The sequence below is a fragment of the Rhineura floridana genome, chromosome 11 (assembly GCF_030035675.1).
Source record: "Rhineura floridana isolate rRhiFlo1 chromosome 11, rRhiFlo1.hap2, whole genome shotgun sequence".
Classification (NCBI taxonomy): domain Eukaryota; kingdom Metazoa; phylum Chordata; class Lepidosauria; order Squamata; family Rhineuridae; genus Rhineura; species Rhineura floridana.
The window spans coordinates 28,841,493-28,913,581 of record NC_084490.1 but is presented as its reverse complement, the minus strand read 5'-3'; the positions used below and the strand labels follow the sequence as shown (position 1 = coordinate 28,913,581).

General features: G+C 42.0%; 2 protein-coding genes and 1 long non-coding RNA gene across 3 annotated transcripts in view; all 3 read right to left on the bottom strand.

Moving 5' to 3' along the window:
• LOC133366695 (serine/threonine-protein kinase SBK2-like) overlaps positions 1 to 13,250 on the bottom strand; it is a 22,544-nt gene extending 9,294 nt beyond the window's left edge. The window contains 3 exon segments of the mRNA XM_061590090.1: positions 13,048 to 13,120; positions 13,122 to 13,222; positions 13,224 to 13,250. Coding sequence (XP_061446074.1) covers positions 13,048 to 13,120; positions 13,122 to 13,222; positions 13,224 to 13,250 — 201 coding nt within the window.
• Positions 13,251 to 30,748: 17,498 nt separating this feature from the next.
• Positions 30,749 to 41,391, bottom strand: LOC133367167 (uncharacterized). Its single transcript, XR_009758534.1, has 3 exons — positions 41,202 to 41,391; positions 38,974 to 39,099; positions 30,749 to 31,094 (listed from the first exon to the last, which is right to left on the bottom strand). It is a non-coding gene; the product is annotated as an uncharacterized LOC133367167 (long non-coding RNA).
• Positions 41,392 to 41,591: 200 nt separating this feature from the next.
• LOC133366698 (serine/threonine-protein kinase SBK1-like) lies at positions 41,592 to 71,307 on the bottom strand. The gene is made up of 5 exons (XM_061590094.1): positions 71,153 to 71,307; positions 70,268 to 70,526; positions 48,928 to 49,125; positions 45,030 to 45,232; positions 41,592 to 44,350 (listed from the first exon to the last, which is right to left on the bottom strand). Exons 1-5 carry the CDS (start codon positions 71,156 to 71,158, stop codon positions 43,568 to 43,570), a joined length of 1,449 nt encoding a protein of 482 aa, XP_061446078.1. The 5' UTR covers positions 71,159 to 71,307; the 3' UTR covers positions 41,592 to 43,567.
• Between the last annotated feature and the right edge of the window lie 782 nt (positions 71,308 to 72,089).

The following is a 72,089-nucleotide window of genomic DNA, read 5'->3' as shown; positions in this document are numbered from 1 at the left end:
TCCTGCGTTTCTGAACAGAGGGAGTCCGTTTTGCTCTTACTAATTTTGAAGCAGCCTCCACATCCAAGAAAAACTCCCCCCTCCTTTCCATAGAAGTAGATTTACTGCCATCCTTTACTGCTGAAGACATTTCTCCAGTGTGTGTTGAAAATTTTATTGGACACGGAGAGTTCCTATGAAAATGTGAAACAGAAGGGAAATCATCTGGAACCAAACTCTTCCATACCAACGACTCCTCTGTCTGTCAGCTGCACCTGCCTTCAGCCCACTCCATGTTTCCCCTGCTCATTCGTTAAACTTGAGATCTGCAAGGAGGTTACCAGAACATCAGCTGTGCAAGGAGTGGGATGGCAACAAATTGGATTGCCTATTCCTTTTTCTAAAGCTTGCCCTCTGAAGCCAAGATGGCAAACTATTTTATGGGGGTTTGGGGGGGGGGAAGAGTCTACAGAAGCTGCTTCTGCACCAGCAGTTGTCCAGTTCCAAGCCAATTGGCATCTTGTTTCCTGCTTGGCACCTTGTGGTCTCTTTGAACTATAAGACTGAACATTAGTTAATATGGCTGGTGGTTGCAACACTGCATAGGTACAAAGTATTTGTGTATGGTGATGAAGGGAGATTTCCTTTCTCCTACTGATACTGAGATGCTTTTATTGTTAGCCCCTCCCTACCCTGCCATCATATCATTTAGCCATATGTTGTAATAGTCCCTATTTACCATGGACAGTCAGAGGGACCCGTCAGGGTGTGGGGCCTTGAGAGATGCTCGATCATGTTGAACCTGCTCCGATCACTGAGGTTTCAGGAATACAGCATACACTCAGGTTGGATTGCCTTTGCAATGAGGGTTCTGGAAGCTTGATGCATTTTCTCATATTTGTATTTATTTATTAATTTACAGTCTAAGCATCCATGAATATTCCCAGCTTAAAGCACTCCCAAAAGACACTGCTCTCCCATTAGGTTTCTTGGGGTTGGGCATTCAACACCTTCAGAGCTTCCAAGAAATCCTACAGCTCTGACCTTTCTTCCAGAGTCTTTTTTGAAACCTACAGGTTCTTAAAAGTTTGATAACATTATCCACCACTACTACCACCTTTTCCAGGGAAGGAGAAGGCGGGAGAAGAAAGACTACCCCCCCACACACACACACACACCCAAGAAGGCCATTCCTTTAGTTATGCTGAGGCCAGCCACTCAGGCATGTAAGTGCCAGTCCCCACAACAAAAAAGAACCAGCCAGCCTAAAGTTGTCCAGAAAGAAATAATGAAAAGTAATTTAGACCAACCCCCAAATGCAAATGCTAAAGGTGCCAGTGCATAGAATGAAGATTGTTGTTATGTGCCTTCAAGTCGAATTACGACTTATGGAGACCCTATGAATCAGCGATCTCCAAGAGCATCCGTCATGAACCACCCTGTTCAGATCTTGTAAGTTCAGGTCTGTGGCTTCCTTTATGGAATCAATCCATCTCTTGTTTGGCCTTTCTCTTTTTCTACTCCCTGCTGTTTTTCCCAGCATAAAGCAATATAAGGCAAAGGAGAACTTTTAGTAACACATGGGGGGGTTGTATGAGGTTACTGTTGCTACTTGCATCACCCTGAGCTGTTGCTCTGAAAATTGCAAGCGTAAGGGGCTTGAGTGATTATGCTTATTGTGTACTGCTGTTTGCATAAAGACACTAATGTGTGTTGAGCTGCAGTTTCAATCACCTTGTTCTCAGAAGCTTCAAGGATTTTAAATGCCTCTGAAATAAAGGAAGTTGTCCTATGGTTTTGGCTGAGCACACAACTGAGAAAAAGTCCACGTCACGGAATAGAGAATTACAGCTAGTTCTTTTTTGCTTGCATGAGCTCTCCATGCACAACCAATGTGCATGGAAAATGTCGGACACAAAATGCAAATCTGTAGAGCGGTTCTCTTTTACTCTTTCCTCTCTTTGTTGTTTCGGTGCCAGATCAAGACTTTCCTCTTCTTCCAGGCATTTTAGCATGTTTTTAAATTTTTTGTGTGTGTGTGTTTTTAAATTTGTGTATTTGTGTATTTATTTATTTATTTATTGCATTTGTATACCATCCCATAGCCAAAGCTTAATGTTTTTAATTGTTGTAAACCACCCAGAGAGCTTCAGTTATGGGGTGGTATACAAATGTAATAATAATAATAATAATAATAAAAAAAAAATCGTATGGATAAAAGTACTCCAACACTGTAACAGGCACATGGGCTCTTGCATGGAACCCTGCACATGTCTGCACAAATATGTGCATGCGCATGCGTGTGCACGCACGCACACACACAGCTTCTAATGGACCTCCTAGTGAGGCACGGCCATTCATATTACCCAAACCTTTTTTTCCTGAATTCTCAAACGTTCCTTGTTTCTTTAGGCACTTTTCAGTAGGGGGAGAGGATGCCGCTATCTCCTGTCCTTAATCCTAGATGAGCAGGACTGATTTCTCTTGCACTAAATGTCACAGAGAAACTCGGTAATGGTTCCCTAGAGTGCAGACACAACCCCACTTCCCACCAACGTCAGGTCCCACTCGGAGAAGGAGGAAAGAGGACTGATGCTTTTCGCTCCCTGACCCCTCCCTTTCCACAACACATGGCAATGACGCATCCTACTCACTATGTGGTGTCCCTTGGGCTCAGGCAATAAATAGAGCCATCATACAGCTGTAAAAAGCCCCTAAGATGATATCTTGCCTGTGTCCTTCTTTGCCTTCCCTGCAACTCCCCAGAGTGTCCCAGGAAACCTCTCAATGACCTTGAAACAAAGGAGCATCGTAACTTTCATCCTTCTCACATAGTCAAAAACCTACACAGTGCAATTTCTTCCTAAATTTGATTCACACACACCTCAACATGCACATTTGTACACTCTTAATTTCAACTGCTTTTTTACAGCCGCATTTCAGCTCTCTGCTTTGATATCTCAGAGTGAATCCTTTTAAAACGATTTTCCTCTCAGAAGGTAGAATTTCATTCTACTGAAGGTAGGTCTCTCAGTCAATTCATTCAGAAGATGTCATCTTGGAAAAGGCACCCTTTCCCCTTCTCTCACACACAGGAGAAAATGCATGGAGCAAAGGGCACCTTTTAAGCTTCCCAGAAAGGGGAATTCATTACAACTCAATCCACATTTACTGCAAAGCTGCTGAAATTGGGCTGAGTGGTTGTGCAGTACATGCAATTAGATTGTTTGGTATGCTGCTGATGTCATAATTCAGGGCTTCTTCAGAATAGTCAGAACACTTCAGATCCACTCAACCCACAATTCTCCGTATCAGTTTGGTTTTTTGAATATATCTTCAATTAGGGCTGGAGTATTTAGTCAGTTAATGAGTTAATTGACCAAAACATTTTGACTGACAAAAAAGGTGTCCTTGATTAGTTAGACAGCAGATTTTAACATTATATATACAGTCTGTGTCTGTGTTGGAATTGCTTTTTAATATGTTTTTATTTATTTTTAAAGATGTTTTTGAAGCTTTTTAAAAACATTTCTAAACCTGTTTTGTTTTAATATGTTTTAAAGTCTGTTTTTATGATCTTTTAATGTATTTTTAGTGCTTTCGTTTGCCACCCTGGGCTCCTCCTGGGAGGAAGGGTGTGATATAAATCTAATAATAAATAAATAAATATTATAAGTACTTAACTACAGATGGCACATGTCATCTTAAAAGAGGTGCCCTTGCTCCATGCCTTTGTTCATCATGATGACAGGAAGGAAAAATAGGCTTGCCAACCAACCAGTCTTTTAAAGTACTGACCAGAATTTCACTCTCCTGACCAGAACAGGGGCATATAAAACCAGGGGAAATAACATCAATTTGGGCTACTTATAAATATGTGCTAATATTAACTGTATATATTATATTGTGTGCATGTATATTGATTCATAGTTTTCAAATAAATAAATCCAAGGGACAGAAGTTTTGATGGTTTTGTGTTTGTATGTGTGTTTGTGTCGTCTTTATGAATTGCCACAGCTAATAGCCAACCTCCTGTACTCAGACTATAAGCTTGCTTGCTTTGACTACCTCCTAGCTGAACCAATGCAGCTATGATGGGAAAGGCACTCTCTGTAGCTTAAAGGCAACCCTAACTATCCCCAGAAAAAGGCACATCCTTTACCCTATTAATCCTTACATGCCAGTTGTAGGACGTTTTGCATGTAGATGTTCTGTAACAGCTAGATGTTTCCATCCACAGTCTGGATGAGCAGAGGGGCAGGCTCAAAACCCTCAAAAATGTGAACTACAGGGGATTGGATGTGCTGCACCAGTATTGTCCCTTGTATTCTTTGAGCCACATTTTTCCAATCATAGACTCTCCCTCTCTTCACACCCACATATCATTCCAAATTTAGCAACGAAGAATTAAGCATGTTAGCTAAAGCATTGATCTGCCAAACTAATTCTACTTACAAACTGTTGTCCTGGTTGCAGAACATGAAGAACTCTGGAATGCCAGAATGCAGAGTAGAGAAAAGTCTTTGATGGTGACCCCTTTTTAGGCACTTTCTTTTGCTCAGTTCTAGGGGGTGAAACCACAGCCGACTGGCTCTATGTCATGTTCTAAATTACATTGCCGGTGCACCACTGAAGACAGACACAGTTGCCTGCAGCCCTCTTGCTTAGCTGCTGCCCAAGTGCCTGCTTTCTGATTCCTTGCCAAGCTTCCTCTCTTACATGCTAGGAAAGTTCATGGGGATTTGGGCCTAAATGGGATTGCCACGCTCCTAAAGCCGCTAGAGATCCATTTCCAAGTTTCTGGAGACAGAGGAAAAGGGCATGAGCTGACTAGGTCTACCCGTCCTCTCCTTGTCCCTCATATGCCTAGTAGCTTCTAGAGATAGCCTCTTTCAGTAACATAAGCAAATGTGAAAGGGGGGGGGGCAGAGATGCTTTAAAAAAAGTTCAAAACTTAAGTCTGCCTAAAAAAAAAATTATGAAAGCAGTCATTGTTAAACTTAGTGGTGTAGGGACTGGTGTTGGTTATGCAGCGGTGGGAGTAGCAGGCATTTTGTACATGCTCAGAGACCTTCTTGTCTTTGTTAGCACTAATAAATGAAAAGTGACTGCATCAATTATATGATCTCTCTGATGTGATCACTTTCTAGTTTCTCACACAGGGGCAATTTCACACAAATGGCTCCGTGTTAAAATAAAATTTAAAAAGTGTCCAAAAAGTCATCATTTGTGCGTTTTCCCACCTTGAACTACTTTAAGCCCTAAGTAAAAACATAAGGCTGTATAGCACTGTCATTCCATTCACACAACAGACTTCCATTTGCACAATGGAACCTCCCCCTCATTTTCTCTCTCCTGCAGCACCCACACACCCTAATAATCTGTTCCAGAGGGTTGGGGGACACTCTGAAGCAGATTTTGGAGGCAGACAAGGACAGGAAAGGTAAGTCGTGTTGAATGAGCATTGGATACAACAAATAATAAACAAACAAAATGAGCAATAAAAGCACAGTGTGATGACTATTGTAACTCTCCTTCCCCTTAAACTTCAGTATAAGGCTAAGGACGTCTCCTCTCCCATTGGTGCTATGGCAGTTACAAATGAGCAGCAGAGACTCAACCAAGATTTTACAGAAGACCTGGCTCTTCAGACAGGCTTTTGGGGTGAGCTAGGTTTATTACTACTGTTGAGATTTTAATGTTTTAATGTATTTGTATGTTTTTATTCTGTACGTCGCCCAGAGTGGCTGGACAACCAGCCAGATAGGTGACTAATAAATCTAATAAATAAATAAATAAACACTCTGATGTTACAGGCAAAGCCAAATATGATTGGCCTGCCCATTCCCAGCTGTTGTTATATGCCACATGGCTGTGATTGTTCATATGGGCCTGGACTTTGCAAGAAACCCAGTCTGCTTCTTAGGATAATCCTTGCATGCAAAGCAGCGTCAAAGGGGAGGGATGGGAAGGGGCAGGGGCTTACCTTGGTAACTGAGCAAATCTGTGTGGTCTGTTCCCCCAGGTCCCATTTGTTGGCACATTGCAAAAAAGACAATTTTTCAGCTGCCAAAAAAGAACACTTCTTTCCCAGCTTTACATTTGAGTGCCCTCTCCTCTCCTTCATTCACTGAACCTACGGATGTAGCCCAAGTGATAGGCCTTGCTACCACCTCAGTACAAATAAGGGTAGGCCCAACTGGCCCTTCCTGTGAAACTGTGTCCTACTCAGTCACAATTTGTGAATTTCTGCTTCCTGGTTTAAAAGACATGAGAGTTCTGTGGTGAATTATTGGTTCACACAAGCACTGAGCTTGCCTCTCACCCTATAAAATGTGAGACAGATTCAGCAGATAATGCCATTCTCCCATTTTGAATGAGAGGAATCATCTCACTTTCCTACTTATTGCCTTCCCTCCTGCTTTGAAATCTGACCTCTCAACCTTATTGTGCCCATGTGGCCTACTTTACACAGGACAAGCTTCTCTTTGAAGAGCTGCCAGAAAACTGTCCTCTATGTGAAGGTGTCTTCTGTCTGAAGGACCATCTGGTTTAAAAGTAAAGAACCCTAAGAAGTAAATACAGACACCTTGAAGTTGTCCATTAACAGTAACATCTGGACAGCAGACTGAGCATGCTCCCAGGTCATGGACATGGACTGCATTCGATTCCGACTTATTGCGACCCTATGAATAGGGTTTTCATGATAAGCAGAATTCAGAGGGGGTTTACCATTGCCTTCCTCTGAGGCTGAGAGGCAGTGACTGGCCCAAGGTCAGCTTCATGGCGGTGTGGGGATTCGAACCCTGGTCTCCCAGGTCATAGTCCAACACCTTAACCACTATTCCAGTTCCACAAATTGGCAGGCTAATTTGCATATTATGCAAATTAATCATATTAATGATTGCATTTGTTTTGTTTTAGTGCCTAGTATAAGGCATCTGCCTATGTTCCTATGGTGCTCTCACCCCTCATTTAGGTGCCTGGGATGCATGCATGTGGACATACCTCTTTACAGTTATGGAAAGTGATTCTTAATCATGTGTTATCTGTTCTAAGTCTCCAGGCACAAGGTAACATAGGTGTGTATGGACATGACTGTAAAGTATTTTGTGAAGTGCAACTTCAATATGACATTATTTAGTAAATGTGCTTAGGATCGCACTGATGGGATTCCCAAGTATGTACTTTTACACAGATTTTGCTTTTCCATAACACAATGTTTGTCCAACCCTCCACAATGAGGGTGGGGGGGCACTACTTGCACACCTCTTCCATAAGCACATCAAGGTTGGATACAAACCTTAACCAAGACACAGACAACAGGGCACTCAAAACAAAAAGGTACTTACAGTAATTACAGTGGTTGAGTAGATTTTGTACAGTGGTTATACTGACTGGGCATCCATAGTCCTTCATAATTTACAAAATACTTTTTCCTATACAAAGATTAAATATCTATGTATGAAAAAGTAATATATGAAGTGGTGTCAAGAGTGTGAAAAGTACACAAGTGAATGGCGATCCAAATGCTTTTCATGCTCACATGTTATGAAGCTAGCTGCCAGATGATGTGTCACCTTCCCTGGGCATGCACCTGAGACTGAAAAAACAACACCCAAGCGACCATTCAACACATTTTTGTTTTCTTTCCAACATGAATCTACAGGTCTCAAAAAGTAGTCCTCAGACATAGTCCTCAAACACCTTATTATAGCATGCCTCAAACATGGTCCGTTGTTCTGCCAGCATGCCTTCACACCATCACTTTGCCAAAACATAAGGATAGGTAAATTGCTTTTAGAGAGGTTCACAATTACAACTATTTACTATTTATTTAATGTAAATATATTTAAAATACATACAAACAGCCAGGGAATATTGGGGAAATACAAAATAAATACAAATAAAGGGGGGGGGAGAGATCTTAAATGTGAAACAACAACAGCAAATCAGGACTATCACTGCTTGGTTTGAAAAGTATTTGGCTTACAATTTTAACACTTAATATTAAGCAATTTAAAACAATGTTAAGCAATTAAAAATCATTGCCTGGAGTGATCCAATGTCCAGCTAACACAATGTCCTCCATCAGCAGGCAGCCAACAGATTTCATACAGAAAGTGAGGAGCACAGAGCAAAGCTGAACTCAATTTTTCCCTTTTGATCACTTTGAGCTGTATAAAGGTCAGGGACATTTTGAACAGGAAGGTTCCGTGCAGCCTCCCGGGCTCCAGCAAGAAGCAGCGACGCAGCAGGGGCTGCTAGTGCCCAGGCAGGCAGGCGGGCGGGCGGCCGGGCGGCAGACACTCACCCTCCTCCTCCTCTGTCTTCTTCCGTGCCTCTGCCCGCTGCCCTCATGAAATGTCCGCACTTCACCGGGCTGCCTGCTCCGCCACCGCTTGCCTTTCCCGGGCCTGGAGGAGAGAGGGGACTGCTGTGCCGCCAAGGAAGGGAAGGAGCCGTGCGTGCGCCCGCGCCTCTCACCAGCAGCCACCGTGCCTGCCGTTTGCCTGCCTGCTTGGTCGCCGCCAGCAAGAGTTTGTATGCAAAGGCATGCATAGCGACAAACAGACGCAGGCACACTGGCTGAGGAGGAGGTGAGAAAGAGCGGCCAGCAGCTTGTTTGCGACACGGGGCAGAGAGAAGGTACCTAGAGACTTGCCTTTAGAAAAAGACAAAGACAGAAAGCCACCTAATGAGCTCAGCGGGCACCGGGCAGCATGGCTAGAATCCGGGTAAAACCCAACTAACCGGGCAATATGGCAACACAGGTCACCTGGCTAAAGGCTTTCCCCGTATTGTGAGATATTTCTCTGTTTAAATTATTTCTAAATTTCCATTAATACATATAAATTAACATATGTATCCTTCATACAAATCTGTATCTTCTTTTACTCTTTTGGTGATTCGTTTCTTTCTTTTTGGCAGTGCATAAGTGGCCATCCCACCTTGCCTTCATTCTCATTAGTTCCTCTTTGATCCTAAATTAATATTGGCAATTCCTAGATGAGATACCTAGCGTGCTGGATGAGAGCAATCTACAAAACACTCACTGCTGTCTTGATATAAGGCAGCCGTTGAGCCCAAAGAAGTACTAGGAAAAAGGTATTCCTCTTTCCTGTTGTGATTTCTAAAAGACAGAGATGTTCTGTTTCTCCTTGCAGGTTTAGGCTTGGAAATTGCCCACTTATCACTGATGGAAGGGTAAGCCAAGGAGGTGTCAAATGCAGAACTGTCTCTTTTCCCTTCAGCGTTTGACAAACTCTGCAGTGAGACTCTGGGACAAACTAAAGCGTTGGAGATCAGCCATTAGTCTCCCGACTCCTCTTCCTCCTATTAAACTACTACTACTTTTTCTTCCAAAAATGCAACTGTGGATTTTATTGGAGCAACGGGGGACAGGGAGGTGCATAATCTTTTCCCATTTACTGTTTTGTGATCAAAATTCACCCCCATCACTTCTCTCCCACTCACAAAGGGAGAAAAAACACCTTTGCTATCGTGAAAACAACTGGAAGGGCTACCTGGATTGGGGAAATGACTCACAGGGATATGAGAAACTGCCATCTCCCTCCTCGCCATTGCTCTGATCAAAGTTTTTTTAAAAAAATGTGTTTTAGTAAAAACACAATAAAACCTAGAGGCTAATCGCAGGTCTCCCGTATGATATCTAGATTTGACCTTATCTGAGGCTAACCTGTTTTTGCTTTCTAATGACTATTCTGGAAGATATTTATTTGACTTAATTTATATTCCGCCCTTCCTCCCAGTAGGATAGCAGAAATCTGTTCAAGTTTAGGGAGTTAACGCATTGTTTCCACTTTGTGCTAAGAGGTCCCATTATCAGAGGTTTGGCCATCCCCGTATTGGATAGGACTGGAGTTCTAAGGTCATTCTAGAAAACTGGCATCTGAAGAGATCACTTGGTCCATGAAACCAAAGGGGCGAAGGGCTCCTAAAGATGACCAAGAGCTCTTAACAAAGAGAGAGAGAGAGAGAGAGAGAGAGAGAGAGAATATCATCCCCACAAGCAATGGCTCCTTAGCAGGAATGCTTAGTGCATTATCTATAGCAAACAGGTCCCCAGATCAAAGCTAACAGGTCACAGCTCACTTTCCCTCTAAATGCTCTCTGATCAATTGATTTATGAGGGAATTCTAGGAGGTTTATCCCTCTCCACAACCCTGAAGGCTAGCTCCCACAACCACTCTGTTTTTTGTCACAATCATGTGTGGCAAACAGGCCATCTAAAACTCCTCCCTCCAGTATATTTGTTACTTAGATCATTCCACCTGTCCATCCACATCATAGAGGAGATGTGAGCTGGTCCAGATTCACAAACTACTTCAGAGGTAGTGGTTGAACGAAACATATTTGCCAGGGGCTTTAAGCACCACTAGAATTACAGACCAATCTAAAACTTCATGAAACCAAATTCAGAAAAAGTGATGAAGGAACCCAGAGTATAGTTAGTCCCTCAGTGGGAAAAACTCTGGGAAGATCTATTGCTCTGTTCCGATGCCTCAACACCATCTGACTGTTCTACCCTGCTACCAGACTTCTGCCCATTATGGTCACTACTGGCGCCGGCTGTCCTGTAGACTGTTTCTGTCTCTGCAAAATCAGCTGGTTGCTTGGCCACCACAGACTGTGCTAAGTTTTATTGCTGTAAACCACCCAGAGAGCTTCGGCTATGGGGCGGTATATAAATGCAATAATTAAAATAAATAAATAAACCCAAGCCATTAAAAGTGAGCCGATATATACATGTATTGAAATCCATTTGATAAATGCTCTAGCTTAGAGTCCGGCAAATCTCCAGTTGTGCAAGTGTGTAGCAACCACTGAGAACATTGTTCTACACATTGTTGGTGAATAATCATGAGGTCATTTTGGGAAGATTAAGCTATGTGAAGTGCCAGACTTACCGCACAGCCACTCCAGTCAAGCTGTGAATTTATCAGTACTAGATGTAGAACTGAGAATCCTGATGTACTCAAAAGTATTTTTAAAAAGCAAGTTTCTACTCCTTAAAATTCTGGATAGGCTTGCAATTATCTGATGAAATCTCAGAAGCAAGGAGAGGAGCTTGGCAGGATTTCCAGGTCGTCAAGGTTTCAATGCCATGCATAGCACACACCCTTTCACCATGATGATGAGGAAGCTATGCAAAATAAGAATATATGTGCAAACATGGTTGCTTTACTTAATATATATAGTAGTTGGGGAAAATTGTGCAGAATTTAATTGTCCGTTTTTAAAATGCAGATCTTGTGCACATACCATTTTTAGTGATCAGTGAGCATCTGCAAGTTGAACTGCAGTGGTGCTCATAGTGGAACAGTTATGATCATTTCACAGGGAACACAAAGCAGTAGCATGGATGGCTTCAGCCCACATTCCCCCCATGTCAGTTTCATTGTGTGTAGACCAGTACACACAATCGTCAAGTGTGTGGCACAACTACTTTTTGCTTCTTCCTGCTGCACAGGTAGGAGCTGCCTGTTTTCTACACTGGTACAAGCCAAGTTAGCACAAATGTGTTATAAAGAGCAACCATTTTTTTGCGCATAGTGAAGGACTTTGGACAACTGTTCACCACGGGCAGGAAGCTACTATGTAACAAGCAGGGAAAAGACACCATCATAAGCATAGCAGTATCTAATTCAGCTCTGAATTGTCTCCGTTACATTGAAGGACCACAGCTCAATGAAACACCACTGAACATGGGAGAACATCTCAGGTAGTAAGGGTAGGAAAGATATTTGCCTGAGATCTTAGAGAACTGCTACCAGTCAGAGTAGGCAATACTGGGCTATAGGGATCCAATGTGTTCATACATGAATGTGTACAGACATACATGATTAGCGCAGTCACACCACTGTGGAACCATGTACCATACTGTGGTTAGATGTACAATCTTCCCTGCAAGATTCAGCTCAAGAGAAAATTGTTATATTGGTTTACCCACAAATTAGTTATTTTTCTGTGCTAATTGGTTGACATAACATCAAAAAGCCACCCCCTCCCCAAGGCAATGTTTCCATTTTTTTTTTTTAAAAAAGTTGTTTTTGTTGTTTGTTTTTGGAGGTATTGAAGAGATTTTAATAGAAAATTTATTAGGTGGGAAAGGTAGGGAGCCTACCTGAAGCATGGAGAAAGAGGTAATGACTGCTGGATTTGGAATCAAGTATGTGTGTCTTTTGAAGAACAAAGATGGGAAAAGGCTTCAAGGGGGGAGGGGAAGCATTCAGTCCTGTTTGTACATATACCTGTATATTATTCTTACTGGGCACCATGCATCACACAGGTGCAAACAAACCGTCATTATGAGCATTCAGTGAGAGGAAAAATCCCTCTGGGGTTCATGTGGGTTTTGTCCAAGCTCCTAGAATCTTTTGCCAGTAATCTTAGAGTGGAACTAAACACAAAACACACTGAGCTGCTGGCACTCTGTGTTTATTTCTCCCCGCTTCCTATTAACACGTAATACAATATAATGTGTGATATGACATCATTATGCTGTGCATTTCATAACCCCTGCCATTAACAGCCAATTGTGTGAGATGGGAGCAAGAAAATACATGGCTCCAAACATAACTGATAAGAGGTAGAAAAGAAATATGGGACAGTAGCAGCTAAATGATTAACACTTTGCCAGAATACCACATTATGCCAGTCCCTTACACCTGCCTCTTCTTCCACATTTTTCCAGCTGCACCGCAATTCCTCACACATCAATTGCCCAGAAAAAAAAACAGACTTTTTAGAATGAGCATTGTGTGCTGAACGCTCAGTGTAGATATCATATATTCTTTCTTGCCAGGAGATAAGTCCTGTCTTCTGGCCTTTGATTCCATAGTAGAGTCGTACTGTTTTTCATGCCCCCAAATACCTTTGCAACCTGCCAGAATGCACTGGGCACTTGAGGTTGCAGGCAAACCCGCAGTTGTTTGAATGGAAGCCACCTTTAGGATTTTTCCATCTGGGCGTAACTGGTTGCAGCTCATGTAACCTAGTTCCTCACCGCTGTGGCTGGCACTGCAGACCACACATAGTACTTACCCACTTCCTGCTGTGCTGAAGGACCTCTGGAGTGCCCAGTCTCTCCCTCCTGCTTCTGCTGCTGTGTAGTGAAACTGTGTAGAGTGCAGCTGGGGTGTCTGCCAGGCATTACCGGTCTAAACATAACGCTCCGCCTCTTCTCCTGTACCACACACCCTATGGAGCTGGAGTTTGAAGAGGGGGAGCACAAGGGAGGGTGTCATCTATCTCTCTAGGACAGATGAAGGAGTTAAGCATACCATGCAGGCTGCTCCGCCCAACAGCATTAAGCCTGTACGATGGCATCTGCCAAGATACCTAACTCTCAGCAAGAGTTTGGGCTCCTGTTTCTGGAGGATTCAGTGGCCTTCACCTGTCTCCCATAGTCCTCTACCATGCCCCATAATCCTTTATGCTGCAGCTGTGATACAGTGACATCCTGTGTCCATGTCTCCTCATTGCATGGGGAGGGGAGGAAGGAAACAGACAAATGAGGGAGACAACCCACCAGAGTCTCTCTCTTTCTGCAGCCCATGTGCCCATCTCCTCTCTATGCCATACATGTTTGCTGAAAGGTGCTAGGGATCCCACAAGAGTTAGCTGTGGCAAAAGTCTGTTCCCTTGACCTGAAGTTTCCAACAGCTGGCTATTTTATAAAGGTGGTTTCTATGGAAACTAGGCTGCTTTGGCTTACATCTGCAATAAGGCCAGACTTGTGAGAAAGTCTGGACCCCCAAGAAACCAGTATTTCTCTTAGGGAAATGGATTGTCTTCCTTATTGGAGAAAAAAATTGAACAGATAGAACTTTTTGACATTCAAAACAATAGTCAGAGGGTACATGAAAGATATATATATATGATTTGTACAGAAAGAATGTGAGTCACTCTCCCTCAAAACACTAGAATATGGGGTTATTTGATGAAACCAAATGGCAGTATATTCACAATGAGAAACGTATCAAAAAAGATGACCAGAGGTGGAGAAAATGTGAAAATCAAAACCTGAAAAAAATACATAATCTACATTTTTGTCACAATTTGACTGCAGCTGATTTGATCAACATAGGCAAACCATCCATAGTTAATTTCTAAAGCGAGAGGAACAAAGTTCAATCTAATCTGCCTTAGAAGCCCTGCCTCTTATTAATTACCAAGGTTATATGTGCAATATACTCTGCACGCTCACAAAGGCACTCTCGTTTGTTACTTTACGTATTTCAGTGTTGAGTCCTGCTTTCCAAAACAGGAACAGTATAGCTTGGATTTAGCCTTGCAATCAAGAGAAATGAGGATTCCAATCATGTATTCCTGTCTGACTGTAACAGGATGAGCTCTGAAAACAGCATCTGCAGAATCCTAAAATTTCATCAAACGTTTTGTGCTTTAATGGGCTAAAACAAAAGCAAGGAACATAATATTACCGAGGATGCTTCACATACCTGTGCTGTCTTCTTTGTGCTGTCATAGGCAATAGATGTGCTATGGGCAAAACAACTCAAAAATTAAAAGCAATTATTGGTTCCTTCATTTGATTATTATTCAAATGGCTTGATTTAGCATAGGCAAAGAAAGCCCAGAGGAGGAAGGACTGAACAATCAGAAGCTTTTGTAGCTTACTTGACACATTCTATCATAAGGGTACAATATGGATTTGTCAAAGGGATGCTTTCATGGATGTAACCCTGGTTTCTCTATCTGACCAGAAACAAACACACAAACAAAAGACCCAGTAAACCAAAACACTATATAATGGAATCACAAGACAGTTCATCTGCAATTCAGTTTAACTACTGAATATATCCAATTGTTTTATATTATCATCATCATCTGTTACCTGCCCTTCACCCAAAGGTCCCAGGGCAGGTTACACCCGTTTTAAAATACAACATTAAAAACTTTAAAAATAACCTAAATCCCAAAATAGGGTGGGTACTAAAAATACATGTCTCAGGTGTCAAAGGGCAGCATTAGCCTAAAACTGTACAGGGAGGTTGCCATACATAACTTAGTGGGGAGGGAGTCCCACAGCTTAGGGTCCGCCACATAGAATGCCCTCTCCTGGGCCACCCCCCCCCAAACTTCCAAGGGTGGCGGAATAACCAAAAGGGCCCCCTCAGCTGATCTCAACACTTGAGAGGGTCTGTAGGGAAGCAGGTGATCTTTCAAACATTTGGGACTTAAGATGTTTAGGTCTTTAAACACTAATATGAGCCCTTTAATTGGGCCTGAAAATGAACTAGCAACCAATCCAGCTGTTTTAAAATAAGGGTTATATGAGATCTAAAAGGAACCCCAGCCAGTAATCCAGCTGCTGCATTTTGGACCAGTTGAAGTTTCCCAGTCGTCTTCAAGGGCAGCCCCACATAGAAGCATTGCAATAATCCAATCTGGAAAGTTACAGGAGCATGGAATATTGTGGCCAAGTCATCTCTGCCCAAAAGGGGCCAAAGCTGGTGAACTAGCTGGAGCTGGAAAAAAACACTCCTAGCCACTGAGGCCATCTGAGCTTCCAGTGACAATGTTGGATTCAGGAGTACTCCCAAGCTGTGAACTTGTTATTTCCAGGGGAATGCAACCCTGTCCAGAACAGGCTGTCTCCCCACCTTCCAGACATGAGAACTCTGGACACAAAACACCTCTGTCTTTTCAGGATTCAGCCTCAATTTATTGGCCTACATCCAGCCCATCACCACCTCCAAGCACCAGTCCAGCACTTCAACTGCCTCTCCCAATTCAGATGGAACAGAGAGTTGGGTGTCATTGGTATAATGATGATACCTCACTCCACATTTCCCGATGACAGCTCCCAGCAGCTTCATATAGATGTTAAATAGCATAGGGGATAAGATGGAACCCTGCAGAAAACCACAGGACAGCTCCCATCCTGCAGCAGCCTCCCACAGCTACTTTTTGGAAGCAACCCTAGAGATATGAGTGGAACCACTGAAGTGCACTGCCCTCAGCCCCACCTCCCTGAGATGCTCCAGAAGGGTACTATGACCAACAGTATCAAAAGCCTCCAAGAGATCAAGGAAAATGAGCAGGGTCACACACCCTCCATCTCTCTCCCAACAGATGTCATAAACCAGGGTGACCAAAGCAGTTTCAGTGCCATGGCCAGGCCTGAAGCCAGACTGGAATGGATCCAAGTAATTAATTTCCTCTAAGCATGCTTGAAGCTGGGCTGCTAACACCACCTTCTCAAACACTTTGCCACCAAAGGGGATATTTGCCACTGGGTGATAGTTGTTTAATACTTCTGGGTCCAGGGAGGTCTTCTTAAGGAGGGAACGCACCACTACCTCCTTCAAGGCAGATGGTACCACTCTCTGGACCCACCCAGTCAACACCCTATGGCTAGCTCTAGGAAGCCAAGATGGGCAAGGGGCAAGGGAACAGGTGATTGGATGCACTTCTTCAAGCAGCTTGTCCACATCCTCAGGCCACAATAATTGAAACTGATCCAGTACAAATGGAGCAGACAATGCTCTGGACGCCTCCATTGGACTTGCTCTAACATTATCATCCAACTCTCTCTGAATCTGAGCAATTTTGTTCCTAAAGTGCCTCCCAAAGTTGTTACAGCAGGCATGCAAAAGTATCAGAGCAACACTCTCTTGGCTAGATGACAAAAGCCCATTCACCACATGGAAAAGCACTGCTGGACAGCCACCACTGCCACATGGTAGGTACGATGATACAACTTTACCCATGTTCAGTCAGGTTCAGGCCAAGATTTACACCACCTGCTCTCCAGCTGCCGACCTTCCTGTTTCATTGCACACAGGTCCCTGGTGTATATAGATGACCTACAAGCTCCACAGCAAAGGTTACAGGAGTGATCATATCAATGGATCTGTGCATCTTACCATTCCACAGTGAGACAAGAACCTTGACAGGGGCACCAACCATGTCAGCTGGAAAATTCCCTATGTCGTGAGCCATGCTAGCAGGGGATGGACCAGTGAGGAGGGGGGGGCGAGGAGGACTTGGACTGGGACGTTCCAGTCAGGGAAGGACCAAGTGAGAGGAGGGATGCCGAAGCGCCCCACCCCCCGACAACTGAAGGGTCGCCTCCAGCAGTTCCAGACACCACCCTGGAGAGACCACCAGACCAGCCGGTCACTCCTCTGCCTGATGAGGCTCCTCTCCCAGCGCCCTCACTGCCACCAGACAGCTCTCCCCCACAGAGGGAGAGGATGGGACAGTGACTGAGGCCCCGCCTTTGTCCTAGTCCAGGTGGCGAATGTAGTGGGAGATTCAAGAATCCCAGCTGAGGAGGAGTCTGTGCTTATGCACATGCACCCAACAGTGACTCGGGGTACATACAAGCAAGGAGCCCCCCCAGCCCTACTTAAGCTGGGCACGGGGAAGGGTTAGTTGCTGAGTCAATGTCTTATTGCTGCCAAGTTGTGCTTAGTTAGCTAGAGAGGGATGCTGAGTAAGTCATAGATAGATTCATGAAGTGCACTGAACTGAAACTTTCTCTTCAATAAAAGAAAAAACTACAGCTATGTCTGAGTTTTTCAAGTTTGGGCAGGACACCCTAGAACATTCAGAAATCCATCAGATTCCATAAGTCTCAGAGAGCAGACCATCTCAATAGGTCCCTTACCCTTGCAGAGTGGAGATGCTACATTCAACCTAGGAATGGTCCTGGGAATTACCTGGGAATGGTCTGTTGATGACAATGTACTCACAGTGAGTTCTCCCATCAATGCAATATTAGTAATCCACTTTGTGACAAAGACCAGGTTGAGGGTATGTCCAGCCACATGTGTTGGGCCATTGATATAGTAAGACAGTTGTCATGGAGGCCATGAAGTCCCAAGCTGGCCCATTTGAGGCAGCCTCAGTGTAGATATTGAAGTCCACCAGCACCACCATGAAAGAGTTCTCCAACACCACATTTCCACCAGCTCAGTTAGGGAGGTTGTAGTTCAGCGGGGTGGAAGGTATATTTAACAACATAGTTTTAACGACATTCATATACTGCAAGAGCCCTGTTCCAAAAGATTAGAGAAATGAAAGGCAAATTTAAACCAAGAGTAGGGAAGTTAAATAATCAACAGGGGAACACACTGACTGACTGAGATGAAATAAAAGTAAGATGGAAGCAATACACTGAAGAACTCTATAAAAGAGATGCCAGGATGACAGATTTATTCATGGAGGAACCATATGATGAAGAATCAGAAAATTTAGAATGTGAGGTGAAAGCTGCTCTTAAAATACTGGGAAGAAACAAATCACCAGGAACAGATGGCATACAGTAGGGCCCCGCTTATACGGCGGGTTCCGTTCCGGACCCCCACCGTAAAGCGGAAAACGCCGTAAAGCGGAACCCCATTGACTTGAATGGGCTGCGTCGCGCGAAAATGATGCGAAAATGGCACAAAAGGGGAAAAAAACCCTTTAAAATTGAAAACAAAAGCCACCGCATCAGTGGAACGCCTTAAAGCGGAACTCCGTAAAACGGGGCCCTACTGTATCAACAGAGTTGCTACAAGCTACTCAGACTGAATCTGTCCAAATTTTGACAAAAATCTTTCAAGAAATATGGAAACCTAAACACAGAGCTTGGGAAAGTTATTTTTTTGAACTGCAATTCCCATCAGCCCAATCCAGTGACCATGCTGGCTGGGACTGATGGGAGCTGTAGTTTAAAAAAGTAACTTTTCCAAGCTCTGCCTAAACAGTTGCCCACAGACTGGAAGTGTTCAATATATATCCCAATTCCAAAGAAAGGGGATCCCAGGGAATGCAGTAATTATCAAACTATTGCCTTAATACCCCATGCAAGTAAAGTAATGCTCAAGATTCTACAACAAAGGCTCTTACCATATATGGAGCGAGAAATGCTAGACGTCCAAGCTGGATTTAGAAAGGGAAGAGGCACCAGAGATAATATTGCAAACATACGTTGGATAACGGAATGGACCAAGGAATTTCAGAAGAAAATCACCCTGTGCTTTATAGATTACAGCAAAGCCTTTCATTGTGTAGATCATGAAAAACTATGGAATGCTTTAAAAGAAATGGGGGTGCCACAGCATCTGATTGTCCTGATGCGCAACCTATACTCTGGACAAGCGGCTACTGTAAGGACAGAATATGGAGAAACCGATTGGTTCCCCATCAGAAAGGGTGTGAGACAGGGGTGTATTTTATTACCCTATTTGTTTAATCTATACACAGAACATATCATATAGAAAGCGGGACTGGACCAAGATGAAGGTGGTGTGAAAATTGGAGGGAGAAATATAATTTAAGATATGCAGACGATATCATACTCTTAGCAGAAACCAGTAAATATTTGAAAAGAATGCTGATGAAAGTTAAAGAGGAAAGCACAAAAGCAGGACTACAGCTCAACGTCAAGAAGACTAAAGTAATGACAACAGAAGATATATGTAACTTTAAAGATGACAATGAGGACATTGAACTTGTCAAGGATTATCAATACCTTGGCACAGTCATTAACCAAAATGGAGACAATAGTCAAGAAATCAGAAGAAGGCTAAGAGGGCAGCTATGAGAGAACTAGAAAAGGTCCTCAAATGCAAAGATGTCTCACTGAACACTAAAGTCAGGATCATTCAGACCATGGTATTCCCGATCTCTATGTATGGATGTGAAAGTTGGACAGTGAAAAAAGCGGATAAGAGAAAAATCAACTCATTTGAAATGTAGTGTTGGAGGAGAGCTTTGTGCATATCATGGACTGTGAAAAAGACAAATAATGGGTGTTAGAACAAATTAAACCAGAACTGCCACTAGAAGCTAAAATGATGAAACAGGTTATCATACTTCGGAAACATCATGAGAAGACATGATTCACTGGAAAAGGACAGTAATGCTGGGAAAAACAGAAGGAGTAGAAAAAGAGGAAGGCCACACAAGAGATGTATTGATTCCATAAAGGAAGCCACAGACCTGAGCTTACAAGATCTGAACAGGGTGGTTCATGACAGATGCTCTTGGAGGTCACTGATTCGTAGGGTCGCCATAAGTCGTAATCGACTTGAAGGCACATAACAACAACAACATATAATGCATGTAACATTCCTGATTAGCAACTGTATTGAACCTATATCAATACAGCACATTAGTAGCATCTACTGATGTGCTAATATCTGGCACAGAGATTCATATTTGTGCCAGCATGGTGTACTGTTTCAGTGTCAGAGTAGGACTGGGCAAAGCGACGTTCAAATCCCTTACACAGCCATGAACTCCTTTTAGTGACAGTGAGCTAGCCACTACAGTATCTCTCAGCTTAGCCTACCACACAGAGTTGTTAGAGGATAAATTGAAGGAAAATAACGTGTGCTGCCCTGAGCTCCTAGGGAAAAGTGGGGTAAAAATATAATAAATAAAACCACTGCATCTTATTGGCTGTTGGAAGTGGCATGTAGTGCAGGGCAAGAATGTTAGTTGTAAAGGCTGCCTGTGCCAACTGCTTCAGATGAGTAGTAACTTGGTATCAATAGTAAAGAAAAGGAAAAGATATCCACTAGTTTATCTATCACTCTTATTCCCTCCCTTGCCTAGACTCTTGATTATTTATATGAACAACACATGTCCTTAGCAACTAGACTTGTGCCCTACATATCTTCACTTCCCACTTTCCTCCCACTCATTTTGCACTCCCAGTTATCCTGTCGCCATTTTGCTTCTAATCCATTTATTGGTTGGTTCTGGAGGCTATTGGAAAGCAGCATTCTGATATCTTACATAATGTGCTGCCAGCCATCTCCGTATCTGCCAAAATAGCCAGAGGCAGATGGAACATGTAAGATAAAGGCACACCATTACAAAGATACAAGGCAAGATGATGACCCTTTCTATATACTGTCAGTTTATACAGTTAGGACACTTCCAGACTCTTGCTATTTCCAGACAGGATTCAGTCACATACTAATAAATTTAGGTTGCACAACTAAAGTGGATTTGTTATTTTTGTACAACAAATCTGCTTCCATCCAGAATGCTCAATAAATAGCTGAAATTTTCTAAACTACCTGCAAACTTTGTGCGAACACATCAGGATGAATGCTCAATAAACAGGTCTCCTGGAAGTGGCTTTAGACTTTTTACAGCCACCAGGAAGTGGCCAAAGATAAGAAGTGACTCTTCCAAAAAATTTATCAGAGCTTAAGTGTTACTAAGGAGGTATTAGCATTTGGTAGGCAGATCATTTCCTTGTAAACTGGAACCAGCTATGTTTCACTTTCACCCAGGCTTTAAGAGGGGCAACCTTTTGTATCCTACAATCCTAAGTGCCCAGGTTGCTGGCAGCCTTGCTGGTCCATCTTGGCTTCTGTCCCTTGTACCAGATCTCTTTTCAGCCTGCTATAACAGAGGTTGAACTCTTTCCCAGCAAGTGCTAATCTCATCATTCAGCTGGTTAGCACAACAGCAGGTGGATGGAAATGTTCCCAAGGTGCAGAGTGCAAAGAGTCTCTTCCATCAGTGTTTGGGCACGAGACTTGGAAGAGCCACATTTTCCTTTATGGAATACGTGATCTGGCAGAAAAGATCACGTAGAAATCCAGGGCTGAATTTAATTAAGTAACCGCAACCTTTAGTTGCCTCTTCAGTTGTTAGCGTTGCTGTAATTCTTAGCAGAGCAGCCCACTTTTCGTACAGATACAGCAGTTCTAATTTGGGAAAGTATTTTAAAAGCCACCCAAGGCTTGAAGCCCTTCTGTGTAGAGCAACAATAACATTGCACAAAAAGGATAAGAATTCCATCTAAAAGAGCAAAGCAGTTGAAGATGTTAGGTTCATTAACTTAGGTTCATTAACTTTGATAGGTCTACTCTGTGAAGGAGTTAGTAGAATACAACCCCAGATTTATACACTTTTAGAAATCTATGCAGCTGGGCTTATGAGCCCAGTTTGGATCCAACCCTGAATGCCTTCCCTCTCCAGTGACATTAAGAATACCTATGAAATGGATGCTTCGCCTACTAATATGATCATGTCACCCATCTCTCTACACTGGCTCTCAGAAAGTCTTCATGAACTTCTTTTCAAAGCTCCACACCTCTGTCATGCACACTGGGCACTCCCAGATGGTTGCTATTTTCAGATGGGATTCAATCACATACCAGCATATTCAGGGTGTGCAATTAAAGATCTTGAGTAACAAATATGCTTCCCCTACCCCCATTGGACTTTTTGCAATAAGGAGAGTGATGGCAAAATGCACAGGAAAGTGTGGGATAATGATTGTTTGATGCAACGTCATGTAACCTTCCCACAAACAAATAAGAAATGCTTAATAAACTGGAGTCAGCCAGTATTCTTATCCACTTTTATGCCTCCTTCTTGCATCTGCTGCTGAAAACAAGGTTTTCTTATATTGGCTCCCTTTGTATTTTCCTCACACTCCCATCATGCATAAGAACATAAATGAGCCAGTAGCCCATCTAATCCAGCATCCTGTTCTCACAGTGGCTAACTAGATGCCCATGGGAAGCACACAAGCAAGATTCACTCCTCCTGCATTTTCCAGCAAATGCTATCTGAAAGCTTACTGCTTGCATCAGCGGAGGTGGAAAATAGCCACCAGGCAGGGTTAGTAGTTATTGAAGCCTTATCTTCCATGAATTTGTCTAGTTATCTTTTAAAGCCATCCAAGCTGGTGGCCATCATTGCCTCTTGTGGGAGTGAATTCTACAGCTTAACTATGCACTGTGTGAAGGAATACTTTCTTTGTGTGTCCTGAATCTTCAAACATTCAGCTTCACTGGATGTTCACAAGTTCTAGTGTTATGAGAAAGGGAGAAAAAAAATTATCTATCCATTTTCTCCATACCATGCATGTTATACACTTCTCTAATGTTGCTCCTTAGTCGCCTTTTCTCTAAACTAAAAAGCCCCAAACATTGTAACATTTTCTCACAGGGGAACTGCTCCATCCCCTTGATCATTTTGGTTGCCCTTTTCTGAGGCTTCATGCTGTCTATTGTTTCCTATGGGTAGAAATGGTCATCTCCACACTCTTAGTCAAACTGCTTCCTTCACTTCCTCTATCTTCAAGACCCGCTACTTTAATAAAGTTCTTTCTGGACCACTTCGCATACTCCTTCGCTGCATCTGACTCCACTCTCCATTATATTTATTGTTGTCTGATAAGAGATGACGTCTGCTCCTGTTTATTCTATGACAGCTAGTTGTGGTGGCCCCAAATAATTGTTGAACAGTGAAGGTAGGCTAAGCTGCAAGGTCAACCCATGAATTTCACGATGGGTCAAAGAATTAATCCTGGGTTCCCTTACATTCAAACTTAACACTCTATGTACACTAGCCCTGTTGGACCAGAAGAACAATTTCTACCGGATCCATAACAGTGGCATGAATCATTCACCCTGCATAAATGCTAATAATGTATCATTCAGGTTGCTGAAAGACAGATCTCATCCACATTCACAGTCACACGCTGAAATGAACTTTGCATGACACAAACATAACTATGTGAGATCCATACATCAGCAATTTGGAGACTATATGATTAGCAGATATTCAGAAGCTTGAACGATTCTTCTACTTCTTCCACCAAAACCTGAACATTTATAGCTTCCAGGTATCTTTAAAACATTTCCCTTTGGATTGGCATTCAGTTAAACAGACATGGGGTAATTTTATGACTGGCTATTTTTGCTTTATCTTGCATATTTGGTGTGGTAGCATATTACAACAGTTGCTTCCCACTTTGACCCCCTGAAAATGGGCGTGTAGAAATTGAACTTATTACATAAATACCTAGAAAACTCTGAACTGGCCCTCTGTGTTTAGGAGAAGCTTCTTCCTCCTAGTCTTTCCATTTTCTGTATTGCTTCCAGCGATATATTCTAGAAGGCTATTATTCCCCTTATGACATCTCTTAATCAGACAGCAAAGGTAACATAACTCCCACCCCCACTGTCCTTTCCTCAAACTGCATCTAATGTGCCAAGCCTCAGCAGAACCTTCAGTTTAGTTCAGGAAGATTAACTCCATCACAAAATGGAATGTGTGACAATCCAGTGGCTGTTTGTTGATACATCAGAAGCTGAGGTCATTGTTAAGCTTTTCAATTAGCTATTAAATTATCTGGATAGAGTGTCACCCCAACAGCTGCTCAGGCCTGGGGGTGGGGGGTGATATAGTTCAAGGGGATGACTGGAGTCCTATTCCCAGTGTTGTAATCACATCTAATGCAACCTTTCCTTACTCACTTTTAAAACTTGCATGTAGGGAAACAAGCCCAGATGGTCAAAGATTTATTTCTATTTATTTGTTTGATTTATATCCTCCCAGCAGGAGCCCAGGGCAGCAAAGATGCACATCTTAATAACAGGAACAGAATCCACTGGGAAGTTCTCCTGCACATGATTTACCAAAATGAACAGGAGACGGTAGTGTTCTTCATCAGCTTCTATTCATTTTGATGGGTCTTGTACAGTAGAACTAGTTGATGGTTCCCAACGTTAGAAAAAGCTACACCAAAGTACAGGGCTCAAAAACTTTAGAGCTATGGGAGCCATTTATTGTTATTTATGCCCTATAATTTCTACAAGGGGAAGAGCTGTCACTCAGTAATGGAACACATATTCATTCCTTGGTATTACCATGTACAGCTGGGAAAGACTCCTGTCTGAAACACTGAAGATCTGCTGCCAGACAGAGTAGATAATGCTGAGCTGGATGAACCAGTGGCCTTATCCAGTATAAGACAGCTTTCTATTATCCAGGGAGCTCAGAGTGGAATATTTGGCCCTCCTTGCCCTGTCCAGCCCAGCCCACCCATTTTACCCTCAACAACCTTGTGAGATAAGTTAGGCTATGAGATAGTGACTGGTCCAAAATCACCCATTGAGTGTCATGGCTGCAGACAGATTTCAGCTCAAGTCTCCATGGTCAGACCTAGCCCAGCATGCTAGCCACTATTCTTTATGGCAGTGGCTTCTCCACATCCTTAAATCTCCTTTCCTCTAGATAGCCAAAAGCCCTAGTATAATTCTAAAGTAATGCAAATGTACTTTTTTGTTTTTTTTGCAGGCAAGCATTTCATAAGAGGGGATGAGGAAGGAAAAGGCTGGGTCATTACCTGTTTTCAGACTCATCTGCAGGGTGCCTTTTGCTCACAACTGTGTACCTCCATGTAGGCTATACATAGGAATGAGCCAGTATCCTGGCTAGAGGGTTTGGTTTCTATGGAGGCTTTGAGTCTGGGCATGTCTGCTGCTCCTCCAGCAATTTTTATCTTCTTTTCTTGGGGTCGGGGTAGGCAGTTCTGCCAGAACCTAAAGCCCAGCTGTGACATATAGGTGTGTAGTGGGTATATATCTCCATAAATTTAAATTTAACTTAAGAAGGTTTTATTTCATTTCATTGATAAGTTATTTTAGAAATAATTATGTGTGCTTTTATTTTATTTATTTTAGTTTAGTTTAGTTTTAAATTATGGTCAAATAAAAAGGCAAGAATGAAATAAGGTGATTAGGGAATTGGAAGTGTTTTTTGGTACAGGGCAAAGGAATGTAGTTAGTTCATATATAGATTAAATAGATTTTGTTTGTTTATTTTGAGGATATATATGCCAGCTTTTGACTGTATTATCATCAAGGTGGCTTACAATAGATTGCAATATATAAATCCCCACATGACACAACTCAAGCATCCCTTAGCCAATTGATGGAGCCAGAGTGCTTCCCTTCAGCTCTGCAGGTGACCTGCAGCTAGAGCTGAGTGTTCTTTTTGCCAGGGGACAGGAATAAGAGAGAGTTAGCTGTTTCACTCTCAATGCCATGTTTTAAATACAAGATCAATATGTAATGGTAGAAAGCCTCTAAGGGATGCCTTGTAGGTTGGACCTGATTTCTGAGTTCACCCCAGAGAAGGTGGGCCCCAGAATCCCATTCTAAAGCATTCTCCCACCTTCTGATGGTAATAAATCTCCAGCTATTACAATCTCTACCCTATTACAATCGCCATGTTTTTCTTCCCTCCCAGCAGGTGGAGAGAAGATGAGAGGAACTATGGGGGCCTTAGGATCCTTTTTTCAATTGCCAGCTCTTGAGTATAGCCAGCTGCTGCTATTGCGACTGACAAGGCCTCTTGTGTTCTGAGGTCATCTCTTTAGAGCTCATTGCTCTGGAATCTTCTGGCTTTACTCCCAAGCTATCGGTATCCACAGCCACACTGATCATTAACAGTGGTAACAGACACCTCTGTGCATCAGAGTGCATCACTTAGCAGGGATGGGCTTCTAGATGGTGCAACAGATACATACCTCTCAGACCTCCTTGTCAGAAAAGCTCTCAAACACTTGATTATCCTTAAGCTTAACGGCCTTTGGTTGGCATTATTATTAAATTAAATGTCTCTTTCTGCAAGAAGAACAACAAGAACAATCTCTCTTTCTGTAACTTTGGTCTTACAAAAGTTCTGAAGTGTTGTACAACTAGGGACTACAGCAAAATAATATCAGAGGTTTTCAGGGGGGAGGACTAGTGGGACAACACTGTCACCCTTTTGGTTCAGATCACGTATGATTACTCTTCAGGAGTATCTCTCTGGTCAGAAAACTGATTTTTACACACAGAGTGAGAGTGACTATTGTTATATAAATAATTAAAGGAGCCTATGAGCAAGGTACGCAAGCTCATGGCACAAACCCTTGTTGCTATCAAGAAAAAAACAGACAATTTGCTGTTGATAACACTATAGTTATGGTGCTGTACACACTCTACAAAGATAGAAGAAAATCATTACAACAAATGTTCTCTGAGAGAGACAGAGTCCTTTCAAGAAAAATGATGATATCATAAGAGTGGCCCTTTGTACCTTGCTGGATCTTCTCACACACATGCACCACTTGCTTTCTTCCCTTATGAACTTATGAGACCCCATCATCCTCCGCACACTTTCTGCATACAGAGTTGAGGGATCAACATTGTCTGTTAGGGGTGTATATATACATAAATTCATCAAAGCTCAAATTAATTCATCAATTTATTTGCAAATTGTGGTACACAGATCATGAGACAGACTTCAGGCAGGTATAACTGTACTTTTATTTGAACCTAAATGCTGAATTCAAGCTTTCACATCACATGTTTAGAGCCAATCTACCAGTAGGATCTCCCTTTAAAAACAAACAAAAACTGAAATGCAGTGTGTATGCATGTGTATCTGTGTCATTCTTCCCCAATATGATTTTTCCCAATCAAAATCACTCTTGTCTCCCTCAAAGACTTGTGCTTATACCCCTGAGTTCTAAACTGAGGTCTTATCCACACTAGACCTTAATGTGCCTTTGAAGCTGCGTGTGTCTCTATTTTTTGTGTGTGATGTCCACATGACATCCTCATCCAAGTGGCAGCCTGAACTTTCCCCCTACTAAATTCAGATTTTCCCAATCCATGAATAATCCAAAAAGGGAAGAAAATCCAATATAAAATTGCATGTTACTTCACTCACTGAAGTGCATTGTGTGGACAGGGTTTTTTACATTTCTCTGGGTGTCATCTATCACCACAGCCTACTTTCATTTTGTTTCCATCAGCCCAAAGGAAAGGATGCTGCCTGCTCTTTTCCAACCGTTGATACTGAAGGCACATTTGCTTATTTTTACATTTAAAATCCTTTGCACAGAACTGCTCTCGCACAAAACAGCTGTATTAAAAAATATAATTTGCCATTGCAGGTACAGGAGGTGGGAAAGGAAAAAGGGGAGAAATAACAGTGGCAGCCTGTTATGTCAGCAACTCCAAATCCTTACCTAGCTTGTAGCAACACACATTTTTATTTTATTTTATTATTGCTTTTTTTTTTGCAGATCTATCAGAAAATTTATATTTCAAAAATTAAAAACGTGTGCACAGCTAAACAAATACTTGCATGCATGCCCACAGCTTACCTCAGGTTTCTGGAACTTATGGTGGTGAAGTCCTAACTGAGGAGAGGGGACAACACCATACAACTTAAGTGTGGACCTGAAACATTGAGACAGATTTTGGAGGCATAACATTGAAAGTGCTCATGTGTGGATAAAGTGCACAAACACTCACATGGAAACAATGCCCCATGTATGCATGAATGCCCTACTGTGGACACAGCTCAGGAGGCAAGAATTGTACTGAGGTTATTCCATCTTGCTATTCCAAGTGCTGTGACAGAAACATCTGCATTTTTCATCATTCTCCATCAATCAATGAGAAAAGAGGTTCCATTTTAACGTTATCAAGGGGAAGAGAAAATTTTGGTCCAATTCTCATGGGTGGAATGCAGGGTTTTTGTCATACTACCCTTTTGAAGTGGCCAAGGGGCATTTGTAAGTGGCCTTTCTTTCATTCTACAAATCATCTCTAACTGGCTGCACTCTGCAATCTTCCCAGGTGCCCATGCTTCAATTAAAGCCCAGGGGAAAACATCATAACTCCACCCATGGGACTTTTCTGGATCAAGAAGCAGAGGCAGCCAGAGAGATTTCAGAATACTGGATAAATGTATACTGTAAAAATAAACACGCACACTTTTAGCTGAAACTCCGTGGCGCAGAGTGGTAAGCAGTGGTAACGCAGCTGAAGCTCTTCTCACGGCTGGAGTTCGATTCCGACAAAAGGAGGAAGTAAAATCTCCGGTAAAAGGGGTTGAGGTCCACTCAGCCTTCCATCCATCCGTGGTCAGTAAAATGAGTACCCGGCATATGCTGGGGGGTAAAGAAAGGCCGGGGAAGGAACTGGCAATCCCACCCCATGTATATGGCCTGCCTAGTAAACATTGCAAGATGTCACCCTAAGAGTCGGAAATGACTCGCACTATAAGTGCGGGGACACCTTTAACTTTTATTAAGCTCAAAACCCCATCCCTACCGAAATTGTAAGATGCCCTGAAAATAGGGCTGGAAAAAAATGGAAGCTTCTCTCTCAGGAGAAAACTTTCAAGAAATTGGAGGACAGATTTTGACATAGCACTAGTTCAAACAGGGCCTGTAGAAATTTCCAGATGTTCACTGTGGTACATCGTAACTTTTTTAAGAACATAAGAATTGTGCTGTGTACGAGACAAAAATACCTCTTGCCTACCTTCTGATAGTCTTTGCTAATAAAGACTTCATACCACTTGGTGCCAGAAGATGGCGGTAGGCTCTCTCATATATAAAATGAGATTTCCAACTCTCCAGGAAAAAAAAGCAGTATATGCCTTCATGCTATGTTGTTCACATTGCAGGAGTAGAAGTGTGGTGTGGACCGACCTTGGCAATGGAAGTTTGCTCCTCAGCCCAGGTTGACTTTTAGCCATGCTACCTACTATAAGCTGAGGCAGTCATCTGGTAATGTGCAGTTATGATGAAATGCCAAACCCAAAATCTATACTGAGTTCAGGGGGGATTGTCAGTCATCATCACACTACCATCTCGGATGGCTATGTACGTGACACACAGAGAAAAGAAAAGGTGAGACTGCCATAGACACAAAATATCTGTCTGGGACAGAACAGGTGAGAAAAAAAGTGAAACAGCATCACAGAATCCCACCATCAACTCAACATGGGCTTCTGGTGCTGTCCTTGAAGTTCGTCTTTGCCTAAATCACCTCTATGGGGCATGCCATGTTAGGAGAACTCTGAAATGGATATGATAAGCTAGCCATGAAGCACTTTCTTCAAGGCTTTGACTGTTGAAGCCTTTCAGGCTCGGAAAAAAACAAGTTGTAAATACCTGAAAGAAGATGTGAGCAATAAGAGGAACTGTTTACTCAGTCTCATTTTTTATAAATATTTTAGATATTGGTGCTGCTTTATATGCCAGGGACCAAGGAACTCCCTACCATAAGAGTTCCTCAATGTGATTCTTTTCCGCTGCCACCCATTTCCTTAGAATGCCTTTAAAGCCTCCTAATAGCTTGGTATAATAGGATTAGGCATAAGATTAATGGAGACAGAATGATCAATTATTAACAAAGATTGTTGATTAAAAGGATATTTTGTACATAAAGGAGTATTGATATTTACATTGGGGTCTTCATGTGCTGGATGACAGTTTCTAAGGCCACAAGAGACATTGTTACTGACACTGGTGGCTTTTCCCTCAGGTCAAATTCCCTTAACCTCCACCCCTGACAAATTCACCCAACACCAGCTTCAGTTACTGGATGCAATCTGCCTCTGACCCTCTGGTGGTACTTCTGGTTGCTTGGACAAGTTAGATGCTTTTAAAAACCTGCTTGTGTAACCTTTTTCTGGTAAGACCTTTACACAGGGCAGCCTCTTAGTCTAGCACAGTCATGGGCTCTTTTATTTTGATTTTCACCAGCAAAGTATAATGTTCATAGCAGGAAATAATAGCTTCAAATTCAGGCCTCAGCTATCCACTTACACCTCAGCTTTCTTTAGTCTTTGTGTTAGACCTCCCTGAACCACTGACTTTCCCAACTGACAGTTCTCTCAACTGACAGTTAACTATCCTTTCTTTGCTGTCTAGAACCTCCAACCAATCATAATCTGGTGTTTCCCAGACCAAACAAAATGAATTTACCTGATTCAGGCTTCATCTCCTCTCAGAACCTGTCATGGAACAGCTACCTATAAAGAGGCTTGCAAAATAGGCCTCAAAGTTTGACTTTGACAGTTACACTCTGACATCAACAGATATCAGAAATCTTTTCTAAAACGCAAAACATAATCAGACAGACATATACTTATAATTTCTTTATTGCTTGTTTGAGTTAGAAATTTGTCCTTCAGTTTGCAGTTCCAAATCCAGGAAAAGGATAGTATTCAGTACTAGTCCTATTCAGAGTAGACCTATTGATATTAATAGACATGACTGACTACTTTCAATCAGCCTACTCTCAGTAGGACTTAATTGAATACAGGAATTACGAAATTTGAACTCTCATGTTATTCAGTCTTACTGAGGTGCCACACACAAACCTCTATGGGTCAGCTCACAGGAGGATTCCTGTACCAATACAGCAAGGCTCAAATGCTTCATAAGGCAATACAACATCAGAACATTGTGGAGCATTTGCTTGTGTCAGGCACTCCATCCTCCTCATCTGGATTTGGGTCTGAAAAATCAAGAAAAAGTGTAGATATATGCAGGGTAAGTTGTAAGCAAACACAATTTGTGACATTGCACATCATCATTTCTATTTACAGGATACATCTGTTCAGGCATCAGCCTTAGGTAAAAATATTCTGCCGATGAAATAGGCCAGTGTGAAATAGCCTTAACTCTGATCTTGAACTGGCAGGGTTTGGTTTCATTTTGGTTTTTATCATTGAATAATAATTATCATTATATCATACTGTCAAGCTACAATACAGTAGGGCCCCATTCATATGGCGGGTTACGTTCTGGACCCCTGCTGAAAAGCGAAAACCGCTGAAAAGCGGAACTCATTGAATAGAAGGGTGCTCGACGCCCAAAAACTGCTGTAAAAGTGGAAAAAGCGCCGTATGAGTGGGGCTTTAGTCTAATTGCGTCTAATTGAGACTGCCTCATTAGTGAAGCAATGTAAAGTGAAACGCTGTAAAGCAGGGCCCTACTGTATATGACATTTCAAAGACAAACATAAGCAAACGGGAAAAGGGGGGTACACGTTCCTGCCTTAAAGAGTTTAAATAAGAGGTAGGTAAAGTGGTTGCCTCCAATTATGTTTGACTACAATTCTCATCCCATTTGGTTAGAGCCAGAGCTTGGAAAATTACTTTTAAAAAATAATAAATTACAGGTACAATTACATGACCCCAAAAAAGTAGTAATTACCATTACAATTACAACTGTTCTGAAAGTAACTGATTACTTTTCTCAAAAGTAATCACTACAATTACATTTCAGTTACTTTAAAAAAACACGCCTACAAGGTGCTGGCCTTGGCTACTGTACATCTAAGTAGCCTAAAACAACACTAAAAATAAGCACAAACATACAGAGGTAGTAGAATTTTTTTTGTATTCATGATAGCAATGGTGGTCTCTCCACTGGTAAGGGCGGTGGGGAGGGAGGCAGAGGCCACTACTCAGATCTTTGCACGTCAAACCAAGTGCAAACCCTCCCCCCAAACAGCCAGCAAGCACAATCTCTCTCACTTAACCACACTCACAGCAGCTTGATGTGTAGACATCAGCAGGTAACACAGCATGGAGTTAACATCAATGCCTGATGTCTACAGGAAAGTTGTACATCTAAGTAGCCTAAAACAACATTAAAACACACACACATACAGAGGTAGTAGAATAATTATTTTTATCCATAAGATAGCAATGGTGATCTCTCTGCTGGTAATGGAGGTGGGGAGGGAGGCAGAGGCCACTACTCAGATCTTTGCACATCAAACCAAGTGCAACCCCCCCCCCGCCCCAATCAGCCAGCATGCATAATCTCTCTCACTTAACCACACTCCGGACCCTGCCCTGCCACCAACTAAGGGACACTCACCCAAGCAAACATTTTCCCCTGAGATCCAAAAAAGTTTAAATACTGCAAATGCAGCACAGTAGCCAGAGATGGTGTTGGAGGCCACTTTGTGTGTCAAGTGCAAACACAGTATTCACACACACACACACACACACACACACACACACACACACTGACACATGTCATCTTTCACCTCCACAGTTCTTTATCTCCATTCTGCTGCTGCCTCCTTCTCCTCCTTTATCCATGTTCTTGCCCTCCAGCTCCTTTTTTCCTCCACTCCATTCTTCACCTCCACCATACATTTTTGTAAACAATTGTTTTCTCCACTTCACCCCATCTCACTCTCCATCTCCTCCCTCGTCGCCTCCTACCCACCCACAGAGCATGAGGGAAGAGTGATGCTGCACAGAAGCCCAGTTTGAGGCACATGATTTTCATCCACATATCAGAGGAGCAGAAGACTTTCCCACACACACACACACAAGTAATGCCCAAAAGTAATGCTGGAAACATTACAATTCCTCCACAAAAGTAATAAAATTACTCCTAGTTCTATTACAATAAAATGTAAAGGAATTACCCACTTGTTCCTCAAAAAAGTAATGAATTACAAGTAATTTGTTACTTGTAACGAATTACTTCCAAGCTCTGGTTAGAGCACATTAAGCCAGTTTTCAAAGGCATTTTTTTGCTTAATTCCAATTTCCAGCCTCATCCCAGATGTCACTACTTACCCTTCATCTGCCAAACTACATAGACATCCAGCATCCCCCACACTCTGCTTTTATTTCTACAGGATTCTAGAGCTGTGTTTGTGAGGTACAGTTCTGGAACACTGCCAGGTCATGACCCAGAGAACCAACATGTAGTTCTCTCAACATGCTCAGACCCTGAAAGAAATCTGTTCTCAGCACTCCAATGGGATTGCCCCTCAGGTCCAAGAAGGTTAATCTGGAGAGACTGGAAAAAGAATGATTTGCCAGATCACTCATGTTGTTTTTCCCCAGATTTAAAACCCGAAGTTGATGAAGTCCACAGAAGGCTAATGAATCAATCTTTTCAATATGACATCTCCCGTAAATATGGCAAGCAAGAGAAGGCATAGGCTTGGAGGGTGATGACAATATTGAGAAATCCAAAATCTGCAGCCAGGAGGTAAAATTCATGCTCTTTGGGCACAGGCTCCAATGGAAGCTATTTTGAGAAAGATTTAAAAGCTGGAGCTGGGGCAGTTGGTATAGAAGGAAAGAATATATGTACTCAATTTGGTTCCCTTCGAGTGTCAATCTGTCCAGAGAGCGGCAGTCATATTACTCCACACCACCAAAGCTTTTGAAATACTTCCGGGACAATGTCAGAGAAGAGAGGGAGAAATGGGAAACCAAAACACAGACTGTGCAGGTCTGACTCTTGGATGTTGGGTTGGTCTCTTCCAATGAAAGGGAGTCAAGTTTTTCTATTTCTAAAGCCAAGAGCTCCCTCAGATTTAGGGGGGAAGGCTCAATTTCAGGGACTGGAGAAAACCTCTACTTTGGCCACATATCATCTTGTGGCTGAGCGAGAGGACACATTGATCCTGTTGTTCATGGAGCATGTTTCCAGATACCGACTCTCAGCCTATCATCCTCTGGCAAAGCTAGTAAAGAGGAAGGCGTATATAGACTGGCCTAAAGATCCAGCTGCCCAGGCTGTCTTTTGGGACAGGTTCAGGAATAGACTTAAGCCGCAGCGTGGTGGGGAAGAGGAGAAGATATAAGCATTCTATGTTATCAGGCTTTGCTATGCAGTGAATATCCAATAAACTTCTACCCAATGAGATATTTTTATCTTGCAAAATAATTAGTTGTGAGAAGATGTAGACAAGTGGAATGGAGACTTTAGTGAAGAAGCTAAAAGAGTTCACATACAGATATAAACATGGTTGAATCTTGTTCCCATGCAGTTTTTGTAGACCCTGATATGTCCTGTTTCTATGTAAATGGCAGAATGTTATATCATCAAATAACATTACTATCAAATCTTTTCCTGCTTGTATGTAATGCACACTAACTCCGAGACCTGATTTACAGCAGATATCTGAACAACTATTGCTGGACTGTACCACTTTGGAATGTAGGGATATGGGGAATGGTGTAGTGCATGTCTGAATGTTCCTCCATAAAATGTTATCTAATCTCACCTAAGAAAAACTGCCTACCATATAAAATTGAACTGCAGTCATTCTCCTTGACATTTCATTTGCTGTATACAAGAATTTTTGTTTTATTGTTTCCCATTTTGAGTGTGTGCTTTCCCTCTCTCCATTCATTTAAAATGTTTCAGTAACCCTCTTGTCAAGATGTACCCAATATACCTGATTATGTAACCCTTGTGCCCTGTTCCTTTCGCCAATAATAACTTAAAAGTAGGAAAATGATGGTTTTGTGATGGCTTGCACAAACCATGCCTGGCCTTCCACAAATCCCCATTGACCATTGCTCAAAACCAGATAGGCATGTTGCTGGCGTGCACACGCACACACACCTACACACACACCTACACAATACATGCTAGTGTTTTCTCTCTAGATAAATCTGTCTGTCATGAACCCAAGAGAGGATCCTACCTATTCACACATCTTCTTCTACTTAGGCAAAGCAATAATTATCCCAGGGGTCCATCTGTGAAGGTTTCTTGCATTTGTGACCTGCCTCATGCTGTTCCAGGTCCCTTCACCATTTGTTGGGTTCCCTCACCCGCCTCTCTGCCACCCAAGAGGTGATGTAATTTTTCCTAGAGTTTGTCTTTGCTTGTTTGTTTGTTTGTTTATTAGATTTATATCCCACCCTTTCTCCCAGTAGGAACCCAGGGCGGAGGCTTTACTGAAGCATCTTGAAGAATCATGCATATTCCAGACATGAAAGTAGTTGAACCTTGTAGCTCGGCTTATCCCACTCTTTCTCCTTTCTCTCTCTTCCTTATTTATTATTTTAAAAATAACTTCTATTATTTTGAAATACTGGAGGTGGGCTATTTGCTTTAAATCACTGTGGTTTATTTACTGTAAGCCAGGTTGCTTGGCAACATGTTTCAAGCTAACAAGGAATTAGAAGAAAACAAATTGACTTGTTCCTTTCAGTGGTGACTGAAAGAGCCTGCTGGCAGTTTCACAGTTCCCAGGATTAGTAGCTTAAGGCAGCCTATTACCTTACTGCCTTATAAGCAGTACCACCTAGAGGGTGGAGCTGTAGATGGTGCTTCACTTTGTCGCAGGATGGATATGTACAGAGAACTCTGTGCCAGATGAGTTGCTGGCATGTTGTCTTATATTTACCTTTTATCTTTTTTGTTTTTTGTTTACACTCAACAAACCTTTTCTCATTTTTAAGTTTCGTTCTTTTGCTGTGTGGTTCTATATTTTAATAAGAACCTGTTCAATCAGGTCTTGGTTCAGTATCCTATTTCCTGCAGTGTCCAAACTGATTCCTCTAAGATCTAGCCTTTGAACCTGGAGACAGCATGTAATCATCATGACTTGCAGCCATTGATAGTCTTATTATCCATACATTCATCTAATCCCTTTTCTAAATTTGGTGTTGGTGTTTAGAGAATTACTTTCTTTCATCTTCCCTGAATCTCCCACCACCACACAGCTTCATTGGATGACCCCAGATTCTTGTATTATTTATAAGAGAAGTAGAAAAACGTGTCTCCCCACTTTTTCCACACCATGCATAATTTGATTCACTAATAGGCAAAAAAACGTGCAGTTTAAGAACAAACCTATACCAAAAGATATTTCTATTAAACTTTAAAAAGCAGGGAAATTGGGCACCTATAGTGAATGCACCAGGGGAGCAGGAGACCTGAACTCCTCTCTGAGATATTGTACTGCCCTACAAATTTGTCAAAATGCAAACACAACACAGTCCAATCCACTTCCTGTGTAGCTTGGAAGAATTTGGTAACATTTGCCTCTGAGCATATGGTGAGTGGTGGCAACACCTGCCATCTCCAAAGATGGAGAATTACATTTTTGTATGTTTGTTGGTGTTCTTACTTTGCAATTTTAGTGGTTTCCTATAGTAAATCATTTTCTTTTGTTTCTGTTTCTGTGAATATGTGAAGTACAGCAACATTTTGCAACACAGGAAAGAAGCAAAGTAAGTCAAACATATTTAAAGTGACTATCTAAACTCTGTCAACTGTCTTAATATTGTTGCTTCCTCCCTGCTAAAACAAGATCAGCACGGCACATTGTCTTGTTTCTGTTATTTGGGCTGATTGCAGGTGTTGCTACCACTCACCATGTGCTCAGCGGCACTTGTTACCAAATTCTTCCAAGCTACAAAGGAAGTCAGAGAGGAGGTTAGGTCTCGTGCTCCCCTGGTGCATTCACTATAGCTGCCCAATATCCCTGCTTTTTAAAGTTTGATAGAAATATCTGTGGGCTATAGGTACATTCTTAAACCACAAGAGTTCAGTGAGATTTACTCCAGTGCAATCATGCTTAGGATAGGTAAACCTGACCATGGGGGAGGGAGGCGGAGGACAGGAAGGGAGGGCTCGAGTGGGCAGGGGAGGAGGAAGAAGGAAGAGGGGAGAAAGAAGGGAGGAGGAAGGGAGAGGAAAGGGGAAGGAGGGGAAAGGCAAAGAAAAGGGGAGGGAAGAGGCAAAAGGGAGGTGATGGGAAAGAGGAGGAGGGGAGGTCAGGTTTGATCATTTGCATGCTTATTGAGTTCAATCGGATTTACTCCTGTGCAATCATGCTTAAGATAGGTAAAACTGACCATGGGGAGGCGGGGCTGGGGGGGAAGGAGGGGATTGGGAGGGGAGGGGGAGGGGAAAGGAGGGGCAAGAGGAAGGGAATAGGAAGGAGGAGGAGGGGAGGGCAGGTTTGATCATTTGCATGGTTTTTGAGTTCAATGGGATTTACTCCTGTGCAGTCACGCTTAGGATATGTGAAACTGACCTGGAGGAGGGGCAGGGGTAGAGATTGGGTGGGTGGGCACTGGGCAGAGGGGAAGCCCCTTTCCTTTCCAAAAGGAAAACATTATTAGTATCATTCTTTTTCAGCATTTCTCCCACCTTTTTATTCTACAGCAGGCACATGTAGTCTCCCACCCAAATTTAAACTAAAGCTGTCACTGGCTACATCCACACCAGAACTTTGGACAGTCATGGTGTCCCCAAAGAATCCTGGGAAGTGTAGTTAGCGAAGGGTGCTGAGAGTTGCTAGGAGAGGCCCTGTTCCCCTCACAGAGCTTCAATCAGAGTGGCTAACTGTTAAACCACTGTGGCCATTGGAGCTCTGCCAGTGGAAGAGGAGTCTCCTACCAACTCTCAGCACCCTTCACAAACTACACTTCCCAGGATTCTTTGGGGGAAGCCATGACTGTCTCACATGAAATAAAGGTCTGGTGTGAGTGTGGCCCCCTGATTAGTAAAGGCAAGCAATTGTGAGTCTGGCTTTTAGAACACTGACAGTTGGTTCTTACTGAGCATGTCCAGGCTTATCATTGACTTCAGTGGTAAATTTCTTAAATTAATTAAATATCAGCCTGACTTTTTTAAACTTTTAAACTGCAGAAGATGAAGGTCAGAGTATGGGGCCAGGTCAATAATAGGATTACAGCTACTCTGTGAACATGGCTAATTTTTAATTAATTTCAACCAATTATGAGAACTCTGACAGAAAAAAAGTCCAAAAGGGGTCTGTTTTTCCCCTCTTTTTACACTTTGTACTCTCAATTCTCTCTGTTTGTGTATCACCATGAAAATTTAGAGGGTTGTTAAGCAAGCATTTCTGAGTTCAGGACTATATATTTTGTAAAGTTTTGTTTTAAAATGAGCTTATGAGAAGCAGAATGGCATGGGGGTATTTTCAATTTAACACTGCGGAATGCAAAAAATCCATGCTGACTATAATATACAGCAGTGGTTCTCAAACTTTTTTGGTTCTCGGCGCACTGTAAAACATAAAAATTTTCTGGCGCACTTCATGCATAAAATTAAAAATATATTTATATTTTACACTATGAATAAAAATAAACTATAGAAAACTATTACTTACCCTATACAAATGGGTTTCTTCTCATTTTTAAAATATACTTTCATAATATTTGAGACACACCTAGCCACCTCTTAGGGCACACCAGTGTGCCTGGGCACACCGTTTGAGAATCACTGGTATACAGCCGCTCTTGTGGCTGTATAAGGACCATTGACACTGTGCTTTTTTAAAAAATTGAATAAAATTTGCTGAGAGCCTGGCATGAAGCTCTCCTAAGCCAGTTTAGGCCTGAGGAAAGGCATCCCACTCATCTCCATCCCTGCCAATACACATCCCCAAACAAATTAACATTGATCATACTCTAGTACCAGGAAGTTCTCCTGTGCAAACCTATTTTTTTGTCTGGTCATTTCAATGAGATTTATGCAGGAGAGCATACCACATATTGTGCCCCAGAGACCATGTATGTGTCTCCCACTCTGCCACCCTTTACCGGGCCCAAAATCTGCTGCCTGAGAAGCAGCCACCTCACCTTTGGTTGTAGTAGAGCCACCTCCAGCAATCCCAGATATGTTGATAAGGTTGTAGCCAAAGCAGGGCTTTTGTAGTTCTGATCCATTCAGAGATATTCATTTTTTTAAATGGTAAGGCTATAGACCTTTTATTCACGGAGATATAAAGAAAAACATGTAGACAACATCTACCCAATGGCTCAGTAAAGAGCAACCTGCTTTCTTAACCTGTCCAGCAAGTACAAAGGTACTGATAACTGACAGCTGCTAAGGCTCTCATTTTTCAGTGTTATAGAATTGTTGACAGTTAATACTGTTAAATAACTTTAAATGTATTAGGTTACCTGTTTTTCTGTTCCTGTGTTGTGTAGTGATTCCCCAGCCCTTTGGCCTATTCTACCCAAAGTTTCTGGGGCTTGCAGCATATCTTTAATACACTGATCATTTGGCAACGGTGTGCATTTTAGCATGTGTTTTTTAATTGTTTTTAAATTTTTTAAATTGTGTTTTTAAATTTGTATATTTGTTTTTAATGCTTTTAATTGGTGTAAACCATCCAGAGAGCTTTGGCTATGGGGCGGTATATAAATGTAATAAATTAATAAATATAAATACATAAAAGAAGGTTGGCGAGTCATTAAAAAAATCACTCCCTGTAATGATGGACTCAGGTGATGAGTGCCACTGCCAACCAATACTGAGGCACAGGAGGCCATTAACAAACAAAAGGGGGGTATTCACTTGCTTGGGGGACCCCCAAGATTTGCATTAGAATAACAACTCTTTAGGGGAGTGAGCATGCTCAGTAACCACAGAATGTTGAGTGTCAGTTGAAGGAGGAAAACCAGTAAATCAGGGGCAGGGGAATCGAATAGACTAAGACATCCTGGAGGAGAGTGTGATGTTCCTGTAGGTTAAGCATCTGTAAATATGGTAAGTGCAGGTCTATTAGGTGATGTATGGTAAATGACTGAGAGAGAAAGGGGGAGTACATGGGTTAGAAGCTGAAGTATGCTGGATGATGATTGGCTGAGTGGCTGTCTGGCTGAAGGTATAAATGTGAGGATGAGAGCTGTGGGGGGGAGAAGTTGTTGAGTTGGTTGGAGTGAGGTTGTTTGATGAGGGTTGGTTGGCAGAGTTCTGAGGGAAGTTTGGATTGTATTTGGCTGATATTTAAAGAGTATATATATGAACAGAAACATAAAGAGTGACCATATATGAAACCATACGCTTGTGAAACATTCCTAAAGTAATCTTGTTATTTCCTGTTGTTAGTAAATAAATACTTACTTGGTTTACCAAAGACCTGATCCTTGGCTGGGGGAATATACAGACCAGAAGGGAGGGCAAGGTATTACTAAGGCTGAACAGAAACTGTATCTAATGGTGGCAGCGGTGAAGGGAGATATTGTAACAAGTCAAGTATCCAGAGCAACCCAGAGTTGTATGCTTTATATATAAAGATACAAGGGGGTTGGGAACAGCATAGGCACACAGTCACAAAGTAACAAGCTATAGAGAGACTTAGGCAAAGTCTCTGGGAGTACTGGTTACAGGAAGTGACTGGTGGTGCTGCCTAGCAGTGGGATCTAGTGAGATCTGTGCTAGAGCGGGTCCTGACTGGTGGTGTACCTGGTGGTGCCTAGTGAAAGGCAGTAGCCACAAGCAGGTAGGAACCTGACAGGGAGAACCAGAGAAGGACATCACAGAGAGCATGTCAGAATGGCTGGAACCCTGAACTGGAGCACTCACCTTCTAACAGGAGAGAAATACACTGTAATATTCTGTTGCAGGTCACACCCACTTGCATATCTCTTTTGGAATCTGGCTAATGAAAAATCTGAGAGAAGGGTGGGAACAACAATAGTTGCCAAGAGAACTCTGATAGAAAAGAGTGTAGAAAAAGAGTGTGTGCACTATCAAACTAAGGCAGGAAACCAAACTAAACCAAATACAGATGGAGAAATAGAAGTATGGATACAATCTGAAACTCCTTTTGTTCCTGTTTGAGAGATCTTTTGGGCAGAGTAAGCACTAAAAAGAAAATTGTATGAAGCACTCCATGCTGCTGTCTGGACCTATTAGTAGATTGTGTTGTATCTTATCCCATTCTATAAACCAGGGCCAACAGAAGTTATGTTGCTGCCCTAGTCAAAAAAAGAGGACACAGGTCTGCATAAAATTTACACATGCCTACAAAGACAAGTTTAGAAATAATTCATTTAAATAGAAATACAATATATCTCACCCTAAGGGGGAAACGAAGACAGTGACCCGTGCTCAATCACCTACTCGGGTGCTCACTGTTGATGGGCAACTTCATGGCCCCTGCTCTCCCTTTTTATGGTTCTTTATCTTTCAAATAAAGGATTGCTTTCTGATAGCCCTTCACATAAAAGAGCTCTCGTCTGTAAAGTAGGATGCACATTCAGCCAGGTTCAGCACCTTTTCCTTCATTTCACACATGTGAATGAAAGAGGCTGCAATCAGGAAAAGTGATGGGAGGGGCAAGTATTGCTGCAATACCTTACACTGTGTCATACCAAGAATCTGGAGTGGAAGGGGAATGATGCCTCCCCAGGTGATTTTATTTTTATTAATCTGGGGCACTATATTCAGCCATCACAGGTTGACAATCTTTATTGGCAACAATTTTATTACAGAAATTTATTTCATCAACAGTACAATAAATATACATAAATCTCCTGTATAATTCATTATTTTTAACAAGCGAAACTTTTTTTTTCTGCATTGACCACCACATTTCCAAATCTATACATCTACTTACTCTTAATTATTTATAAGATTGGCCTCATCCTGCTGGATACATAAAATAAGATGCTTTTGTTTGTTTCTGCATTAAAGTCTTTTGGCACAGCTGAAACTTCACTTTTCAACAATTAGCTGGAATGGCAATTAAAATGGAACTTTCCACACAGCATGTTAATATAACACTATATTATTATCCAGCAACACCCTTCCTCCATGGCCAAGGGCCTCATATAATGTTTACTTCCATCTAAGACCTATTCAGAAAAAGCTCAATTAAATATCAGTTAAAAGTTGGTTGCTTGCAGTTCAAGTTTAATTACTTCCTATTAATTGCACTTTGGAGATTAATGATAGTCATTTAATTGCCACTTGAATAGTTTCTCAGAACTGCCCCACTGACAATTTCTGTTCCTGTGGGGAGGTTTTTTATTACTGATCTCCCTTCATTCTTTTTTCTTTTCTTTAACAGTTTAATCATGCTATTTTGGGGTCTGGGGGGAAGTAAATATAATTCAAGGAAAGTAAAGTTAAAGCACTGAAACTGGGCAATTCTGAATGCCATTTCAAGAGGCTGTTAATAGGCTATCTATCACTAATTCCCTACCCACACACACACACACACACCCCACACACACAAATCAGGAAGAAAAACAGACAGGATCTGGAAAGAGGAAGTGGTTGCTGAAACTTTAAACCTTAAATTTACAGAGATTATTTTCACCTCCTTGTAGCCTTTCAGTTTACTTTGCCATACGTGAAAAAGCCAAACTCTATCCAATGCCACTACTTTAAGGTTTCACCGGATAGAGGAGATACTACAGCTGTCTTTGGACTGTGCAAAGGAAAGGGCAGTGGATCCCACTTCACCCATCCAACTTCAGCACTGGATCTCTAAAGAGCAGTCTTAGTGCTAAACACCACAGTGCTGATACTAAGCACCACAGTGCTGAGACTGGAGATAAACCTTCTGCCTGCTCATGAAGACTAAAAGGCAACATTTTCCTCACCTCCACCCTAGTGCTGGAGTGAGGGGTGAGAATGCTGCCTTTTTACTCATACATCAGGCAGAGGACTTATCTCAGGTCGGAAATAAAAGATTCCTCAGATTGCCCTTTAGATATTGTCTCTGAAGGGATGCCAGAGGAATCTTTTCTCTCCCCATTGGAGGATCTCTAAAGAGCAGGAAGAGGAATTTTATATCTCCATCAGGAGATAAAGTATTCTGTCTGCTCTTTAAAAAAATAGGCAAGAGTTTTACTTGCTGATCAGATTGGGATATGAAGTTGTGGGACTTGAGGGCCACTTGCTGAGATGGCCTGGGTCAAGCCTGTGAGTTAGCTATCCCTACCTTAGAGGAACAGGAACCCTGAGAAACTGGAATAGCACTTTGCCTGTCCACACTAAACAGGCTGGTACTGCAACTGTATTTTATTTCCTAAAAATCCTCATCAGTCAGGTCTGAAAAAGACATGTTAAGATGACAGAAAATACGGGACTGCAATGCTTTAATAACGGCATTGTCCAGATGCTCTATAAAAAATGAATGAACGAAGGATGGCATCTTTAGATAAGCAGGCTAGCGTAGAAGTAATATATACCTTCTCTAGTGATGTTCCTCTTGGTTTTTGGAAATAAACGTTGCCCAACTATGCACCAGCAGTCTTGTCAGGGAACAGATCCCTTCCTACTGACTAGTTAGTTCTATACCACCCTGACCAATAGCCAGCAAGGGAGGTAGCACTGTGCTGATCAAACTACTGCTAAGTCCTCCCTCCCTGACTTGGGTCTTTCTACTGAGTTCAGCCTATTCATAAAAGGGGATTATCTCCATCAAGACTTTCTTCAGGGCTGAAGCCCAGGCTCAGTTAGCCACAAGTCTTCCTGTGGATTGGGTTTGCTGCCAGGGCTATGACCATTCTGTATGGTGTGGGTTTTCTCAGAGACAGTTAGTTCAGGCTGTATTTGTCCAGGGCAATTCTCCTTGGAGCTACTGCCCAGGTCAGTATTATCCCCAGTAGGGCCACTGAGGAAGGCATCAGAGTCCACTGCCTTTGGAGGGTCATCCTTGGGACTCTGTGTCTCTCCACAGCTGTCCACCCGCCAAGGCAGTAGTAAGTACTTGTGCACTTCAATAGCAGGACTGCGACGGTTAGGGTCAATGGCCATTAGGCGGCGGAACATGTCCAATGTATGGGTGGTTAAGCCTTTCCACAGGCACGGGGCCTCCCCTGGCACTGTGCGGTTCTGCCAGATGCCAAATTCATCAAACTGAGGGTCAGGGCTCATTGCCACATCCCAAGGGAAGCAACCAGTACAGAGACAGAATAGCAGCACCCCAAAGGCCCAGACATCCAGGCTAGTGTCAAGAGCCAAAGTTTCAGTGCCTTCCAGCAGGCACAGCTCAGGTGGGGAATAGGGCAGAGTGCCAGACATGGCAGCTACTTGTGTGCCTTCTACTCGTGTGAGGCCAAAGTCTCCCAGTTTCACCTGACGACACTCTTTGTCAAAAAGCAGCACATTGTCCAATTTAATGTCCCGATGCACCAATGCTTTGCCATGCATGAAATCCAGTGCATCAGCCAACTGAGCAGCACATCGCTTCACCTGTATCTCAGGAAGGCCCTCCTGTTGAGAAAAGGGAAGGGAGGGTTACAGGAGCACTACCTACTGAAAATGACAATCTTCCAACCTCCATTTTTAGAGAAGTGGGGCCAATTTGGGAAGCACCCTCACTGTGCTCAGTGCAAATGTACCTTTTCTCTGAAAGGGTTAAGCTGTATTTTTAAAAAGTTTCTCAAGGTTGCCACAGAAGCCAATTGTGGGTGGCACTGACTGGCTGGTGGGACCTGTGATATCAAAACACCTCCCCTCCTCTCTATCCTTAGAACAGCTTGTACTTCTTAAATTATTGATATCGTCGTCATCTGCTCAGCACTGGAGCAGTTTTGCACTTTAAGAATATAAGGCAAAGGATAAACATATGAATGGAAAAGTATACTGTGTCACTTTAAAGAATAAAAAGGTGGCCAGACCATTATAGTTGAAGTGGGACAGGGGACAAGACTGACAGCTGAACCAGCGTGTAATATGCTGGGATATATTTCACCATGCAAACTACAGAGCCAGCAGGAAGCTGGACTCACAATGCAATATGGGGGTCTCAATGAGAGCTCTTTTATATTGCAATTATTTAGACCCTTAATCTTTCTCTACACACCATCAAAATAAATCATACTACCATTTTGCCTGTGCTGTGAAACTCTCCCATTTGTAGGCCCCACAAAGTTTCCATCCCCCTTCATACCCCTGACTCCAGGATGGCACAGAGATCACCAGCTGGTGCCAGCTCCTGTGCAAAGCCATAATGTGTGGATGTCTCAAAAGCAATGCCAGTGGTTCGGAGAAGGATGTGGTGTGAGGACAGGCAGAGAGCAATACAGTATTCCCGCAGAAACTCCCTCCTCCCCGTCCGCTCTTTGGACATCAGCTTCAGAGCCATTGAGGTTCCTGCAAGCAACAAGAAAAAATGTCAGTGGGTGTTCAGGGTGTGCCTAGCTGCCACAGTAACAAAAGCAGCATTCCTACGTCTTCTGTTTAAAACTCACTTAACACCTGCATTTGCCAGGCATTGTACACAGAAGGCACAGTTCACATGGTCCAGGGCAAGATATTTTACGAACTGCACTAGATGAGGTCCATAATGAGTATTAGGGAAAGCCAGTTTGCAAATCAAGGGTGTTTTAATTAAAAAAAAAAGTGAGTCCAGGCAAGGTTGCCAGCTTTCATTTTTAATCTGCTCTTTCCTTTAACAGAAACCTAACAACACAGACATTTGACAAGTGAAGCTTTCACACCACTGATCTCCATACTAGCACTTGTTAGACTCCTATTAAAGATACAGGATCAGAGACAAGTGTACTTAAGTGGCAACCCATTTTGGAAGAGCGACTCTCCAGGAGCCAGGGGCCCTGGTTTCACAGAATCATAGAATCGCAGAGTTGGAAGGAGTCTGTCTATAGGGCCATTGAGTCCAACCCCCTGCTCGATGCTTGACATCAGCTTGTATGTGAAAGATTTTGCCTTGGAGGGGGCTCATTCTTAAGGCTCATACAAAGTAACTACAAATTATTTAACTGGAGCTCATCATTTCTAAAAGACAAGCAACCCAACCAAAGCACTGTTGTGTACCCATGATAAAGCAGAGCTACAAAGTCTGAGATTATTTTGCCTGCAGATGTGCAGGGAAATATGGACAAAAAAGTGCAGCAGTCTGTAACTTCCCACAGACAGGCAGATTTTATTATTATTGGGAGGATTTGGATGGACAATTAAATTTCCTCACACTGGCCATCCAGCCTACACTGAGTGAGTGGGGGATCAATCCTGTTCAGTTTTTTGCTTCTCCCTAATAGCAAAGTGGATGCTCATGTACTGTAAAAGAGGACAAAGTTAAGGAGCTTGTTTCTTCTCCCACAGCCTGTTTTGAAGGGGGAAGAAAGTGAGGAAACCAGGCATTTCTGCCCTGTAAACACCTTTGTCACTTAGTAGCTGACCTATGAGCCCTTAAGAGCTGGTTGTCCTCAGATCAGGAGAAAGAGCTTTCAGGTCAGAAAGTACGGAGGCCAATTTTCTTGTTTTTAAACATTGTGTGGCATATCATGGTCTAGCCAGGAAGGGGCACTGTGGAGCCAGTTTACATTTGTGTGATAAAAGAAAATCGGTCTTATCCTGGATTCGGGTTGAATCTGTTGTGCAACTTGACATTCTCTTTTACATTTATGTAGACAAGGTTACCTCCTTCCTTCTTATTCTTACAAGTGTGAAGCTGGCCAGCTTGCTACTCAGACTGCTACGTATGTCTGGCCTTGCCAACCAGCACCTGCTCGCTGGCAGCTGCCCACATGCCTGGGATGACACAGCTAATTAATTACACAATGTATGAGCTGAAGAAGGCCTGGGAGCAGCTTGGGCTGAGCTGCAATTGAGTCCCAGCCAGATCTTAATTTAAGTCATAGTTTAGCCCCAAGATGTGTTTTCAGTACTAGGGTAGGTTCTCTTCAAGGCTAGGGTCAACCTCATCTTGGACACAAGACCACTCTATAATCTGATTGATCTCCCATTTCCTGCAGCAACTTTTGCATATCCTGTTGAACTAATGGTTTCCAACTATTTTAAGAGACAATGATACTTTTAGACATTTTGATATGTAGTATGAAAACCTGGATGCTCCTTTTCCCTGCATACTTTGGAAGCAGCCAGCCTCCTTAACTAAGTCCCATGTCCTTACACACATTCTTATGGCTGGAACTCTTAAAAATAAAGGCAGAGATACCACAACTCCTTCTACCTGCCAACCTACTGAGGAGCAAATCAAGCTCTAAACTTAATAACAACACATCTTCACCATGCCAGAGAGTGGGAAGCTCTTATGCCCACCAGCAGTGGTCTGGACTGCAGCCATGGTACAATGCTTGCTTGAGACAATTTTTTTAACTGGTTATGCCATCAAGATTGAGGCAACTGAATGTGCCTTTGTGACCATGCTGAGATTCTTGTATTTGTTTATATCAGTTGCTTTCTTAGTGATGGTGGCTCACAGGATCAAGTCGATAGGCAGGCTATTTTCATAGCCTAACCTACCTCCCAGAGTTGTTGTGAAAGTAAATGATTTAAGTATTCTAAAGCAAGTTTTTACACATAAAATTGCTATAGAGAGATATGACAGAGCAGAAAGCAGCTCCCCTAATTATTTCTGCACTAAAAACCTAATACTGGTTTTCTACCAATTGAATTGTCAGGGCTCCCTTGAAAAATCCGGGGAACTGTAGCTTAGTGAGGATCTTCTGAATTGCCTGTTAGAAACTCCCAGCATCTTTCCTCACAATTCATAGAATTATAGTTCCCAGGATTCTTTGGAAAGTGTGCAGGGTGACCACTATACCGCTTGATACCAGTAGTGTGGATCAGTCTCTGCTCTGAATGGGTGGAAATCTTCAGCAAACCCAGATCATAGTTAGTTGCAGCATCTCTTTCACATAAGATGAAGGAGGGAGTGATACTCCAGGGGATGATAGTGCAATGATTACACACATCTACCTGCTGGTTTCTTAGAAAGAATTTAAATGGTCATTGGGAGAAAAGGTAGGAGCGATAAGAGGAGATACCACTGCTGCTCTGGTATTCTTCCGTCTGGGCAGAGGCAAAGGAGTCTGTACCTTTAAGAGTTGTGCAGAATATAGAATTTCAGCAGGTGAAGACAGGCATGCAAGGGAGAGAAAAATAGCATCTGTTGAAATTGTTATTGCTATCCCAACCCTTAAAGATACAACAGGAGCTCTCTTCTCATTTGCCGTTGCCCATCCTTCTGCTCAGTGAAGCAAGATACAGTGCAGACCTCTGCAGCAAAAGCCACAAAGCCACTAAGAAAACAAATCAGTGGTGTATGAAACACACTGATCCTGTGTACTAGTGTGGCCCCTAAGAACATAAGAGACTGCTGAATCAGGCCAAAGGCCCATCAAGTTCAGTATTCTCACAGTGCACAACCAGATGCCCATGGGAAGCCTATAGGCAGAACCTGAGCGCTACGGTACATGCTCCCCTTGTGATTCCCAGTAACTGATACTTAGAGGGATACTGCCTCTGGCAGTGGAGGTAAAACATAACCATCATGGCCAGCAGTCACTGATAACCTTATCCTCCATGAATATGTCTAATCCTGTTTCAAAGCCATTCAAGTTGGTGGCCACCACTATCTCTTGTAGGAGTGAATTCCATAACTCAGCTATGTGCTTGGGAAGAAGTACTTTTTTGTCTGTCCTGAATCTTCCAATATTCCGCTTCATTGGATGTCCCTAAGTTGTAATATTATGAGAAAAAACTTTTCTCTATCCACCAATCATAATTTTATACACCACTATCATGTTTCCTTTGTTCTTTTCTCTAAACTGAAAAGCCCCAAACGTTATAAACATTCCTCACAGAGAGCTGTTCAATCTCTTGATCATTTTGGTTGCCCTTTTCTGAACCTTTTCCAGCACTACAATATCCTTTTTTGAGGTGAGGTGACTAGAACTGTACACAGTATTCCAAGCATGATCTCACCATAGATTCATATGACAGTATTATGATATTGGCAGTTTTAATATCAGTCTCTTTCCTCATGACCCCTCCCCTGGAATGTGCCTTTTTCACATTCTCACCTCTCTCACGGTGCTGAACCTGCAGAACATGCCCATAGGAACCACTACCTAGCTCCTTGGCTATGCTGTATTTCTCCTCTACCTCCATCTGGGGTAAACTGTGTGAGGTGATGGACATGAGCTGCTCTAGGAACTCCTCATTGTCCTCAGTGTCTTCAAGGTTCGCAGTTGAGCTGGTCTCCTGCTCACGAATCGAGCCTGGGGAGAGAAAGAAGGAATAATAATTTTGAAAAACTCTTTGCAGTCCCTTGGCACTACAGTATAACTGCAAAAGAAAGTGCAACTGCTGGAAAACATTTTCATATAGTTTTGGATTAGTATCAACTGCTCTAGGGAAGACAGCATGGTAGCAGGTTCTGGTGTGGCTTGTGACTCTCAAAATTTGCAACAGAACTGGCTGCTGGATAGCTGGGAAGGGAATGTGTTTTCTTTTTTTCATATCAGAGACTATGTCAGATATATAAATGTGCCCACTTTGAAGGAAGAAGATAAAAACTGCTTAGATCAGGACATAAGCTATAAGGTGCTGCTGCAGTGGCAGAGGGAGGGCATGAATAACAATCTCCACTTAAAAGACAATTAGACAGAGCAGATATAGGAATGGACTGTTTGCTGCCATAATCATTGTAATGAAATCAGGAAGAAAGAAATTATTTGTATACCTGTGAATTTGTTGAACGTTTCAATTTGTATTTATGAATTTTTGTATCTATTTCTTTGTGTATGTGTTAGTGTGTGTTAGCCTAGTCATAGGATGTTTTTGTACACCTTCTATATGTATTATGTATTAAAATATATTTATTTTTTAAAAAATAAAAAATTAATATACAACAAACAAACAACCATCTGGAGGCCATCAAGTTCAGAAGACTGCCCTATAGCATCAACAACACCATATGGGGAGGTGGCCACCTTCTGTCTCAGTTTGGCTGGGAGGTATATTATGGGCTGCTGCTTCCCTTTAGAACTGTGGCTGCTGAAGCAGTGGAGTGAGAAAGGGTGTGTGTGTGTGCGTGTGATAAGAGTGCAGTGAGGGGAGGATCCTGCATGCCTTAACTAATTTAGGGGAGAGACAGCAGATGTGCCTGGGGTTACAGCTCCCTGAGGTAAGAACTGTTGCAGTAAAATGGCATCTGGCATCGCTATGACATAAACCAGGACAAGGGACACAAGCAAGATAAGAATAGTGACCACTTACCCAGAATCAAATATGAGGAAATGCATCACCAAAAAAGAGCCCAAAAAAGGAACACATAAGGTTTGCATATAAGTTGTGTGTCTGGCCCAGTCTGCTGTCCAGATGCTGTTGATGGGCCACTTCAAGGCTCCAGCTCTTTTTCAATGGGTCTTTATCTTTAAACGTGACTTGGAGAGGGCACCCCTTCAAATACTGGACTGTCCTATGTAATGTAAGCCACAGAGCCTATCCCAAAGTTAAGGCCGAGGAAGTTCTTCTCCCTCCTTTCTGTTCACACACTAAGAGGATCCCAAACTAATTGGAAGTCAACATCACTAAAACCACTGGGAAGTTTATCTTGCACAACCCTACCAGTGCGTTTTTGGTGTAGTTGCCACGGCTTTTAATGAGGCTTGTAGGTGGCTTGCTTCTTGAATCTCGTATTCTCAAAGGATGGAGCTCAGGTAAGTATTCGCCTAGGAGAAGGGGGGGGGATTTGTTAGATAACCAACGGGAGGAAGGAACCAATCTAGCAGCAGGTTGTGAACTGAATCTGAGCCAGCACACAGGCATCCTTCCACCATCCCAAGAACCGCGGGGGGACATTCCCTTCGTGCCGCTTGCGTGTGTGCTAGTCAATGACTCTGCAGTTTCAGATCCCAGAAAGACTTTCGCAGTGTGTTAAACTAGTGCCTGGGAAAAAGCAGGCGGGGGACTGGGATGTACTCAACACAAAGCATTGTAGCTCCGGGGTCGGAATAAGAATGGCAGAAGCAGTGGTGCAGCTAGGTAATGAATGAGAGCTGCGCTTAATGGTCTTAGCCTCCTCCCCCGCCGCCCCGCCCCCGCTTTAGACGGCCGTGTGTATTAATTCAACTACGAAGGACACATTTGACTTTCCCCTTCTCTCCTCTTTCCCCCTCCCGTCATCCCGTGTTTTACATCTGCCTTTACATTTCTGGTGCGTTGTAGGGCAACCACTAAACAACAACAGTTTGCCAACTCTGATTTTTTTAAAGAAAAAAAAATACACTGAGCATTTTAAATGCCCTGAAATCATAGCAAGGTCATGACTAGAGGAATATAAAGGAGCTTGCTTCTACTGCCCTCATGCTAAATGCATTTTGCTTGAGAATAAATAAGGACCATTTTGTTGTACAAAAGGAATAATAAATAATACAATGAGCATTTGAGTAGCGCTTAATACCATGATGCTGCATGAACAAAACAAGGAGGGAGGAATAAAACGTTCTGCCTCAGATTTGGTTTGCATGAAAGAGATTGTCTAATTTGATTCCCTTCTCTCCACATCCCCCAGTTATATATGTTGGATTAAGGGCTGTTGTACCATATTGAATCTGGTAAACCAATACTGACCACCATTATGCTATATTATGTTGTTATTTCTAGGGGAAATTGTGAAAAATTGTTTTAAAGTGTTTACAAATGATAATTATAAAAAAAATTAGTATGTGATGTTAAGGGTTTTTCAACAGCTGGCTTTACAAGTGAAATTTGAACATTTTCAAATTTCTAATCCGAATTCTGATAGTTTAACAACAGGCTGAACTTGCATACAATTCCAAATCAGCTTTAGAACATTTTGTTTTTTGAAGCAAAAATATTGCTGTGCTTCCCTCACTGTCCCAAGCCGTGCAAAGTTTCAGGGGTGGCTTTTACCTGGGTTTGTCTTTCTCTGGCAAGAGAACTCACTGGAGACTTATGGTGTTTTGTAGTATTTGGGCTCACTTACAGATTACAAACTGAACAGAGACAAAGTCACACAGCACAGCACTCCTTAAACCACAAGTGCGCTGCCACACACTGGATACTCAGAGAGGCATCCCCAACCCCCAAGATGATTTTAGCCTTCAGCTCACTTGCTGCCTCTTTGTCTGTCCCCAAACATGCTTTTATTGTTCATTTCAAATATAGATCTTGCCTATATCATCCTTAGCTGGGGGTGGGATGGGAAAGGTGTGCCACTTTACAAAGAATGAGGGGATTTTTTTCTGTTCAGAATCTTCCAGACAGATAGATCTCCAGTCAGTTTTTATCCATGAGTTCTGATGGTTAACAGAGCTGTCAACCAGCCATTAACATTATTTTGCCTGAAGGGATTAACACCATGTACTTCACAGAACAGGTAGTGGTCTTACCACTCTGATCTTTAAAACATTTTGCAAAACATTCTAATTCATTCTAAGAGCTTGCTTGTCCTCCTCCACATTTATCAGGGTTTGTAATCTATTTTTTAAAAAAATCTTTGTGCCAGTCTAAATATTCAGCACATTTCTTGAGTAGAGACCTTTTTTCAGTTTTTAAAAATATTTTTGTACCAAATTTGCACACTTAGCACTTTAACTACAAAGCATCCTTTTCAACATTTTCCTCCAAAAAGGAAATTCAATTATTTCGTCTTATTTATTCAGCAGAATGTATACGTTGCTCAGTCAAATATAAATATTTCTAAGTAATTTACATAACACAATATAAAAATATTCATTAAAATAGCAATAAAACCAGACTTCAAAAATAGACATAATAAAATTATCAAAATATAGATAAAATCAAGAGTTTTAAAAAGAAATGTACATAATAACAGTACATGTCTGAGATGGCTTGCCTAAAACATTTTTTTTTAGCAGACATCAAAAAGAGTACAAAGAAGACACAAAAATAATAAATAATAGTCAGGGAGTTCCAGAGAATAGGTGCTGCAACACTAAAAAATTGATTTCTCGCAAGTGCAGAATGAACATTATGTGGCACTTCTAAAGTGGCAGTTCCACAGTTACTCCCGTAGGAGTCAACTTCTGTAACCCCAAACTAAATATCCATACCTATGAATCATTAGTGTTAAAATGTGTAAGTTAAGTAAGAGCAGTTTTTTGTAAGTTCAGCAGCTTTTATCTGCTTATATTCCCAGCCTATGGTCTGATGTTACATGAGGCCAGCACCCTGCTGAAGCTAACCAGGGTCAGGTCTGGTCAGTGCCTGGATGGGAGACCACCTAGAAGCCATATGTAAGCCGCCTCGGGTTTCTATAATGAAAGAAAGGCAGGGTATAAATGTAATAAACAAATAAATATTGAAGATATTCCTTAACTGAGTTACTTTATCATTACCCCCTTAAAGACCTTGTCATGCTCACCATTGCTGTTGCTGTTTTCTGTGTCTGTGTGTGTCTCCCCATCATCTGTTTGTTTAAAACATTTTATCATGCTTTTCCTTTTTAAAAAATAACTCAAGGCAGCAAACAACAGGTTAAAAATGTAATAAAACAAAATTACAAGATTACTAAACTTAGCAGAACACACACACACCAGGGTTAAGTATGAAAAGGTGATAGTGTCCAATGGAAAATCCACCCTGAACTAGGGGGAATCATGAGTGGGCAGAGAAGTACAGTCAGGAGGGCGGGGTTTGAAACAACACCAGTTTGGGGGCAGGAGGCAAAGACATTTTTTAACCAGAAAAAGGTGTTATTCTTTTAATAGAAGCTGTCTATCATCAATTTAAACTTAAAAAACTACACAAAGCAACCCATCTTAATTGGGGCAACCAAGTGCTCCAGGTGAGGATGGCCCTCTGTTAGCCAGAGTTTGCTCACCCAATTGGCAAAATGGCCATATAGTCATGACGTGAAACCCAAAGGAGCGACATTTGTCTGTCTCTGTAATAAACTGCTAAAAAGCTGTGTAGGTTCAAGATTGCCAGGAAAGTACCACCATTAGCCTGGAAGCCCAGCCCTTAAATTTCAGGGATGCTTCTCATGAGACCAAAGGCACAGAAGCAGCAGGCCCAGTTTTGGGCTAGTGTGTCTGATACTCACAGTTGTTGGTCATCATGAGACAGAAACTAGGAACAACAAGCACTTTTAAGAAAGAGAGGGGAGGTTCATCAAACAGCGGGGCAAAGTGTTTTCTCCCCAGCTTTCTGGTGCATTTGTTGTTTAAGAGGGTAAACTTGGGAGACAGCGATGAGTCACTTTGCATATTCAGCACCATAAAACACGCTGGCATGGACAGGCATCGCACAGGGATTTGCTGCTACCTCAGCAACAGCCAAGAAACCATATATGGCACAGAAAATCCTCCCTGAAGTCACCACCTTACCCTCCACAGCCAAACTCTCTTCTTCATCTTCCTGTACACAATTCCATGTTGTTTTTTGAAGCTGGAGATAAGTCCTTCAACAGGTGGTCTGGTGTAACTCATCGCTGAAAGACTGTGTACACATGGTAGCTTAAAGTGGATTTGCTGCATCCCATGTGTGCATGTTTTTCACGTCATTCACACAGTGTTTCACTCATCCAAGTGGCAGCCTGCGCTTTCCCCCCATTTAATTTGGATTTTCTTGATCCACGAATAATTTTATATGGGTCAGAACTCTGGGGCCATTCACTTAAAGCTAGCCTTGAGCCTCTACAAAACGCTTTTATGAGACAGATTTTGGGACTCCCTCATGGGTCCCCATCTGCCCATTCAAGAGCTGAATTAGGCCTCCCGTCATTGTCAGCTAAAATTGACCTAGCTGCCCTAAGGTTTTGGAGGAAAATTTTAATGCTGGATGATTCCTCTATTGTCAAACTTTGTTGGCAAGAGCAACTTTGGATTGGGGGCTGGGCTCAAACCTCTAGGGCACTATTAGACTTTTACAATCTCCCCCCTAGAACTCGTTTAACCTTTTCACCTTTGGAGCTTCGCAATTGGGTTTTCAACTTTGATGCGAATCAAGACAGGGCTTCTATAGTGGCGTCCCCCTTTTCACGGTGGTTTCCCTTTTTTAAAGTAAATCATGCCATTCCTTCATATTTTATTACTTTAGCTAGTGCTCCTTTACTTAGAGCCTTTACCGAAATTAGATTTCAGACGATGCCCACAGCGTTTTTGGAGGGCAGATTCAAGGGGATCCCGAACGAGGAGCGTCACTGTATCTGTGGACACAATGAGCCAGAGGATCTTGCCCATTACATGTTAAGGTGACCATTGTATAATAGTCCCAGACACAAATTTTTGGAGCCCTTGACCAGCTCCAAGGAGGGGTGCCCTCCCGACATTTTAATAGCAGACCTCTTGGCAGATAAGCAAAACACAGTTACAATTGCGGTGGCCAATTTTGCTCTTGCAGCCAAAAAGATCAGAGCAAACCACGTCAAATTGCAAACTCACTAAACCCTGGTTTGTCTGTAATTGTATGATGTTTGACCATATATGTATTTTATTGTTTTAATGTTTGTAGTTTGTTATGCAATGGCTTATGGCTAAAAGCAAATAAAGCTTCATCACAATTGAATAATACGATAAAGAAAAAACACACAACAAAATTCACATTACCCAACTATGGAGGCACTAACATGCATTGTGTGGCCAGGTGTTTTCATGTATGGTGACATTTTGCTGGATGCCATCTGTCACCACACCCCTTACTACTGTTGTGAGGCACTCCTTAGTAGGCTACTGGTAGGGCCAGGTGTGTAACACACACTTTTTATTTTATCTTTAAAACCATTGTTTTGTGTAAGCCTGTCATATTGAACTTGTATCTCAAAAATAAATTTTAAAATTGGTGGCCCGCAGGTAAATAAATACCTGTGCGCATACCCACAATGAAATGTAGGTTTCTGGAACCTGGGAGGGTGGGCTGCTGGTGGAGCAGGGCACAACACACACTTTAAAAAAAAATGTTGGTTTGTGCAAGTCTGGTATAACAGAAATAAATGGCCACATGCATATGTAAACAAATATCTGTACACACACCCACAATGGACATCAGGTTTCCGGAACTCAAGGAGAGTGGGGAAGGGGGAGGGGACAACAACACACAATGTAAATACATTCCATCAAGTACCGCACACTAGTGTGGATGGAAAACACTGAGATAGAGTTCACTGGAAAGTGCTCATGTGTGGACAAATGTTCACAAAAACATATGCGGGAAAAATAGATCTATGCAGCCCATGTGTGCATTAACACTCTGGTGTGTACGCAGCCAAAGTTTGCCTGAATCTTTAGAGAGTCTAAGACAGTGATTCTCAAACGGTGCACCCAGGCACACTGGTGCGCCCTAAGAGGTGGCTAGGTGTGCCTCAAATATTATGAAAGTATATTTTAAAAATGAGAAGAAATCCATCTGTATAGGATAAGTAATAGTTTTCTATAGTTTATTTTTATTCATAGTGTAAAATATATTAATATATTTTTAATTTTGTACACAAAGTGCACCAGAAAATTTTTATATGTTTTACAGTGCGCCACGAACCAAAGAAGTTTGAGAACCATGTGCTCATGGGAGTGGTGTGTGAGCCCCTTACCCATAGCAATGGATTTCAGAGGATCAATCTATCAACACCTACCAGCTATAGTGGTTGAAAGATACTTTGGCCTGAGGTGAGCATGCCTGCATCAGCTAATTTTCCACATTATTTATAGCAGGAAATGCCTGCAGTACCCCATTAACCAGATATTAACTTTCCAATGATTTCCCGTATTTGAGTTCCTGGCATCACTCAGAGTTCCTCATATACCTGGGTAACAATAATGCCTTTCCATTATAAAAATATTTTCTGGCTAGCGTGATGTAGTACAGCTTTCAGCTTAGATGTGGGAAACCCAGGTTCAGATTTAATTGAGACATGAAGGTTATTACATGGCCTTAGACAATACATATTCTCAATGTAATGAATGTTCTAAAAGATTTGTATATGTATTCTGCCCTTTGAGCTAACAACAGTAAAAGCATAAAACACAAATGTAAGATGTCTAACAACAACACTGTCTTAGGATAATCCTGAAGGAAGGATGGAATAAAAATATAAGTACCACTATTTTTTAAAATTGTATGTGTTTGCTATTGCAAGATGCCCAGATTGTTGGCCTCCAATCTAAACACAGCCCAGCAGCCATGTGTGGTCACCACCAGGAATACAATTGCTGTCCAACTAAATGCAGCTCCACATAATACATTTAAAGCACATCCAACTCACATTTAAAGCGTATGACTTCCCCCCCAAATCCTGGAAAATGTAGTTTCCCCCTCACAGTTATAGTTTTCACCATCCTTAACAAACTACATTTCCCATGATTCTGTGGTGGGAGTCATGTGCTTCAAATTTATGTTGAATGTGCTTTAAATGCATGGTGTGGATCTGCCCTAAGACTGCAAATAAATAAATAAATAAATAAATAAAAATGAATGACCAAGTTACCATCAGGCCATAATATCAGTAAGTGTGTTCATTCAATTGCTTCCCATAACATAACATTAAAGTGACCCTAAAATAACACAAATCAGTTATTTGAACAAACGACCAAAAATACCATCAAAGGTACCTTGTAAGTAGCAATATATGTGGCAGGCTGTGTTCAGCTTGGTGGATCACAAGTTGAGCAAGCCAGCAAAAGATGCTCCATTTCCTTCCCTCCCCGCTCCCCCACTCCCACAGGCTTCTGACTTGCTTACTTTAATATTCCATCAAGATGTCTTGACATTTCTTTTCCCTACCCTTTTTAAAATAAACTCCCGATACATGAGTGTATTTAGTGTTATCTAAACAAAAGAACTAAACAGCCCCAAATCCTGAAAGCTAATATCAGTGCCTGGATGCTGAAGGACAATGACGGGAAAGCAGTATAAAGCTAAATGTGAAGAACATGTCGCAGAGACATACAAGATGACACATCCTTACGCCCAGCCATAAACCCATCTATAATTAAACCTGTATTTGCTCACATCCATTCCTTCTCTCTTCCACTCATCCTCTCTTCTTCTTTTATTGCCTCCATCAACATTTAGGCTGCACACAGTTATACTGGTTTCAGTGTGTGTCCACCTCTGCGTTGTGAATCCAGGGACACATGACATCAAACAAACTCTGCTCTTTTTTAAGCAAAATCTGGGATTTTTGAGATCTGATGTGGTCATGCCAGATTCACGCCACTTCAGAACCGTTTGATCGATCAACTCGTTGTGACTCAGAGGTGTGTCCAATGAAAATGCTTTGCTGTGGGTGGTCCTATATGGTCTGACATTATCAAATGGGGCTGGATGTTTTCCAATCAAACAATAAAGATGTGTATAGCTGGGTGCAGATTCCTTTCAAGCTGCACCCAGACATAATGGTCTTACTGCTTTTTCAAAAACTAGTGTGCACATAGCCTTAGACTGCAAGCTCTTTAGAGGCAAGAACTGTCTCTTTTTCTGTTATTATGATGCTGTAACAACAACATACCCATTGTAACACTCTGTCAGCTTCGTTTTGACAACTTCTATTAAAATGGGACACCATTAATTTATGGGCCACAGGTGATGCCTGAGAGATGCCCCTCCCCAAAGCACTGGGGAACTGAACCCTGAGAATCCAGCAACAGCAACCATTGGGTTTTTTTATGCCAAAGCAGTCCTGCAGAGAATAGTATAGATTTGCAGGTATCAATAATGGGATGAATAATGGGATAATAATGTCACTGAAAAGAGCAAGGACTCAAATTTCTTGAAGTTTTGTTGTTATATGCCTTCAAGTCAATTATGACTTATGGTGACGCTATGAATCAGTGACCTCCAATAGGTTCTATTATACACTACCCTGTTCAGATCTTGTAAGTTCAGGTCTGTGGCTTCGTTTATGGAATCAATACATCTCTTGTTTGGCCTTCCTCTTTTTCTACTCCTTCTGTTTTTCCCAGCATTACTGTCCTTTTCCAGTGAATCATGTCTTCTCATTATGTTGTCCAAAGTATGATAACCTCAGTTTCATCATTTTAGCTTCTAGTGTGAGTTCTGGTTTAATTTGTTCTAACACCCAATTATTATTCATCTTTTTCGCAGTCCATGGTATGCGCAAAGCTCTCTTCCAACACCACATTTCAAATGAGTTGATTTTTCTCTTATCCGCTTTTTTCACTGTCCAACTTTCACATCCATACAGAGAGATTGGGAATCCCATAGTCTGAATGATCCTGACTTTAGTGTTAAGTGATACATCTTCTCATTTGAGGACCTTTTCTAGTTATAACTGCCCTCCCTGGTCCTAGCTGTCTTCTGATTTCTTGACTATTGTCTCCATTTTGGTTAAGGACTGTGCCAAGGTATTGATAATCCTTGACAAGTTAAATGTCCTCATTGTCAACTTGAAAGTTACATACAGTGCCATGAAAAAGTATTTGCCCCCAGTCTGATTTTGTGCATGGTTGCGTATTTTCGGTACTGAATGTTATCAGTTCTTGAACCAAACCTAATATTACGGAAAAGGGAACTTGAGTGAACAAATCACACAAAAGTTTGATTTCATTTATTTATTAAAGAAACTTAAGCAACATTCAATGCCCCGTGTGAAGAATTAATTGCCCCCTTATACTCAAAACCTGGTTACATCACCTTTAGCAGCAATGACTGCAACCAAACACTTCCGGTAGTTCTTGATCAGTCTCTCACAGCTCTGTGGTAGAATTTTGGCCCACTCTTCCATGCAGAACAGCTTTAACTCAGTGCCATTTGTGGGTTTTCGAGCTTGAACTGTGCCTTTCAGGTCCTGCCACAACATCTCAATGGAGTTTAGGTCTGGACTTTGACTAGGCCATTCCAAAACTTTAAATTTCTTGTTCCTCAACCATTCTGATGTAAGCGTGCTTGTGTGTTTCAGATCATTGTCTTGCTGCATGACCCAGCCACACTTTAGCTTCAGCTGACAGATGGATGGCCTGACATTCTCCTGTAAAATTTTCTGATACAAAGTAGAATTCATGGTTCCTTCAATGATGGCAAGTCATCCAGGTCCTGATGCAGCAAAGCATCCCCAAACCATGACACTGCCATCACCATGCTTGACTGTTGGTATGAGGTTCTTCATGTGGAATGCAGTGTTTGTTTTTTGCCAGACATAACAGGGCCCATGTCACCCAAAAAGGTCCATCTTTGACTCATCTGTCCATAAGAACATAAGAAGAGCCTGCTGGATCAGGCCAGTGGCCCATCTAGTCCAGCATCCTGTTCTTACAGTGGCCAACCAGGTGCCTGGGGGAAGCCCGCAAGCAGGACCCGAGTGCAAGAACACTCTCCCCTCCTGAGGCTTCCGGCAACTGTTTTTCAGAAACATACTGCCTCTGACTAGGGTGGCAGAGCACAGCCATCATGGCTAGTAGCCATCAATAGCCCTGCCCTCCATGAATTTGTCTAATCTTCTTTTGAAGCCATCCAAGCTGGTGGCCATTACTGCATCTTGTGGGAGCAAATTCCATAGTTTAACTATGCGCTGAGTAAAGAAGTACTTCCTTTTGTCTGTCCTGAATTTTCCAACATTCAGCTTCTTTGAATGTCCACGAGTTCTAGTATTATGAGAAAGGGAGAAGAACTTTTCTCTATCCACTTTCTCAATGCCATGCATAATTTTATACACTTCTATCATGTCTCCTCTGACCCGCCTTTTCTCTAAACTAAAAAGCCCCAAATGCTGCAACCTTTCCTCGTAAAGGAGTCGCTCCATCCCCTTGATCATTCTGGTTGCCCTCTTCTGAACCTTTTCCAACTCTATAATATCCTTTTTGAGATGAGGCGACCAGAACTGTACACAGTATTCCAAATGCGGCTGCACCATAGATTTATACAACAGCATTATGATATCGGCTTTTTTATTTTCAATAGCTTTCCTAATTATCGCTAGCATGGAATTTGCCTTTTTCACAGCTGCCACACACTGGGTCGACATTTTCATCGTGCAGTACACTACAACCCCGAGGTCTCTCTCCTGGTCGGTCACCACCAGTTCAGACCCCATGAGCTTATATGTGAAATTAAGATTTTTTGCTCCAATATGCATAATTTTACACTTGTTTATATTGAATTGCATTTGTCATTTTCCACCCATAGAACATTGTTTGCCCAAAAGCACCTGGACGATGGTCAAGAGTTCTGGAACAATGGATGGAATCTTCTGTTGTCATTATTTTAGTCTTCTTGACGTTCAGCTGTAGTCCTGCCTTTGTGCTTTCCTCTTTAACTTTCATCAGCATTCGTTTCAGATCATTACTGGTTTCTGCTAGTGGTATGATATCATCTGCATATCTTAAATTATTGATATTTCTCCCTCCAGTTTTTACACCTCCTTCATCTTGGTCCAATCCCGCTTTCCATATATGTTCTGCTTATAGATTAGGGTGATAAAATACACCCGTCTCACACCCTTTCCGATTGGGAACCAATCAGTTTCTCCATATTCTGTCCTTACAGTAGCCTCTTGTCCAGAGTATAAGTTGCGCATCAGGACACTCAGATGCTGTGGCACCCCCATTTCTTTTAATGCATTCCGTAGTTTTTCATGATCTACACAGTCAAAGGCTTTGCTGTAATCTATAAAGCACAGGGTGATTTTCTTCTGAAATTCCTTGGTTCATTGCATTATCTAAACATATTGTATGTTTGTGATATGATCTTTGGTGCTTCTTCCCTTTCTAAATCCAGCTTGGACACCTGCCATTTCTCCCTCCACATATAGTAAGAGCCTTTGTTGTAGACTCTTGAGCATTCTTGAAGTTATAGTGTCATATATATGGGGAAAACCTGGGCTGCTCAAAAGTCATTAAAAGGTACTCTGCACATGTTTAGAGGTACTTTCTGTTTTATTACTTCACCATGACCTTTGACTGAGCCCTGGTACACATATATAGCTAGCAGCACAAGCAGGTTCAGGTTTTTTTTCCTACTGAAAAATGCTTCCCTCTGCCTTTGCCCTTCAGAAGACACATGTCCAGCTCTAAATCAAATGGTGATGGTCTATTCCTGTTCACACTCCCTCCATACTTCAGGCAGAGTGCTTTGTTTTTCCCTACCCTGCTTCTATTCCCTGCATTATCATAAAGTATTTGTTCAGTGCTTTAAGAAAAAAAGGAAAAAGGCACGTTTCGCACAATTTAAAAAAAACTCTCTAGGAAAAACTGTTCTGAAAAAGGAGTACAAACAATCACTGCTTTGCAAAATTGGTGTTTTCTGCATACGTGGAGTGCAAGTTTTCCCTGAGCTTAATTTGGGAGAGTTTTGGGACATTAAGGCTGTGTACAGTTGACTCTGCACTCCCACCACTGTTTTGGAAAGTGGTGTACGCGTGATGTTAGCCACAATTCATATCTATCCTGTATCTATCCTGTCATTGCTTATGAAATACTCTGTTACATTTTCCCCAAACCAGCTTCAACCTAGTAATGTGTACACAGCCCCTAAATCACCACTCAACTCACCCTTGAAACTTAGTGGGCCAGTAATTACCTTTCAGCCTAACTTGTGTGACAAGGTTGTTGTGATAATAAAATTGGGGTGGGTGAACCAAGTACTCTTCCCTGAGTTCCTTGGATGAGGGCAGGATATGAAGGAAATGAACAAACAGTAAAAAAGAGGAATTTGCTGAGAGCTTTTTTCTCACCTCTGAGTAACCATGATCAGCCCATTCACACCTATAAATCAAGAAGGGCTTCAATACCCATCACCTATCCTTCTAGAAGCTGTCTTTCTCTCTTTAAGAAACAGATAGTGATAGACAGTGCAGACCTCTCTGGGGCAGTAGCTTTAGTTTCACCACAAACATGGTGCAGCGGGAGGGGAGGGAATGTGCGACAGACCTGGGCAAGGATTTGCTCTTTCCTTGTGGGAAATTGCTGACAGGGTACTAGGTGCCAGGTAGCCCTTGCACAGCAATATTAAAGCTCCTGCTGAGAAAGAATCTCACACCAAGTAGGTCCAGTTCTGAAGCCCACAGGGATAATATTTGAACCAACTGGGAGAAAGTGCAAGCCACCTGTCTAATTGGTCACTAAATGATTCAACAAAATAGGAACACCCACCCACCCTATTGCCATGGATTGCAGCAGACAAAGCTCCTTCAATCCACATATATTTTCAGCCAAATGTTTGATCTGATCAGGGCTCAATGTAAGCCAGGGCTCACCAGAACCTAGCCTGCTGTTTCAATGGTAAAGCTCACTGGAATAAGGAAGTAATGAAAATGATTAGAGTACCACTGAGCATACACAGAGTGCTTTTCCCTCACCAATGAGCAAGCAGAGCTAGTCTTCCCACAGTTGGGATTAACAGGCTTGATTTCCTCACACCTCTCAATACAAAAATTAAACACTGAAAACAACCACAATTCTTCCATGAGAAGTCCATGCGACATATACTCATACTACTAAAAGCAAAGCAAATGAAACTGTACTTCTTGCTGGACAAATGAACACTGGTTCAATCCTGCTGGTAACACAGCTGGCTGCCTGAAGCAGCAGAATTCCAGGAACAATAGAATAATCAGGAAAATTCTTGATGAGGAAAGTAATGATTGCATCATAGTTTCTCCAATTTGCAGTTCCATTTTCCCATGCAAATGAGCTGAGACTTTTCTTAGAGGAAAGCTGTTATGATTGGCAAACTCTTGTAGGGGGAACACAATTTTTCTCTTCAATTGTTTTCTCAATTTCCCCTCTTCTGTTTGCTCCATTTGTGCAAATGGAGCAGGGGAAAAGGGGAAATCATTTAGAGAACTGTTGAGGAGGAAGTATATTATTGCTCTCTCTCTCTAACATACAAGATGCTCGAGGGTGAAGTGAAGGTGTCCAGAACAAAAATGGAAAGAACCTACAAGTTTATTTTCATTTTATCCATCTCAATCAATTATGTTTAAGACAAAGAAGTAGGAAGATGCAAGAAGGGCTGTGCTAACTGAATTATAAATAGCCTCACTTTTTTCACAGGGTTCAGACTGCACAGCCTTATGTATATACATACATACAAAGATGTGCACACACAAGACAATGCAGTGAAAAAAATCAAGCAAAAATATTTTTAACATTTTAATGAGAAGATAATTTTGTAACTTGCTTCTTCTAAAGCTGGAATTATTTTGCACAGTCAGGACAGATACAGACCTCCCCCTAAAACTTATTTAATTTTGTATTAGAAATTCTGTTAACATAGCTCCTCCTTCCTGCCCCTTTGTTCAAAGAAGCACAGGAGAGCCAGCCTACTATCAGCATAAACATGTAAGAACTTTGCTTTTTGTTTTTGGCTGTAAACACTTAAGCCTGAACAAGGAATCTCTGTCATTAGAAAACTCACTTCGGTATTTTTTATTGAATAGTCTAGCCATTCCAAGATAAACGTATCTCCATTCTTGCTTTATGGTTTCTCCTACCATTGTTCCCTCCCGCTTTCAGCTGTCTCAGGCCAAAGCACTGGATTAATCTCCCTTTAACCACTATAGTTAGTAGGTGTTGATAGATTTATCCTCTGCAAATATGCTCTAATCCATCTCTGGCCCCAATTATCTTTTTAGCTTTGACAACGTCCCTCAGCAACAGGATTCTTCTTCCTTGTTCTGCTCTTATGGGACTCTTTCATGCAAGTCTGACTTTTGCTCTTTATGCCTGCTGGGATTAAACATTGGAAAAGTGAGGGTATTATTATTATTTTTAAAAACATACAATTCCCTCCCCACCTCTTTGTGCTACAGTGATACTTTCAGAAGGCAGAAGCTTAAAGCCTAACTTCATGGATGCACCTTTGCTCATGCCTCTAAATATGCATGACCACAAAGAGTTGGTTGCAATTAAGAAAGAAATAGCAGAGTGAGCTGCCACTCAGCTCCCAGTAGTGCCCCCTCCCTCTTCCAGCTGTCACTGCAGGGTTTTTTGAAGGGCCATCTTGCCCTGGGAGGAGCAGAGAAGAAGCAGTTACACCTTCTTCTAAACAGTTGTCTTTTCCACTGTATTTTAACTTTTTTTAGATGCTTATTGTTGTAGCAATCTTATACAAATGGCTTTGTGAGATCCAACTGAAAAGTGGTATATAAATACCTTAAATAAATAAATCAGACTTTAGATGCTTCCAGAAGATTTAGCCTTCAGCCTGATTTGTCTGCAGGGAGGTTAGATAACACTGGCTATTTAATGAGCATTCATTCCGATTTGTTTGTAGGGAGGTTAGATGATGTTGAATCCAGACAAGTGTCTTACATTTTCCAGTGCATTTTCTTGTCTCTTTCACGCTTGTTTCACAAGACCTTCCAATCAACTATAATTGTACAAACTGAATTTGGTGGTATGTGATAAAATCCCACCCGAAACAGCAATAGTCTGGAAGTGTCCTCAATCAGGTTTTGTTGTACTGAGTGTGTTGAACCATGACATGGGGAAATTAATGCTGAGCTGTGAAGCTTGCTGGGTGACTTGTAGCAAGTCACTCTACCCCACAAGATTGTTGTAATGATAAAGAAAGGAATCATGTGTGCTACACTGAGGTCCTTGGAACAAGGCAGGATAAAAATGTAATACACAGTGTTGCGCGCCTCCACAATCTCCGAGCGGTGAGATCTCCTGCACTCATCCAGGGTTTGGTTTCTGCAGAGACTGCGGTGTCTTTATGAAATATGGTTTATTTATTTACACGCATTCCAACCTGAGCTCAAGATGGAGGCATTCAATGCATCAGCAGTCTAATATCCAGCTTTTCCATCTGCGTTGCAGGAGGCACTCCAAATGCCATGGTGCAGAGAGCCAGTCTCTCTGCCTGCCTTCAGTCACCAGCCTTTCTCTAAATGTAAATGTACTGCCTTCGAGTCGATTCCAACTTATGGCAACCCTATGAATAGGGTTTTCATGAGGCTGAGAGGCAGTGACTGGCCCAAGGTCACCCAGTGAGCTTCATGGCTATGTGGGGATTCGAACCCTATCTCCCAGGTCGTAGTCTAACACTTTAACCACTACACCACACTGGCTCTCCCAGCCTTTCTCTAAATGTAAATGTATTGCCTTCAAGTCTATTCCAGCTTCACAGCCTTTCTCTAGACACAACTAAAAACACAAACCTCTCCTAGGCTCTGGGGGGGGGGGAGGCTCTCCTGAAGAGTTTCAATGACAAAAGGATCTTCCTGGCTCATTCATCAATTGCTGGGCACCTAATAGGCCCATTAACTACCTGGCCACTCTGTTTAACAAAAGAAATTCATCTGGCTAGCAGAGCCAGCCCTAAGGCACAGGATTCCAAATCAGAGGGTGGAAAGGGGACCCACAGGAATCATCCATTCCAACCCCCCCTCCCAAACTCATAACAATAGGAATGCAAGCAAACATGGTCAACTGATGATTGAGCACAGTCCCAAGCTATTACTTTCAGGGATTTTCTTGAACCAGGATTCAGCTAGTTTAAACCATGGAATCTCTTTTAAAAGTCCTGGAACATGTGAAATAATCACTCAGAAGGTGAAAGGACCTCTAAGCACTGGCAGATTTCAAACAAGTTTCAGTCAGCCTTTATATGTCTGATTTTAGTGAGAAGGGATTCCAAGTTAAGAGAGAGAAATATCCAGGGAGACTTCATCCCCAGCACCTCTCTTTTTAGATTAGTAGCTGGGTAGCTTGTCTCCTCTATATCAGGATCTGGAGACACTGTAAATAAGATGCCTTTAAGTAATAGTGTAATATCTGTGTAGTATAATATTTTAATTTGAGCTCTACACTGAATCCCTTTCACTACAAATAATATTACAGGGTTGCAAACATTTATTTATTTAATGGTATTTGGGGGGAAGGGGGATGGAAGACTGTTGAAATGGTGCATACTAGAAATACCATGTTTTAAATTTTCTCTAATACACTTTTTAAATTACTATTGCACAAAATTTGCAGTGGGGGGAATGATGAAAAGGCATTTTAACACAAATAAAAGGTTGATTTATTTCTTTTACCAGAAACTTTGATAAAATGGCACCATTGGGAAAGATAACATTGAAGGTGCTTGGAAGTGGATATGTAGGTGATTTTATCTACCTTATATTTCACTATTAAAACAACTTTTTTAAAGGCAGAAACGGAACACTAAGGAAACTAGAAACAGTGCAACTGTTCTGTCCTCCTGGAGGATAAGGCTATCAATGGCTAGGCTACTAGCAATGATGGCTGTGCTCTGCCTCCATAGTTGGAGGCTGTATGTTTCTGAATATCTGTTGCTGGAAACCACAGAAGGAGAGAGTGCTCTTGCACTCATGTCCTGCTTGTGTGCTTCCCATGGGCATCTGGTTGGCAACTGTGAGAACAGAATGCTGAACTCAATGGGCCACTAGTGTGATCCAGCAGGCTCTTCTTATGTTCTGTTCTTTAATAAAAGAAAGTTGGGTTTCTGCAGTCTGAGTACAAATAGAAAACATATGAGGAAAACACATTTCCCCCACAATATGAGGAATATAATTGGAAGATGGCATTAGAGAGATGCCCTGTAGTGAACAAAGGGCAGCTGTTCTGGGATAAATACCTAGCGTAGAAGCACCTGATGAATTATTTTATTAAATTCCTGCCCTTCCTCCCAGAATGAGCCCAGAAATTATACTACTATGAGAGAAAAATGTGTGATCATTCTTTAGTAGAGAATCCTCAGCACCCCACCAAACTAGTTTGCTAGATTATTTGAAGAAAGCCATGGAAGTTAAAGTAGTATGGCATTAATTATGTTTTATTGTAGATGTGGTCCTTCCTGTCTCCCTCCTTCCTATCTCAATTTCAAGCAGCACAAATATTTCTTTCCAAGCTTCAAGCAGTGATATCTTTTGGAGTGTAAGGCCCCATTCAGCACAATGAGGAGGAAGATCCCCCGAGGTAGCATGTCTGATTTACCACATTTGAAATGAGTGCAGAAATAGACATCATAATCTAAAATGGATCCCCCCCATAGCCATTAAGTTCAGAACCGCCCGCCCCAAGTCTATAATCAGAGCATGGAAGTAACTAGTTACAAGTAATGAATTACTTGTAATTTATTACTTTTTTGAGTAACGAGTGGGTAACTTCATTACATTTTGCTGGTAATAGAACGAGTAGTAACTTCATTACTTTTGAGGAGTAATTGTAATGTTTCCAGCATTACTTTTGCACATTACTTGGGGGGGAGCGGGAGAAGTCTTCTGCTCCTCTGATTTGTGAATAAAAATCGTGTACTTCAAATTGGGCTTCTCTGCAGCGTTGTTCTTCCTTCATGCTCTGTGGGTGCTTAGGAGGCAACAAGGGAGGAGGTGGAGAGCGAGACGGGGTGGAGAAAACAATGGTTTAAAAATTGACAGGAGTGGAAGGAGAAAAGAGCTGGAAGCAATATATATATACAAAAAAATGTGTGTTGGGGTATAATCATTGCTGGGGTGGGGTGAGGGGATGTGAGATTCTGTTAATCTTACGGATAATTTTTTTTATTCTACTACCCTCTGTGTGTGCGTGCTTATTTTTAATGTTGTTTTAGGCTACTTACATGTGCAGCAGCCAAGTCCAGCACCTTGTAGGCATTTTTTTAAAGTAACTGAAATGTAATTGTAGCAATTACTTTGAGGAAAAGTAAAGTAAGTTACTTTCAGAGCAATTGTAATTGTAATGGTAATTACTACTTTTTGGGGGGCATGTAACTGTAACTGTAATTTATTACTTTTTAAAAGTAATCTTCCAAGCTCTGTCTATAATACCACTGGCTTCAAGAAACAACAGGGGTGGGAATTGAAGGGAGATGGAAGGAAAGGCCTCCTCCTTTTCTTCTGTTCCATTCTATTTCAGAGTATCAGGGAAGAAAGGAAGAAGAGAAAAAGAACTAGGTAGATGAGGTGAAGGTTGTAAGATCCCTCTGCTGGGGGAGCATTCCTTGCCACCATGACCTACCACACTCAAAATGGCCTGCTAATTAAACCTGTTACCAATCAGTGTTCCAGAGAAATTATAAGATTTTCTGGAAGGATTTTCTTAATTGTTTACTTGCACTGGAAATGTAATATGAAAACAAATGGTGTGTAGGACTGTGGAAAGAAAAATAATCATCTCCTCTGTGTGGACACAGGCCAAACTCTTGATGCGGCTACTATAACTTAGTAGTAGTAGTAATAGTAGTAGTAATCATCCATTTTTCAAGTGATTTACAAGGATAAAACAATCAGGTCCCTGTCTCAAGGAGCTTACAATCTATCATCTGAGAGTGGGAAAGACCAGAAAGGTGTAGAAATAAAGGGGGAGAACAAAGGTAGCACTGCCTTCTATATCCCCAAATCCATGAAATTCTAAAGAATACAGTGACTGTCAGCAGAGAGAGGGAATGTTTAAATGACCACTAAAAATCACAACCACCCCATTCAGTGGAGCTTTTAAATCAATCTGTTTATATTACATCAGCTGATAGTTGGAACTGGAGTTCTAAATGCCCTGTTTTGTCCATAACTAACAGATGGCAAGCAGTGATATTTTTAAAGTTATCAGCTGAAATTTGGATCTTAAAAGTTAAATAGACTGAACTGACTTCTTAACAATGGAACAGAGTGAAATAGTGTTAGTAATCAAGCAGCATGTGCTATCTAGTTTTCATGTGTGATATGATACTCAAGGCTTCGGCACTCTGCACATTTATTACCGAACTCAGTGGGACTGAGTAAACATGCATATATTTTGGCCACTGAGCCTTATCTATATACACACTGGAGAAGTTAGCAATATGTAGACTGTGAAGAGGTTTGAAGAAACGTCATTTCTGGGAAGTTCCAAAGTTTTTGTAATCATGTTTATCTCTGCCATGTACAGAACGTATGAACACAATGCATTGTGTGATTACTGCTCAATGTGTTCTGCAACATTTGACAAAATTGTTTAATGTTTGCACAACATTTACACTAGTGTGGAAGCAATAAGGGAAAAGGCGCTATCAAGAATTTCTGCAGGATAGGTGCTTTTTGCAGGAAATAAAGGGTCACATATAAATGTAAACATGGTTCCAGAAAGTGGTTATTCTGGGATTAGTCCTGCTCATGCATGCAAGTTTTTTCCAGCATTCACATTTCTGTGTTGGCATCAAAATGCCAGCTCATATTCACCCTCTCCACATTTAATCTACTTCTTCCACTCAAAAAAATGTAGTTTTTTTTAAAAGCCTGTTGCTAGTGACCTATTTGTGATATCTGAAGGACAATTTTGCAATATTAAGCACCCATTTGGACACACTCTAAAGTTATGCAATCTACAGAGTTGATTTTTTCTTGCCAAATGGGAAGTCCTGTGCAATTAAAGCATTTGCAACTTTATGCCAGTTTTACTTGTAACATATAGCATCCTGCCCAGACAGACAGAGATGGTGGGAGCTTGGCTGGTGCACCCCTTATATCCTAGAACTTACCTTGGTCTGGAAAGCACTTTTGGGCTGGTGCTGTAACAGAAGACTTTTGTGGAAACACAACAGTAGACCAATCCCTTGTTGTTGCCTGTTTCTCCTGTACCGTGGCATCGGTCTGTCCAGGTGTCATCGTTCCTGATGCCGGTTCAGCTGTTTCTACTCTGGCCCAAGATGTGTATACCGGGTGTGCAGAGAGTTGCAGAACAGTCAGATTTTTCTCTGTGCTCAGCCTGTGAGAGCTGGCTGGTTCTAATCTCTCCAACTGTGAGAAGAAGGCAACATATGTCACAGGCTTAGACGCATGCCAGGCAGGCTTCCAAAGATAGGCAGGGGAGGCAAGGGGAGAGTAGCAAGTTGATGGCAACAATTGGCAGTGTGAGGACTGACTCTTAAGCCCTCCACCTGTGTGGGCAATGGGGGAGGTTGGGCATTGCACAGGCCCAGGGCCCTCAGCCCAAAAGGGTTGGCAGCCCAGATTGAGAGGTGAAAATCTAGCAGTGCGGATGGAGACAGATAGATACAGGGACAAAAAGGAAAACAAGATTTGGGTGATAAAAAATTACAAATTTAATTCACATCTAGAGGATATAGAATGTATGAGTTCACATACATTCACTTAGTGACTACAGTGATGGTGTGATGGCTTCTATCTGTGAAAGAGACACCACAGTTCAAATTGCCAGCTACAGTTGTCAGATCCCTTGACATCAACTCCCAAGCAGTACTTTCACTGGAAGAAGTTCACGCGTTCAGATGAGTCATTAAATAATAAATAGAGGTAAAATAATGAACAACATACATTGGTGAATCACTCACTATATGTGAAACTGGCATAGCAGTAGCAAGTGTGACAAATTTGCTAGGTGCATTGAGGATAAAATCACTTACCTCCATAAGGATTTAGCCAGTATTTTGACAGATCCTCTTGAGGTACCCAGTGCAGTACCTAGTCTGATTGTATGAGTTTTAGTTTCTAAGGCCCAAGGATGTGTACAAGTTGCTTGTAGCTGTTCTGCTGACCATTTGCCCTCTGGACACTTGCTCATCATAACTAATATGAGCTAGCTGGGGACGGGAGCTGACTGGGGACTTAGGTTTGGTGAATGCCTCATTACAAAAGGGTGTGAAGCTGCTCTTTGAAAGAAGCTGTGGTGCAATCACTTCTTAAGAAACCTATCCTGGATTCTAAGGTACTTCACAAATACTGCCTGGTCACAGATACTCCCTTTTTGGTGCTCGTGAGGGTGGTGGCAGCTCCAGGCATATTTGGAAGAAATGAATTATTTGGACTTATAACAGTCTGGGTTCAGAAGAGAGACAGAGTTGTGTGACACCTTTATCAAAAGAGAAACAGGAGTGTGTGATTCTGTGTCAGAGATCCCTGGCAGTTTCACTTTGTATAAACACAGGCTTCCTTAATTTTCTGCCACCACCAATTCACTCAGAATACTTTCATCACCCTCCAAGTAGCATGTATAGCAGGCTTCGGGTGGAAGAAGGAGACCAAGACTAGAGACAGGATAAGCCTTAAACTAAGATTGTAGGTTTATTAAAGGGATACTATTTACATAAGGGAATACTGATATTTACATTGGGCCTTTAAATGTGCTTGTTAACAGTTTCTACAGGTTCAAGAGGCACTGTTGCTGACATCAGACTCTAAGTGGCTCTCCCCTCAGGCCAATTTCCCTATACCTCCCAGCCAAATACTCCCACAACCCAGTCCACTACTGGGAACTACCTCTGTGTCTAAAAGCTCCTCTGGTTTTCCTCCTGGCTGCTTGGACAGATTGCCCAACTTTACACACCTGCTTGCGTTGCCTTT

What these genes read in the sequence shown, in the direction of transcription:
- LOC133366698 (XM_061590094.1), bottom strand. An exon ending in AAAGTGCTTTCCAGACCAAG is followed by an intron (nt 49,126 to 70,267) that starts GTAAGTTCTAGG and finishes TTCTCTCCCCAG; the next exon opens with GCTCGATTCGTGAGCAGGAG. An exon ending in GGTTCAGCACCGTGAGAGAG is followed by an intron (nt 45,233 to 48,927) that starts GTGAGAATGTGA and finishes TGTTGCTTGCAG; the next exon opens with GAACCTCAATGGCTCTGAAG.